At 46.2% G+C, this 72,089-nt stretch overlaps 1 protein-coding gene across 1 annotated transcript; it reads left to right on the top strand.

The window, feature by feature from the left end:
• Positions 1 to 42,963: 42,963 nt before the first annotated feature.
• On the top strand, positions 42,964 to 62,709 carry oprd1a (opioid receptor, delta 1a; the record flags this gene model as incomplete). Its single annotated transcript, XM_079259307.1, has 3 exons — positions 42,964 to 43,202; positions 59,332 to 59,687; positions 62,195 to 62,709. 3 exons carry the CDS (start codon positions 42,964 to 42,966, stop codon positions 62,707 to 62,709), a joined length of 1,110 nt encoding a protein of 369 aa, XP_079115433.1.
• Between the last annotated feature and the right edge of the window lie 9,380 nt (positions 62,710 to 72,089).

The raw sequence follows: 72,089 nt of genomic DNA, 5'->3' as shown, positions 1-72,089 counted from the left end.
AGGAAAACTGAAAACACTTTCTACCCAGTCTGAACCAGTTCTCTGATATATCAGTTTAACTGTGGAGTCCTACTTTGGTTAATGTGGTCCGTAGTTTAAGTGCAGCCGATTCTCTCTCACACCCCTTACAGCACGGCTCAGCTGACGCTTTGTCTGCAGAGGGCGGAGACGGAGAGGGAAGGGGCCGAGCAGACGATGGCTCCTTGCACCATCCAAAGACATGCATGATAGGTTAATTGGTTTTTCTAAACTGTCCATAGGAGTGAGTGGCTGTTTATCTTTGTGTTGGCCCTGTGATGAACTGGCAAGCTGTCCAGGGTGTACCCTGACTTTTGCCAACAGACTGCTGGGATAGGCTCCCGCTTCCCCACGACCCTTCATCTGCATTCATCACACTCGGCTGCGAATCGCTCAAGTGAGAGGTGGAGATCACGACCAGATGAAGCCAACAGGACCACGTCATCTGCAAAAAGCAGGGACCCAATCCTGAGGCCACCAAACCGGATCCCCTCAACACTTCAGCTGGGCCTAAAATTCTGTCCATAAAAATTATGAACAGAATCGGTGATAAAGGGCAGCCTTGGTGGAGTCCAAACCTCACTGGAAACGAATCCGACTTACAGCCGGCAATGTGGACCAAGCTCTGACACCTGTCGTACAGGGACCGGACAGCTCCAGTATCCCATACTCCCGAAGTGACCCCCATAGGAGTCCCTGGGAGTCCCTTCTCCAAGTCCACAAAGCACTGGTTGGGTTCATATGTTCCTTCCAGGACCCCAAAGAAGGTATAGAGCTGGTCCACTGTTCTACGACCAGGACGAAAACCACACTGCTCCTCAGCTGATGCTTCAGCAGCGTGTCAGCCAGGACAGCCCCACAGCATCCAGAGCCTTAAGAAACTCCGGGCGGATCTCATCCACCCCGGGGCCTTGCCACCAAGGAGCTTTTAAACCACCTTAGTGACCTCAGCCCCAGAGATAGGAGAGTCCACCCCTGAGTTTCCCAGCTCTGCTTCGTCACCGGAAGACGTGTTGGTAGGATTGAGGAGGTCTTCAAAGTATTCTCTCCACCGACCCACAACGTCCCAAGTTGAGGTCAGCAGCTCCCCACCTCCACTGTACACAGTGTTGAAGGAGCACTGCTTCCCCCTCCTGAGCCGCCGGATGGTGGACCAGAATCACCTCAAAGCCATCTGTAAGTCGTTCTACATGGCCTCACTGAACTCCTTCCACGCCTGAGTTTTTGTCTTGGTGACAGCTGAGGCCACTTGCTGCTTAGCCTGTCGGTACCCATCAGCTGCCTCCAGAGTCCCACAGGCCAAGAAGGCCCGATAGGACTCCTTCCTCAGCTTGACGGCATCCCTCACTGCTGGTGTCCACCAACGAGTCCTGGGATTAATAGAGGCACGAGACACAGCCCATTCTGACTCAATGTCCCCCGCCTCACTGGTTGAAGCTCTGCTGAAGGTGGGAGTTCAAGCTCGCTCTGACGGAGGACTCAGCCAGACGTTCCCAGCAGACCCTCACAACACGTTTGGGCCTGCCAGATCTGACCGGCTTCCTCCCCCACCATGAAAAATGAAATGAAATTAAATGACAAATACTTTATTAATCCCCAAAGGGAAATATTATAGTATATAATAATAATAACTAGAGGAGGTCTTGTTCCGGAGGCTGATGGCTGCTGGCAGGAAGGATCTTCTGTATCTTTCAGTCTTACATCGGACCTGAAGAAGCCTCTCACTGAACACACTTTGTTGTTTCATCACTGTGTTGTGGAGAGGGTGTGAAGAATCCTCCATCATCTTCATCAGCTTGTGCAGCATTCTTCTTTGGACAATCAGCTCCAGCGGCTCCAGAGTTACTCCAAGCACAGAAGCAGCTTTCTGGATCAGTTTGTTGATTCTCTTCAAGTCTCTGGTTCTGATGCTACTACCCCAGCAGATGCTGCAAAGCTGACTGCACTCTCCACAACAGACTTATAGAAGATATGCAACATCTTGGTGCAGACGTTAAACCATCTCAGCTTCCTTAAGAAGTACAGTCTGCTCTGACCTTTCTTGTAGATGTAGTCAGTGTTGCATTTCCAGTCCAGTTTGTTGTCCAGCTGAACTCCAAGATACTTGTATTCCTCCACCACCTCCACCTCCTCTCCCAGGATGGAAACAGTGCTTTGTTTATTCTTCTTCCTCCTGAAGTCAACAATCATCTCTTTTGTTTTGCTGCTATTTAATATGAGATGATTGTCACCGCACCATTTAACAAACTGACTGACCAGTTCTCTGTACTCTGCTTCTTGTCCATCCCTGATACACCCCACAACTGCAGAGTCATCAGAGTATTTCTGCAGATGACAGGACTCAGAGTTGTACTGGAAGTCTGAGGTGTACAGAGTGAAGAGGAATGGCCAGAGTACAGTTCCTTGTGGTGCACCAGTGCTGCTGACCTCCATCTCAGACACACAACCTTTCAGTCTCACAAACTGGGGTCTGTTTGTGAGGTAGTCATAGATCCAGGTGGTTGTGGAGGTATCCACCTGGAATTTATGGAGCTTCTCACATAACAAAGCAGGCTGAATGGTATTAAAAGCATTGAGAAATGACAGAACACAGGGCGGCTGTAGCTCAGGAGGAAGAGCAGTTGTCCTTCAACGGGTAAGTTGAGGGATTGATTCCAGGCTTCATCAGAAATGCCGAAGTGTCCTAGGGCAAGTCACTGAACCCCAAGCTGCCCCCGATGTGCCTATCGGGGTATGAGTGTGTAGAATGAGTGTGTGTGTGAATGGGTGAATGTGACAAGTAGTGTAAAGCGCTTTGAGTGGTCTGGATGACTAGAAAAGCGCTATAGAAGTACAAGTCCATTTAGTCCATTTACATGACCCTTACGATATGCAAACTGGAATGGGTCCTGAAAGGTGTTTACTTGCTTGTTGAGGTGAGCCAGAAAGAGTCTCTCCAGGACTTTCATGATGTGAGATGTCAGGGCAACTGGTCTGTAGCCAGCTGGTTGTGTTTTTTTAGGCACTGGAACAAGGCAGGAGGTTTTCCACAGCCCTGGGACTCTATTTTGGAGAGTCAGTGGGCAGACTTTGGGCTGGAGGTAGGGGGTGAACTGAACCTGTTGAAGAATATGTTCAGCTCATTAGCTCTGTCCAGACCTCCATCAGGCTGGTCCCCCTTTAACTTGAAGCCGGTGATCTTCTTCATTCCAGACCACACATCCCTCATGTTATTCTGCTGGAGCTGACTTTCTAACTTCTTCCTGTAGTCCTTCTTGCACTTCTTAGTTTGTGTTTTAAGTTGTTTTTGTGTTGCCCTCAATAACTCCCTGTCTCCATCCCTGAAGGCTTTTTTTTTTATGTTCAGCAGCTTTTTCAGGTCACTGGTGATCCAGGGTTTGTTATTGGGGAAGCACCTCACTGTTCTTGTTGGGACGATGCTGTCCACACAGAAGTTTATGTAATCTGTCCCACACTCAGTCGTGGCGTTGATGTCGTCTCCATGAGGTTCACAGAGGACGTTCCAGTCTGTAGCCTCAAAGCCTCCTCTAAGAGCATCTTCAGCTTCAGCAGATCAGATTTTGATAGTCTTTGTGATGACTGGTTGCTGCTGAACGATGGGCTTGTAGGTGGAGGTGAGAAGAACCAGATTATGGTCAGATCTTCCTAAAGGAGGCAGGGCAGAACAACTGTATCCATTATTCATATTTACATAAAATAAGTCCAACATCTTATTTTCTCTGGTGGAGCAGCTGACAAACTGCTGGAATGTTGGTAGAGTTGCAGAGAGGGAGACGTTGAAGTCTCCGGAGATCGCCATGAATGAGTTTGGATGCTGTGTTTGTAGCCGAGCAACGACGGAGCTGATGACGTCACAGGCTGTCTGGTGCGGTTCCAGGTATATAAACGTGCTGACGTTGCGGTAACGTATTGTGTCATTTCCTGTTTCCCTAGCATCACTGCGGATTGTTACGAGCCGTCGGCTCCTTTAACCTCTTTCTAACTTCTATCTATTGTTAACCAACCACTCACTTCAGCGCACAATATCTTCCCAAACCACTGTTCTATATATAACATTTATTTTTGGGATCTTTGGCTTTCTGTTCCTCTGGAGCTGGTGGACTCAGGGGTGGACTCTCCTATCTCTGGGGCTGAAGTCGCTGAGGTGGTCAAAAAGCTCCTTGGCGGCAAGGCCCCGGGGGTGGATGAGATCCACCCGGAGTTCCTTAAGGCTCTGGATGCTGTGGGGCTGTCCTGGCTGACACGCCTCTGCAGCATCGCGTGGACATCGGGGGCAGTACCGCTGGATTGGCAGACTGGGGTGGTGGTCCCCCTTTTTAAGAAGGGGGACCGGAGGGTGTGTTCCAATTACAGGGGAATCACACTCCTCAGCCTCCGTGGTAAGGTCTATTCAGGGGTCCTGGAGAGGAGGGTCCGCCGGATAGTCGAATCCCGGATTGAGGAGGAGCAGTGTGGTTTTCGTCCTGGTCGCGGAACAGTGGACCAGCTCTATACCCTCTTTGGGGTCCTGGAGGGGGCATGGGAGTTTGCCCAACCAGTCTACATGTGCTTTGTGGACCTGGAGAAGGCATTCGACCGTGTCCCCCGGGGGCTCCTGTGGGGGGTACTCCGGGAGTATGGGGTACCGGACCCCCTTGTACGAGCTGTCCGGTCCCTGTACGACAGGTGTCAGAGCTTGGTCCGCATTGCCGGTAGTAAGTCGGATTCGTTTCCGGTGAGGGTTGGACTCCGCCAAGGCTGCCCTTTATCACCGATTCTGTTCATAACTTATATGGACAGAATTTCTAGGCGCAGCCGAGGGGTTGAGGGGATCCGACTTGGTGGCCTCAGGATTGGGTCCCTGCTTTTTGCGGATGACGTGGTCCTGTTGGCTTCATCTGGTCGTGATCTCCAGCTCTCGCTTGAGCGATTCGCGGCTGAGTGTGAAGCGGCTGGGATGGGAATCAGCACTTTAAAATCTGAGACCATGGTCCTCAGCCGGAATAGGGTGGATTGCCCTCTCCGGGTCGGGAGTCAGGTCCTGCCTCAAGTGGAGGAGTTTAAATATCTCGGGGTCTTGTTCACGAGTGAGGGAAGGATGGAGCGTGAGATCGACAGACGGATCAGTGCGGCGTCTGCAGTAATGCCGGCTCTGCGCCGGTCTGTCGTGGTGAAGAAGGAGCTGAGCCAGAAGGCGAAGCTCTCAATTTATCAGTCGATCTACGTTCCTACCCTCACCTATGGTCATGAGCTGTGGGTCGTGACCGAAAGAAGGAGATCTCGTATACAGGCGGCTGAAATGAGTTTCCTCCGCAGGGTGGCCGGGCTCTCCCTCAGTCATCCGGGAGGAGATCAGAGTAGAGCCGCTGCTCCTCCGCATCGAGAGGAACCAGTTGAGGTGGCTCAGGCATCTGGTCAGGATGCCTCCTGGACGCCTCCCTGGTGAGGTGTTCCAGGCACGTCCCTCTGGGGAGGAGACGCCGGGGAAGACCCAGGACACGCTGGAGGGATTACATCTCTCGGCTGGCCTGGGAACGCCTCGGGATCCCCCCCGCAGAGTTGGCAAATGTGGCTGGGGAGAGGGAAGTCTGGGCTTCCCTGCTTAGGCTGCTGCCCCCGCGACCCGACCCCGGATAAGCGGCAGAAGATGGATGGATGGATGGATGGATGGCTTTCTGTTTACTGACTTAAACAGCTCAAGCATTCGGTTTTAGCATGGCTACTAATTCTCTTCCCACACCCCGGTCCCCTGCCTTTTCTTGCTCGGTGTGTCTGATGTTTAGCTATTCCTCCGCCTCCTTTAGTGATAATGGTAGGTGTATTAAGTGTAGCAGCTTTGGAGGCGAGGCTCTGTGAGTTAGAAGCCCAGCTCTGTACTCAGTTAGGGAAGCAGTTAGTTAGCAAGCCCCCGTTAGCCAGTGTGGAGCTACCAGCCAGGGCAGCTAGCCCACCGAGCCGTCCCTCAGCAGTTCCCGCGCAGCCGGGAGCCGAGGCGGGCTGGACGACGCGTTTCTAACAGATTTTCCCCGCTCGGCGACACACCTGCTGAGGCAGAAATCCTGATTTTTGGTAGTTCCATTAGCATTACTGCATCGCCCACCTGGACCTTACTCCGAGTTTCTGACCGAATTCTCTGATCTCTTGTCTGAGTTAGTGCTGACTACTGATAAGGTCATTGTACTAGGTGATTTTAATATTAATGTTGACCATGAAAATTATAGTTTAAACATTTCCTTTAGCTCTATTCTAAACTCAATTGGGTTTTCACAAAATGTCCAATGGTGCCACTCACTCTCATGGTCATACTCTTGATCTGGTTCTAACATCTGGTATTGAGACTGATAAGCTCAAAGTATTTCCTCAAAACCCTGTCTTGTCCGATCACTTCTTATTAACCTTTGAATTCACTTTATTTGATTACTCACTGACCAAAAATAAATTCTACTATAATAGATGTTTATCAGACAATAATATTACAAAATTTAAACAATCAATCGAATCAATTTTTTCCCCTCTACCATGTGTTCGCATGACTGAGAGTCCCCCTTTAAGCCTTACTCCTGCTCCGATTGATCAACATGGTGATACTATAATAGCTTCAATGCGTATTATGAAGGCTCTCTGGTTTAATTCCCAGCTTCGAGCTCTAAAACAGGCATCAAGGCGTTTGGAAAACAGATGGCGTTCATCAGGACTAGAGGAGTCTCACTTAACCTGGAAAGAAAGTTTAATTGTATACAAAAAAGCCTTACGTACGGCAAGAACAGCTTATTATTCATCATTTGATACAGTCGATCATAACATTCTGTTACAGAGACTAGAACAGGTGATTGGAATTACAGGTACAGCCTTAAGCTGGTTTAAATCATGTTTATCTGATAGACTTCAGTTTGTTCATGTAAATAAGTCCTCCTCACAAACTACAGTAAGTCATGGAGTTCCTCAAGGTTCTGTACTTGGACCAGTACTCTTCACGCTATATATGCTCCCTTTAGGCAAAATTATTAGACAGCATGGAATAAACTTTCATTGTTATGCAGATGATACTCAACTATACTTATCCTTTAAACCAGATGAAACAAATCAGCCCGAAAGCTTACAAAATTGCCTCATAGACATAAAGACTTAGCATCCCTTAATTATGCTGCTATAGGTTTAGACTACTGAGGGACATTTCCTGATACACTGAGCTTCTTTCTCTTTATCTCTCTCTTTTATCCCCCCCCAATAACAGTGTAGCATCATTAACATGTATGTCTCCTGTCTCAGCAGGTCTCCCTGGCCGAGAGTAGCAGTTCCTGTTGTCTGTTGTCTTTCTGTCCTCTTCCCCCCCACACAGCAGAGGCTGCCTGTCCTTGAGCCGGGTTCTGCCGGAGGTTTCCTTCCTGTTAAAAGGGAGTTTTTTCCTTCCCACTGTCGCCAGTGTGCTTGCTCAGGATGGGAGATTGAGTTGGACTCAACTCAATCTGTTGGTTTCTTTATATAGGCTGTTATGAATTGGCTTTCATTATGTTTTCCTCTCTGTCTGTAAAGCGTCTTGAGATGGCATTGCCGTGATTTGACACTATATAAATAAAGTTGAATGTAGAGGAGAAATTGTTTGAATTGTTTGTCAGTGTTGGAAAATAAGAGAAACATTTCTAAATAATCTGGTGCCCATCACTCTATAAAAGGTGTGTCCAGTTTTCAGGTACACAGGTCTACAGATTTTAGATGGTTCTTGATCCAACTAAGACCGCTTTAATGCATGGGCTTACCTGGGCTGAAGCTTAGGGGCCAATGGAGTTTAGGGGCCTATCATTTTGGGGACAAATTTATCTAAAAAGTCTAATTGTTATGTAACTGGTAAGTTCTGCTGTCAGTCAGCATCTCATGCACATTTAAGAGTGCTGATTGATCATGATGAACCCCTTGCCATCGTGCCAAATCCTGCCCCCTGTGTGCAAACCCAAAATGCAAAACCCAGCTCTTTGACATGGATGCACAATGGTGCATGTAGTCACACGGTTACAGCTAAAGTCGGAACTGTTATGTTCCTAGTCTGCGTGTGCAATATAGAATTTTCCATGGGGGTGAACCACAGTTTGCAGGTGATTTAGTGATTGTGAAAAAGGTGCAAACATGTTGCAGACTGTTTTTATACAGTTTGCGTGGGATGTGGTTTCCAGCATGTCGAGTTTAGAGAGAAAACATGAAATAGCAAAGAAATCTGATTCACAAGTAAAGGCTGAATGGAAGCATATTTATGAAAAGGTTAATGCTGTCAGTTAAATGCGAACAGAGGATGAAGGAGAAAGACAGAATGAAGACATTAGAAGGTGAATTAAAAAAAACCTAAGAAATCCAGCTACTAAGAAAAAAAAAACTTTTTGGTTTCAGTTAATGACTGCAGCGTGTGTGGAAACCTTAGAACTGTAACCATCCAGCTACACATGACATTTAGGACTTGATTAGAACATCTGGGGATTCCAGCTGCAACACGCAACATCTGTCATCTGGAGGTGTGTGTGATTCCTCTCCGCATTCATCCTGAGTTCCTCTAAAAGCTCCAAAATGCTAGATAAGCCAGATGTTCTGATTGTTTCCTTGTTTATTCCACAAATCTTCACACGGTGATGAAGCACGTCTCTGCGTCTCCTTACTTTGTTTGAGTGTCTCCCTATGGTGACAATAACTGCAGCCATGTGTGAAATAACACACACACACTGTCTGCACGTTCTTCTGAAACATGTTTAAATATCAGCAGCATTGCTCCCTGGTTTAATAAATCACATTGCGGGTGTTAAATTAATATATTTACATTTTCTCCTCCCAACACACAGAAAAAGCTGTGAATAATGAACATTATGTTGGACACACCAACAGACGCACTGTTTTTGTGCACCATTAAAAGACACAACCCTCAATGCTGTTAATAAATACGCTTGTAATTTTTTGTTGCATGTGCAATTACTTTGCACACATTTTAGTTTGCAAACTTTTAGTAGATCCAGGCATAAGAGTTTCATTCATTCATTTTCTGAACCGCTTAATCCAATTCAGGGTCGCGGGGAAGCTGGAGCCTATCCCAGCTGGCTTTGGGCGACAGGCAGGATACACCCTGGACAGCTCACCAGTCCATCGCAGGCATAAGAGTTTCACTGCAGCATAAACCCACTTTTTATCAGGTAGAAACATCAGTTGTCGGATCAGCTGGATGACTTTGATATTAATTTAAAAAAAGAAAAAGGGTGGCGGGCGGGGGGGGGGGGTGTCTGTGCATGGTGTTGCATCTAGTCAGTTCCATCTTGCCTTGTTGACACTTAAAGCATGCAGTTCATGATACTTTTCAATCATATGTTCATTTTCATCAGAACGGGTCTCTGTGGAACTTAGACTGGTCCAGTATGAACGTACTGGGCAGAAGTGGGATTGATGTCTTGTCAAAAATAAAAATATGTCTGCGTCAGAGCAGAAAAACAGCAGACAATGTCCTAGATAACATTTCTGCCTCAAACTGGGTAACAGTGTCAGTAATCCTTACTTTTATGATCACTGCCATTCTTTATAATGTGGATTTTAGGACATAATGAATCTTTCTTGCAGAAGAGACCAGAAGAAAGCACTTCCTAAAGAGACCGTGCATGTTTAGTGAAAGCATCTGCAGGTTTCCACATGTTGTGCATGAAAAGTCATGTTGATCAGCTGTTGACTTGGTACATTTTGAGGATGGGACGGGGCCTACAGAACTTTTCAGCCCAGGGGCCCAACAGTAAGTAAATGCGGCCCTGGATCCTACACACCTGGTTCAGATTAAATGTATTGCCTCACCATCTTCTTAAGTTCTGCCCAAAAACATTTTGATCAGATTCAGCTGCTGCAGCAGGAAACATCCAAAACCTGCAGGACCCTACAGGATGCTGAAGCAGTGGTGTCCTTGAGGGACACTGCCAACTGTGCACACTGGCTGCATAGTGTGAATTACCTACAAATGGAGAATATAGTGGTCATTCTTCCAGGAGTGGACGTCCCAGTAAGTTCTGACCAGATGTCCATGTCAGACTGTTCAGGTCTCAGCAGATGACAGTTAAAAAAAGACTGAACCACTAAGGCTTGTTGGGAAAAACATGGCAACATGGTTCAGGTTGAAAAAACTGCATCTGAAGAAACCACCAGACTTCTGAGACACACCAGACCAACATGGACAGGTTTAGTCCTTAAATTCCTCATCGCTGCCATCCAGTTGGTTATGATGACATGGACTTGTGTTGCAGCCGAAGGCTCTTGACACAATGAATGACACATCTCTTTTAGTATTCTAACATCAAGTCTGTGTCTATCTGTCCCAACAGCGAAAGTATAAATCTTGTCAATGCAACAGATCAGAGACACAGCAGGCCTCCTAAAACAGAATGACTGAAGCTTTAATGGTTCTAAAGTCCTGAAGTTCATCTGAGAGACATGCTGTGATGGAGTCAAGGTGTGCAGAAACATCTTAAACCTAAAAAACTAAAGTAAGAACACAAAAATATCTGTTAAGCAATGAAATAAAGGGATGTCACATGGAAGCTTGAGGTTGTATTTACCAGATCTTAATTCTGCCCTGACACAAATGTTAACATACTTTCTTTGTTCCTTATAGTAAGAATGGATGTTATTGGACGTACTTAGAGGTTACTTGAATTTATATTAATGTCTAATGTTAAGGAGCTGCGCCTCAGCTGTGCTTTCAGGGTCTCTAGTTTCTACTTGCACTCTGAAAACACATCAGCAGGCTGAGCAGACAAACTCGCAACTGAAATCTCAAACTGAGTTCAACCTGTGCTGAAGAAACAGATGGACACAAGAGAAGGACGATGTGATTCATCACACCTCCAGTCTTCCTCCTTTTCTTTCCTCTCCTTTATATCAATAAAAGTGTAAAATAAAATGTTTGCTTCTTTGTTTCACTTAGCTTTTCCTTAAAAAGGTTTTTCAGTTATGACTGCTAACTTTTACCTACACAAACCAAATTAGCTCTGTCATTAGCTGCTTATCTCAGTTCTTTCTGGATGTTCTGGTTTCTTCCAGAATCTCCACCAACCAACACGTGAAACAGAAATTAATCAAAGCTTTGTGCTGCCTTCAGGTGCATTAACACATCTAGCATGTTTCTGTAAAGTGTTAGGCATAAAAACGTTTCCCACAACTCATCACCTCAAAACGCAAATTATTTCTCATGTCCTCATTGGTTCTGGGCCAATTCTGGGATTGACCAGTTTTGTTATTGGACTAGTTCTGGACCTATAAGTTGTATAATAAATGTTCTCTGCAATGTGGATGACATCAGAGTAAAAACGGACATCAAGCAGTTTCTGAAAAATTTCAGGGCTAAATCCTTTTTGCTTTTCATCTGATGAAAAACAGAAATTATTCTCTTTGAATGTTTTCATCCTAATAAAACTACAAAGCCTAAAAGTATCGATCTAAGAGGCAGCCTGAAACTACAGAGATGGCTCAACACCAGTTAGCGTTGCACTGCTATATCACCGGCTCCATCTGCACTAATCACACCATCAATCATATGCAGCTTTTGTGGGCCTGAAATGTTAACATGCAGTCGAACAGTAGAGGGAATTTAGATTCCATTTTTTTCTTTTCACTTATCTTTTACATTTATAAACTCTGTAGAACTTAATTAGTGGATTAAAAGTCAAACAGATACTTTCATTTTTAAACTAGGACACATAGAATTAGCTTAATAAATTTGCAGCTTTTGGGACACACAAAAAAAAACAATTTCATTTAGCTTTTAACCCCCACAAATCTTACAACCCTTTAATGTTGAAGGGCTGAGGAGTCATTTTTGGGCTAGTTCCTTAGCTAGAATGTGATTTATTATTAAATAAACACACCAAAAAAACACAAGACTGAAATAAATTCAGTGTTTTGTTCATCCTGCTTTGCCGCAAACAATTCATTCCCTTTAGCTGAATGGAGGCTGGAACATGTTATTGGGATTAAAGGGACCGCATTAGACTGGTTCCAGTCATATTTATCTGATAGATTTCAGTTTGTAAATGTAAATGATGAGTCTTCCTCACACACCAGGGTAAGTCATGGAGTTCCTCAGGGTTCTGTACTTGGACCAATACTTTTAACATTATACATGCTTCCCTTAGGAAATATCATCAGGCAGCATGGTATAAAGTTTCATTGCTATGCGGATGACACTCAGATCTACCTCTCCATGAAGCCAGATGAAACCAATCAGTTTCTTAGATTACAAAGACGTCTTACAGACTTCAAGACCTGGATGACTCTGAATTTTCTCCTTTTAAACTCAGACAAGACAGAGGTCGTTATCTTCGGGATGAAAAACTTAGAACTAAATTATCCAGTTATGTAATTAATCTGGATGGCATTAATCTGGCCTCCAGTACCACTGTGAGAAATCTTGGAGTCATTATTGACCAGGACTTGTCTTTTAGCTCACATGTAAAACAGGTTTCTAGAACCGCCTTCTTCCACCTGCGTAATATTGCAAAAATTAGGAGCATCTTGTCTCAGAAAGATGCAGTAAAATGAGTCCATGCCTTTATTACTTCCAGACTGGATTACTGCAATTCCTTATTTATGGGTTGTCCCAAATATGCCCTGAAAAGTCTCCATCTGATCCAAAATGCTGCAGCGAGGGTTCTGATGAGGACTAGCAGGAGAGATCATGTTTCACCAGTTTTAGCCCCTCTACACTGGCTCCCAGTTAAATCCAGGATCAAGTTTAAAATTCTTCTCCTCACATATAAAGCTCTCCATGACCAAGCTCCATTGGACATAAAAGATCTTATAGTTCCATATATTCCAAATAGAGCACTTGGCTCTCAGACTGCAGGTTTACTGGTGGTTCCCAGAGTCTCAAAGAGTCCTATGGGAGGAAGGGCCTTTAGCTATCAGGCTCCTCTCTGATGGAACCAGCTCCCACCGTGGGTTCGGGAGACAGACTCCCTCCACACCTTTAAGATGGAGCTGAAAACCTTCCTTTTCCATGATTCTTATAGTTAGGATATGAGCATCTCCTGAGTTGGAGTCTGCATGTACGGGACCCAACTGTCCAGGTTCTGCTCATTGCTCTTATAGTTATGGGTAGTCTAGCCATACACACACTCAAAAATAGAGGTACCAGCTTGTACCTAAAAAGGTACAAATGCTTGTCGCTGGGGGTGTACTCTTTTGAGAGACATTTCTGTACCCATCAGTTCTGGTCTATTTTTGTACCTTATCAAGTTCAACCTCACCTTATCAAGTTATGTTTTTTTATGTTTTCCACAGCATCAGACCTGGTCCATGCCACTTAGCAATATTATCTTATCTTTAATCTAGAAATAATCTTCAAAAACTCAAAATACTGACCAGCCATACACTTAGTTTGCAGCATCTGACCTTCATTGTCTGGTGTAGTAAATGACTGTTCAGTAGTACGACTGTCATCACTCAACTCTGCTCTAGTTTGTAACATTACAGCCGCAATAGTCTTTTTTTTCTCCACCTTTGTGGGTCTAAACCGGTATTAACAATACATTTCTTTTGAGGCGACTTTTTAAATTTTAAATTTTTGCCCATCCCCTCCCATTGGGGTCTTTCTCCCCTTGATTTTACTCACAACTTAGACACTATTACATTTACACAAGCAGCACACACACTTAACACACACACACACTCACACACACACACACACACACACACACACACACACACACACACTCACATAAACAAGGGAACGCTGGGGAGGGGGGGTCTGGCTGTCTGGCAGCAGCTGGTCCCACCCCCCCACGGCCAACCCTTTTTTTACTTGCACTACAACCACAACCCACCCATGCACACACCACAGAGGCGGGCGGGGGGTGGGGGGGGGCAGGGGTCTTCCTATGTCCCCTCTTCATGGGGAGCACTCGGGGTACGGGGGGCGGGCTTGGTGCTGGCCTGGGGGTTGGGGACGGGGCCCTGCGGGGGCCCTCTGTCCTGGGTGATGCCTGGGCCGCATGGGGGGGTGGGGCGGCAGGGTCTCTGGTTGGCTGCATAAGTGTGTGTGTGTGTGTGTGTGTGGGTGTGTGAATGTGGAGAGTTCAGGTCTGGGGCCTGCAGTCCTCCGGCTCCGGTTGTCGCTGGGGGGGGGGGGATTGGGAACGAGAGGGAGGATTGAATGGGAGGAGTTGTGTGGGAGGGAGGGAGGGGGGTGTGTGGAATGGGAGGGAGGGGTGGGGTGGGGGGTGGGGGGTGTTGAAGGAAGGGGGGGGGTGTTGGGGACGGTAGGGCTTGGGATGTAGAGGGATGGGGAGGGTGCTGGAGAGGGGGGATAGGAAGCAGCGGGAGGGTTGTGGGGAGGGGTTGTTGGGGGGAGGGTCTACGGACGTGTCCTTGTCCTTGGGGATCCCGCCCCTGGTATCGTGGTGGCGCCGGCCCGCGATGGTTTAGCTCTGGGTGGGCGGGGCCCGCTGGGTCTTGGCCGGGGCTCTGCCGGGGGGGACGGGTGGTCCTGGGGCCTGTGGGCTGCCGGCTCTCTGTGCGGCCCGCGCTTCAGCACCCGGCGCCCGCCGGGCCGGCGTGCCGTCGCCCTGTGCTACCCGGTGCCCCTGCCTCGTGGCGCCGGGTGGCGCCTGCCTGGAGGCTTCCACTGCTCTGGGCTCGGGGGACGGAGGCTCTCTCTGCTTTGCCTGCCCGGGCTCTGTGCGCGGTGGGCTTGCCGGGCCCTGGGGGCCTTGGCTTCCTCCCCTACACCTCGGGTCGTGGTCGTGCTCCCCTACAAGCACTCAGCTGATCTTTGATTGCATGATCACAGGTTGAACACTCACACGTGCACGCCCACATGCGCTCATCTTCCCATCTGCTTCCTACTAAATGTTGCTGATGACTCTCTGTAGGTATGTTTAATAACAGTTGGTATTGTAATTGTTATTTTATTCATTCATTTTCTTTTTTTACTTTTATTTTTCATTTTTTTTGTCTGTTTTTGAATATCGTCACTATCCTACTTATGTCTTGTTGTATTTTTTCAGTACTTTATATTGTTTTGCAAATACTGTAACTTTAGCAGCTTAGACACGCCTTTCTTTTCTCTCTCTCTTTTTCCTCCTTTCATTTCCTCTTTTTTTCCTCTTTCCCTGCCAGGTCCAGCTTGGCCATATCAAGACTGACGATGATTGCAAAATGATAAAAGGAAAATAAATAAATAAATAAATAAAATATAATAATTATCATAATAATAAAAATATTCAGATTATAAAGGGCAGCTATATACATGAGATGTCTCCCTTAACAGAGCAAATCTGTCTGGCAAAAATACGGCACGCAGATTGTTCTATATGCTGAGATGCTGGACAGGACAGGTTTAAAAAAAAAAAAAAAAATCATAGCACTGCTGGTAACAGTAGTTTTTGTCACGACAAACATTCTTCAATGCTGCAGGTACTCTTGTGGTTAAAATGGTACAAATTTGTACTTTATTTCACTTTGAACCCTTCTTCATACTCTGAAGGTGCTTCTGGTCTCTTAAAGACCAGCATTGTACTTTTGAGAGAACATTTCTTTCAAATGTATCTATAGATTCAAAAGCCTGGTCTCTTTATAAAGAAAACACTAAAGTTTTACCCTGAGCTTTCAGATGTATTGTAACTGTAAGCAGCATGAAGTTATTGAAGTTGGAACACAATGAAATTTCAGGTTTTTTCCCTCGTCTAAATTTCTCTTCTACTTTGTCAACATGCTGCTCATGGAGAGATGGAGATATGGACTGGAAAATCAGATGGAGCTGTAGCCTGAAGCCTTTCCTATGACCAGTTAAAATCTGGTGACAATAGCAGCCACAGTTATTATTCTATGAGGGCTTTACTGTAAGTATGTTCATGCGCTCCCCAAAGTGACCATTTGGAGTCTCCAACTTCAATAAGCTATAACTCCAGAACACTTAACATACAGTCATCAATGAGACTCTAATGAAAGGTGGCATCAAGAGGAATCCTGTAGTATATTCATATTTACTTTTAGTATTGTTGAAATTCACCAGGTGATGCATAAACACACTAAAAGCTTATTTTTTCTATTCCATATACAACAGAGTTACTCATCTAAACATCTTATAAAGATGTTTAGTTACTCCTGTCCTCTGCAGATAGAAGTTCTTTCTTTTCATGTTCTTCTCCTTCAGGAACCACATCTTCTTCTGCAGTCAGAGACGTCTTCCTCTGTAAACATCACTGTTCCTCCGTGTAAACGACTCCTCCACCTCCTCGCGGGTGTAAACGACTCCTCCACCTCCTCGCGGGTGTAAACGACTCCTCCACCTCCTCGCGGGTGTAAACGACTCAACCACCTCCTCGCGGGTGTAAACGACTCCTCCACCTCCTCGCGGGTGTAAACGACTCCTCCACCTCCTCGTGGGTGTAAACGACTCCTCCACCTCCTCGCGGGTGTAAACGACTCAACCACCTCCTCGTGGGTGTAAACGACACCTCCACCTCCTCGCGAGTGTAAACGACACCTCCACCTCCTCGCGAGTGTAAACGACTCCTCCACCTCCTCGCGGGTGTAAACGACTCCTCCACCTCCTCGCGGGTGTAAATGACTCCTCCACCTCCTCGCATGTGTAAACGACTCCTCCACCTCCTCGCGGGCGTAAACGACTCTTCCACCTCCTCGCCGGTGTAAACGACTCCTCCACCTCCTCGCGGGTGTAAACGACTCCTCCACCTCCTTGCAGGTGTAAACGACACCTCCACCTCCTCGCGAGTGTAAACGACTCCTCCACCTCCTCGCGGGTGTAAACGACTCCTCCACCTCCTCGCGGGTGTAAACGACACCTCCACCTCCTCGCGGGTGTAAACGACACCTCCACCTCCTCGCGAGTGTAAACGACACCTCCACCTCCTCGCGGGTGTAAACGACTCCACCTCCTCCTCGCGGGTGTAAACGACTCCTCCACCTCCTCGCGAGTGTAAACGACACCTCCACCTCCTCGCGGGTGTAAACGACTCCACCTCCTCCTCGCGGGTGTAAACGACTCCTCCACCTCCTCGCATGTGTAAACGACTCCTCCACCTCCTCGCGGGTGTAAACGACTCCTCCACCTCCTCGCGGGTGTAAACGACTCCTCCACCTCCTCGCATGTGTAAACGACTCCTCCACCTCCTCGCGGGTGTAAACGACTCCTCCACCTCCTCGCGGGTGTAAACGACTCCTCCACCTCCTCGCGAGTGTAAACGACTCCTCCACCTCCTCGTGGGTGTAAACGACTCTTCCACCTCCTCGCCGGTGTAAACGACTCCTCCACCTCCTTGCAGGTGTAAACGACTCCTCCACCTCCTCGCGGGTGTAAACGACTCCTCCACCTCCTCGCGAGTGTAAACGACTCCTCCACCTCCTCACGGGTGTAAACGACTCCTCCACCTCCTCGCGGGTGTAAACGACTCCTCCACCTGCTCGCGGGTGTAAACGACTCCTCCACCTCCTCGCGGGTGTAAACGACTCCTCCACCTCCTCGCGGGTGTAAATGACTCCTCCACCTCCTCGCATGTGTAAACGACTCCTCCACCTCCTCGCGGGTGTAAACGACTCCTCCACCTCCTCGCGAGTGTAAACGACTCCTCCACCTCCTCGCGGGCGTAAACGACTCCTCCACCTCCTCGCGGGCGTAAACGACTCCTCCACCTCCTCGCGGGTGTAAACGACTCCTCCACCTCCTCGCGGGTGTAAACGACTCCTCCACCTGCTCGCATGTGTAAACGACTCCTCCACCTCCTCGCGGGCGTAAACGACTCCTCCACCTCCTCGCCGGTGTAAACGACTCCTCCACCTCCTCGCGAGTGTAAACGACTCAACCACCTCCTCGCGGGTGTAAACGACTCCTCCACCTCCTCGCGGGTGTAAACGACTCAACCACCTCCTCGCGGGTGTAAACGACTCAACCACCTCCTCGCGGGTGTAAACGACTCCTCCACCTCCTCGCGGGTGTAAACGACTCAACCACCTCCTCGCGGGTGTAAACGACTCCTCCACCTCCTCGCGAGTGTAAACGACTCCTCCACCTCCTCGCGGGTGTAAACGACTCCTCCACCTCCTCGCGAGTGTAAACGACTCCTCCACCTCCTCGCGGGTGTAAACGACTCCTCCACCTCCTCGCGAGTGTAAACGACTCCTCCACCTCCTCGCGGGTGTAAACGACTCCTCCACCTCCTCGCGGGTGTAAACGACTCCTCCACCTGCTCGCGGGTGTAAACGACTCCTCCACCTCCTCGCGGGTGTAAACGACTCCTCCACCTCCTCGCGGGTGTAAATGACTCCTCCACCTCCTCGCATGTGGAAACGACTCCTCCACCTCCTCGCGGGTGTAAACGACTCCTCCACCTCCTCGCGAGTGTAAACGACTCCTCCACCTCCTCGCGGGTGTAAACGACTCCTCCACCTCCTCCCGGGTGTAAACGACTCCTCCACCTCCTCGCGGGTGTAAACGACTCCTCCACCTCCTCCAGGGTGTAAACGACTCCTCCACCTCCTCGCATGTGTAAACGACTCCTCCACCTCCTCGCGGGTGTAAACGACTCCTCCACCTCCTCGCGGGTGTAAACGACTCCTCCACCTCCTCGCGAGTGTAAACGACTCCTCCACCTCCTCGCGGGTGTAAACGACTCTTCCACCTCCTCGCCGGTGTAAACGACTCCTCCACCTCCTTGCAGGTGTAAACGACACCTCCACCTCCTCGCGAGTGTAAACGACTCCTCCACCTCCTCACGGGTGTAAACGACTCCTCCACCTCCTCGCGAGTGTAAACGACTCCTCCACCTCCTCGCGGGTGTAAACAACTCCTCCACCTCCTCGCGAGTGTAAACGACTCCTCCACCTCCTCGCGGGTGTAAACGACTCCTCCACCTCCTCGCGGGTGTAAACGACTCCTCCACCTGCTCGCGGGTGTAAACGACTCCTCCACCTCCTCGCGGGTGTAAACGACTCCTCCACCTCCTCGCGGGTGTAAATGACTCCTCCACCTCCTCGCATGTGTAAACGACTCCTCCACCTCCTCGCGAGTGTAAACGACTCCTCCACCTCCTCGCGGGTGTAAACGACTCCTCCACCTCCTCGCGGGTGTAAATGACTCCTCCACCTCCTCGCATGTGTAAACGACTCCTCCACCTCCTCGCGGGCGTAAACGACTCTTCCACCTCCTCGCCGGTGTAAACGACTCCTCCACCTCCTCGCGGGTGTAAACGACTCCTCCACCTCCTTGCAGGTGTAAACGACACCTCCACCTCCTCGCGAGTGTAAACGACTCCTCCACCTCCTCGCGGGTGTAAACGACACCTCCACCTCCTCGCGAGTGTAAACGACACCTCCACCTCCTCGCGGGTGTAAACGACTCCACCTCCTCCTCGCGGGTGTAAACGACTCCTCCACCTCCTCGCGAGTGTAAACGACACCTCCACCTCCTCGCGGGTGTAAACGACTCCACCTCCTCCTCGCGGGTGTAAACGACTCCTCCACCTCCTCGCATGTGTAAACGACTCCTCCACCTCCTCGCGGGTGTAAACGACTCCTCCACCTCCTCGCGGGTGTAAACGACTCCTCCACCTCCTCGCATGTGTAAACGACTCCTCCACCTCCTCGCGGGTGTAAACGACTCCTCCACCTCCTCGCGGGTGTAAACGACTCCTCCACCTCCTCGCGAGTGTAAACGACTCCTCCACCTCCTCGTGGGTGTAAACGACTCTTCCACCTCCTCGCCGGTGTAAACGACTCCTCCACCTCCTTGCAGGTGTAAACGACTCCTCCACCTCCTCGCGGGTGTAAACGACTCCTCCACCTCCTCGCGAGTGTAAACGACTCCTCCACCTCCTCACGGGTGTAAACGACTCCTCCACCTCCTCGCGGGTGTAAACGACTCCTCCACCTGCTCGCGGGTGTAAACGACTCCTCCACCTCCTCGCGGGTGTAAACGACTCCTCCACCTCCTCGCGGGTGTAAATGACTCCTCCACCTCCTCGCATGTGTAAACGACTCCTCCACCTCCTCGCGGGTGTAAACGACTCCTCCACCTCCTCGCGAGTGTAAACGACTCCTCCACCTCCTCGCGGGCGTAAACGACTCCTCCACCTCCTCGCGGGCGTAAACGACTCCTCCACCTCCTCGCGGGTGTAAACGACTCCTCCACCTCCTCGCGGGTGTAAACGACTCCTCCACCTGCTCGCATGTGTAAACGACTCCTCCACCTCCTCGCGGGCGTAAACGACTCCTCCACCTCCTCGCCGGTGTAAACGACTCCTCCACCTCCTCGCGAGTGTAAACGACTCAACCACCTCCTCGCGGGTGTAAACGACTCCTCCACCTCCTCGCGGGTGTAAACGACTCAACCACCTCCTCGCGGGTGTAAACGACTCAACCACCTCCTCGCGGGTGTAAACGACTCCTCCACCTCCTCGCGGGTGTAAACGACTCAACCACCTCCTCGCGGGTGTAAACGACTCCTCCACCTCCTCGCGAGTGTAAACGACTCCTCCACCTCCTCGCGGGTGTAAACGACTCCTCCACCTCCTCGCGAGTGTAAACGACTCCTCCACCTCCTCGCGGGTGTAAACGACTCCTCCACCTCCTCGCGAGTGTAAACGACTCCTCCACCTCCTCGCGGGTGTAAACGACTCCTCCACCTCCTCGCGGGTGTAAACGACTCCTCCACCTGCTCGCGGGTGTAAACGACTCCTCCACCTCCTCGCGGGTGTAAACGACTCCTCCACCTCCTCGCGGGTGTAAATGACTCCTCCACCTCCTCGCATGTGGAAACGACTCCTCCACCTCCTCGCGGGTGTAAACGACTCCTCCACCTCCTCGCGAGTGTAAACGACTCCTCCACCTCCTCGCGGGTGTAAACGACTCCTCCACCTCCTCCCGGGTGTAAACGACTCCTCCACCTCCTCGCGGGTGTAAACGACTCCTCCACCTCCTCCAGGGTGTAAACGACTCCTCCACCTCCTCGCATGTGTAAACGACTCCTCCACCTCCTCGCGGGTGTAAACGACTCCTCCACCTCCTCGCGGGTGTAAACGACTCCTCCACCTCCTCGCGAGTGTAAACGACTCCTCCACCTCCTCGCGGGTGTAAACGACTCTTCCACCTCCTCGCCGGTGTAAACGACTCCTCCACCTCCTTGCAGGTGTAAACGACACCTCCACCTCCTCGCGAGTGTAAACGACTCCTCCACCTCCTCACGGGTGTAAACGACTCCTCCACCTCCTCGCGGGTGTAAACGACTCCTCCACCTCCTCGCGGGTGTAAACGACTCCTCCACCTGCTCGCGGGTGTAAACGACTCCTCCACCTCCTCGCGGGTGTAAACGACTCCTCCACCTCCTCGCGGGTGTAAATGACTCCTCCACCTCCTCGCATGTGTAAACGACTCCTCCACCTCCTCGCGGGTGTAAACGACTCCTCCACCTCCTCGCGAGTGTAAACGACTCCTCCACCTCCTCGCGGGTGTAAACGACTCCTCCACCTCCTCGCGGGCGTAAACGACTCCTCCACCTCCTCGCGGGTGTAAACGACTCCTCCACCTCCTCGCGGGTGTAAACGACTCCTCCACCTGCTCGCATGTGTAAACGACTCCTCCACCTCCTCGCGGGCGTAAACGACTCCTCCACCTCCTCGCCGGTGTAAACGACTCCTCCACCTCCTCGCGAGTGTAAACGACTCAACCACCTCCTCGCGGGTGTAAACGACTCCTCCACCTCCTCGCGGGTGTAAACGACTCAACCACCTCCTCGCGGGTGTAAACGACTCCTCCACCTCCTCGCGGGTGTAAACGACTCCTCCACCTCCTCGCGAGTGTAAACGACTCAACCACCTCCTCGCGGGTGTAAACGACTCAACCACCTCCTCGCGGGTGTAAACGACTCCTCCACCTCCTCGCGGGTGTAAACGACTCAACCACCTCCTCGCGGGTGTAAACGACTCCTCCACCTCCTCGCGGGTGTAAACGACTCCTCCACCTCCTCGCGAGTGTAAACGACTCAACCACCTCCTCGCGGGTGTAAACGACTCAACCACCTCCTCGCGGGTGTAAACGACTCCTCCACCTCCTCGCGGGTGTAAACGACTCAACCACCTCCTCGCGGGTGTAAACGACTCCTCCACCTCCTCGCGAGTGTAAACGACTCCTCCACCTCCTCGCGGGTGTAAACGACTCCTCCACCTCCTCGCGAGTGTAAACGACTCCTCCACCTCCTCGCGGGTGTAAACGACTCCTCCACCTCCTCGCGAGTGTAAACGACTCCTCCACCTCCTCGCGGGTGTAAACGACTCCTCCACCTGCTCGCGGGTGTAAACGACTCCTCCACCTCCTCGCGGGTGTAAACGACTCCTCCACCTCCTCGCGGGTGTAAATGACTCCTCCACCTCCTCGCATGTGGAAACGACTCCTCCACCTCCTCGCGGGTGTAAACGACTCCTCCACCTCCTCGCGAGTGTAAACGACTCCTCCACCTCCTCGCGGGTGTAAACGACTCCTCCACCTCCTCCCGGGTGTAAACGACTCCTCCACCTCCTCGCGGGTGTAAACGACTCCTCCACCTCCTCCAGGGTGTAAACGACTCCTCCACCTCCTCGCGGGTGTAAACGACTCCTCCACCTCCTCGCGGGTGTAAACGACTCCTCCACCTCCTCGCGGGTGTATTTCTGCTTTTTGGCGTGTTTTACAAAAGCTCCTACAGAGAAAAAGCGGACAGAAAAGACTTCCTCTGCTTTTGACGCACACAAGTACGCACGTTGTCACAAATGTTTACACACGGACCCCCTGAAGCCGTTTTACATCCCACACACAGAAGCTGCACATCGCCGTGACGGGAATTTTATTGACTTTATGGCAGTGGGGTCAGAACTGGCGTCAGAGCTGGTGGGCGAGGTCTGGAAGCGGAAACATATGTGATGGTCAGACCACCTAGGTTGACACTCAGTGGGCATTATTGGCTAAGGAAGGAGCATGGATCAATCCAGTTGGTCAGAAATGGGGTCAATCAGAAGGGGAGAGCCTACCGGTGCGTCACGCGCAGTTTTATTGAAAAAGGAAACGTCTAAGATATTGTACGAGCGTGATATAAAAAAAATTACAGAAAACGGCCCACGGGCGGGCCGCTGATGGTTAAGGGGTTAATAAACAGGAGGCAATGCTAGACATAAATCACAACTTCAAAATAAAACAGGAACTAAAGAGACAACCCAAAACATCCCATCATGACAAGAACTTTCCAGCTCTTTATGTAAGTTTAGTGCATCCTTTTTATTCTTTCACATGTTTCTTCATCTGATATGGTCATGTTGTCAGGACCCTGATTTAAAGTTTGAGCCATAACTATGGAGTACAGGGACATAATATCAGCCCAATACCAGTGTTGAAAGTGGATCAGAGTATCCAAAATAGGGTAAGTTCAGAGAGTTCAGACCTGCTCAGGTCCACCTGAGATGCTGGCATACTTTGAGGCTTGTGCAGCCTGTGCTTTTTTAAATTTGAGTTAAAAATCCAATTATTGGTGTTTCTTTACAGATCAATACTTAATATTCCTTGAACTTTCTGTATTGTATCTTAATCCATGTTGCACAGTATCACATCATATCACCTTGTATCGTCTCATTTTGTACAATATCACACCGTACCACATTTATTACAGCATAACTCAGGTATTATATTACCATAAACAACATAATTATTTCACTGTAACAACACTTATAATGGTGAAGGGAACAAACAATGGGGAGGCATCATATGAACAAGCTATTGGACGACATACCAACAATGGTACTAAAACTACAAGCACACAGTAACACAAGCAAGGCAAATTTCAGACCCTTTTTCCATATATTGAGACTACATAAGATATTTACAAAACAGTTTATTTCTGTGGATATTTTGGGATTGTTTGAGTTTTAAACACAGGTTGTTCCCAAGTTTCGCCCCACAGACAGTCACACAAAAACTTTCTGAGTAGTTTAAAATTTAGGTGAAGTAAAATCTATAAAGCCTCTCAAATTATGACCACTCTCTCCTGCTTTAAAAAACTGTTGAAGATTTGTGGGCAACATTTTGTCAGAATGCTTTAAAGAAAATAATAGATGTGTTATATTTTACAAGATCCAGAAACTTTAGCAACTTAGACTGGAACAACAGTTTGTTAGTAGGATGTAAAAAACAGTCTTGTGGTTGATTTGCACTTCTGTAGGATAACTAATGGTTTATTTCTATTCTGTAAGTGTTTCCCCACACTTCAACACAATATATAAAGTAGGGAGAACCAAGCTGAAACTGTACTCGTCCTGTTAAATGCCTTTAACCAGTCTCTGGCTACCCCTTCAATTCCATATTTCTACAGTTTATTAAGATTGAATGAGTAATTGTAATTAATTAATTTATTACTTTTGCAATTGGATGAAGCAGTTAGGAAAATGAATGAATGAATGTATTGCTTTTGCAATTTTCATTTCTTTGGGAAAGCATCCAGACTAGAATGATGGGTTGCTGATTAACATTAGGGGCTTTGCAATATTTGAAATAACTTTTTTTTACTCGTGTCATGTTGACATCATGACAATCAGTGGATAATTTACTCTTTTCAGCACCATGTTTGTTACTTCCTGCTTGTTGGTTGCCAAAAGGAAAAGTGACAATGGATTCATTTTGACAGTTTCATTAATGTTTTCAATTTCATGGTGTGGTATTTCAGAAAGTTAAGTTAAGTTGTATTGCTTGTTTTATTTCTATTAATTGTGTGAATGTGAAGAGTGGGTGTGGGTTAGTTTAAACTTTAAAGGGTTTTAAATTGCAGTCAGTATTAGATGTGCGGGTCAATTTATGGCACAGCCCTCTGTTGACCAGCTGAATCAATGTCATTAAGTGGACTCAAATTTCAGCCCACTTAACTATCTTGAGTACATATCAGATCATACAGGAGGATCCTAAGCAGGGGTGCCCAGCTCCAGTCCTCCAGGTCCAGGTGTTTTGAAATGGGGATATATCAAAAACCTGCAGGACAGCAGCCATTGAGGACTTCGGACACCCCTGATCTTGAGGCTCTGCTTGCGTGGAGGTTGGTTGAGCTGGAAATGCTTGTGTTGCCTTCCCTGCCTTAGCCTAACCCTAATATCTGGATGAAATGAAAGCTCAACAAAAAAGAAAAAAAGAACGTAAAATTTGAGACATTTGCAGAATATCAAATATAACCTTTCACATAAAATGTTGTACAATAAAATTATTTGCAAAAATTAAGACAATGCATAATTGATATATCCCCCACTAAAACAAAATGCACAGGAGGAAACAATTCTACATTTGCAAAGTTGTGGAGATAGTCAGGACATGTGCTGCATAATATGTCAGTAAACGAGAGGTGTGAGACCAGCAACCTCCAACCATCCCCTCATGTTGGAACCAAACTGCTGCTTTACATCTAGTAGTCTAGAAGAAAATTCTCGTTAATTCACTACTTTTTCTCTGTGTGCTTTTTCCCTCCAGCTTAATGTCTGATGGCTTTGTTTGTCCTTTCTGGAAGTGTCCGGTGGTCTGATGCTGACGCTCCTCCACCTTTCTGGCGGTGCTGATGTCCATCCCACCTCCACCTGATCCTATAATTTTACATTTTACAACTTTGGTAGAATTTCTACCTCACATTAAAGAAAATTGCTTTTTTGATTTACTCCCTGTTGAGCATCATGGAAATGAAATCAATTAATATTTATTAGGGTGGTCCCTCACGTGCCCCAAATTTAGTGATCCTGATTCATAAAACGAAGCAGTTGTGGGAAGGTGCATGTACATTGCTTTATAAATTGCAAATTTTTTGCACATTTCCTGTTTTTCCCTCATACACCTCCAGTAGTCCTCATCCCTACGCATAGTTTTATAAACGAGGCTCCTGGGTGGCACAGATGCCTGTAGCATCTAGTGTTTCTGTTGGCTCCTTTCTTCCTGGTCCCTCACCACACTGAGCCTTTCATATCAGTAAGTTTGTTGTTTCGGTGTCAGAGTTCAGAGAGATGGAGGCTGACTTCTATCATGCTGCCTTCAAATCCATTAAATGTTTGGTGCCTACTGATACAATACAGAATGCATGGCAAAGCACAAGAGATTGTAGCAGAAGTTCAGGTCACATAAAAAAAGAGTTCCATTCAAAGCTACACGGAGTTTAATAGTTTGATTGATGGTGTATAACATATCATGCAAATGATTTAAAGCCCTGTCAAAAGTTGATCATGTTAGAGGAATTAAAGAATTGTCTGCATGAGTACATTATTGTATATACTAATAAGCAGACATTAAATACTGTCTGTGATGCTGCTGTGCTTTCTGATGAGAAAGTCCTCACCTTCTTGTGTTCCTGACTCTGACTTACTGTAAGTCTGAGTGTCATATCGTACTGCTTTGCATTGTATTTCACACTACCATACCGTATTGGATTGTATACAGTATTCACTCCCAGTTTTTAAGATAAAACTAGGAGCTCAGCAGCACTGACCATATGTTCTGGCAGAAACACAGGACCATAACAAATCTGCAGGTTTTGGTCAGTGTGAAGGGAAAATCAATCGGAACAAATGTGTCTGGACGTTTCCCTCCTACCCTCCATCTGCTGCAAAGATGCTTCCAGAATAACTTCCAATTTCCAGTTAGACACTGGAGATCCTACCCAACTCGCTTCAGCACCAGCTCAGTCCATTGGCAGTAACTGGACCAAAGCTCAGAGTTTTTAGCAGAGATACTCAGTTTAATGTTTTTTTTCTTTAACCCTCTGAGTTTCTGTAGATTCTAATAAAACTAAATTTACACACGAAATCTCTGTTTGCATTTAAAGGAAAACCAGATTGGAAAATATGAAAAATCTTCAATGAAAAGTTATTAAATGAAAGTATTGGATGTAGAAATGTAGAGGATCGATACTGCAGATCTGCTTAGAACGTATCAGATGAGGTGTTAACATCTTCTCAATTGCTGGAAAATGCTGTATATTTATCTGAATTCTGGCAGTTCCCGTAGTTCTGCCCCATGGTTTGGACTTTTTCTGTTATAGTTTTCCTGTTTTATTTTGTAACTGTCCTCCTGTGCCGTGTCTGGCCCCGATGTCCAGGCCGTCTTCCTGAACCAGACCTACCCTCGTCCGGTGGCTGGCCTTTGAAGGGGGGGTACTGCCATGGTTTGGACTTCTTGTGTCTTAGTTTTCCTGTTTTGTAGTTTTTCCTGTTTAGCTCCTTTATGTCTTGTTTAGCTTTTGTTCCTGTTGATTTAGTTCACCTGGGTTCATTTAGTTCATTCGTTTCACCTGTGTCTTGTTGTGTTCAGTGTATTTATACCCTCAGTTTCAGTTCTGTGTTTGTGGATTCATTATGTTAGTCACTCCCCTGTGTGCCAAGTGTCCTGTGTTCCTGCATCTCAAGAATGAAACCAGCCTTGACCCAGCATCTCTCTGCTTCTCTGCATTTGGGTCCACACCTTCTCTCCACCAGCCGTGACAGAATGAATCTGCCAGCTCTGACCCAGCAGGACATAAACATGGAACTTCTCCAGACAGACCCGGAAGAGATGGTGGAGTTCATGGTAATTCATGTGGCTATAAAAACTATATTGACTGTATGGCTATGCCCTACCCCCCGTCCATGTGCATCTGGCAGCAGCCAGGAATTTTGTACCAGCCTTTTTCTTTTAAAGGCAGTGGCAGTGTGGACTGTCAGATTTTGTACACACTTTCAAAGATCCAAATAAAACAAAGTAAAGGATTTAGAAAATTAGAATCATTTATTTTTCTTTAAACAAAAAAAGCTAACAACTAAACGCCTGAAAGTGGTCAAAAAATCATTTCACCTGTCTCACACCACCTGACACTGATTTCCAACAAAAAAAAAACAAAAAACACTCTCAAACCTGTCTGGCCTCCCCGTTCTCACACTCATCAAAAGCTAATAATAAACTTTAAATAAAAATCTATCTGTGTAACATTAGCTAATATACTAAAATATAATATAAAATATAATTTACCTTCCATAACAGCCATCTCTCATAAAAGAAAACAAAAAACACATAAATGGCCTCCACACACTGGCCCCTAATTCTTGGTTACCAAGTAATTATTCAGCATTAACATTATATAAGAGGCCATTAGTTAGCTTACCAACAAAAGACTGGATAGGCTGCAATTAAGCTACTTATCCAGACTCTTCACCCCTGGTGATGGCAGCAGGGGATGACGGATTTATGGGCGGAGGCCAGAGAGGACATTGCTGCCCTTTCTTTTCGTTTTTTTTGACTTGGAATTTTTATTTCTTTCTCAGCAGAGCAATTAAACAGTCATACATCAGCGATGATTGACACAGAGATTGACAATGTGGGTTCTAAGGAAAACAATGCTGAGATGTATAGCTTGTACATCTCAGCATAAGAATATACATGTCTAGGTGGTTTCTGCATCACCAAGCCACTCTTAAAGATGGATCAAATTTGGGTGGAAAGGCGAAGCAGCACAAACCACAGCATCCATATGTAGCCCAGGTGAAGAAAACTTTTAACAAAAGAGCGAGTGCTTATTTTTGTTCTTTCACTGTATCGTTAAAGTTTTAAATATCCTCATGCCCCTGAAGGCATCACTCAGTTCACTTAATCCCACATGGGGATACCTATTCCTCAACAACCAATCAGAGACTCCAGTGGCCTGTAAGCTCAGGAGTGAGGCTCTGTGCGCTATTTTCTCCATCCTTTTTTCCCATGCTTCAACCACAAGAGTGAGAGAAAGCTGCATGCTTAGAGGACTCAGAAAAAATAAGAGAAATCTTGTGTTAGGGAGATAACTGCTGTTTCCATATCTGCTGCAAGCCAAAGTCGAGCAACTAGACATCGAGACGAGTTAAGTCGGTAAGAGGAGTCGTACACCTGTTGTGCTTGCTAATTCGTATCATCGACCATGCTAATGTTAGCTTTATATCTCACAGGCTAGTTCCATATCGTCAATTGTGAACTGCGTCAGGCACAGAGGGCAACATGCTCCACCTTAATCACAGAGCAACGGTGAGATACGTGCTTGTGGCTGTACTGGTGTTGGCTTTCTGTATGGCTGCATTATCCTAATGGTAGCTGCAGTGAATTAAGAAGCTGTGTGAGTAAACTGAGGTGGACAATGGTGCAGTGTTTTGAACATGTCTGCTGGCAGTGTTGCACTTATTTCAAGCTGAAATATGTATTTAAAAAGGGAAATCATTAATCTATTATTGCCAATTTAAGTAGAAGAGATAAATTTGTTACATCATGTAATGCTTTATGGTGATATTGTTATTTTGTATATGTGTGAAATGCTCCAGTAATTCAGAGTAATTTGTGGTGCAGCTTTTTTATGCATTAGGAGGCCTATAATGCAGAAATAGTGATTAAGCATTCTTCTTAATACTTCTGTACTTTACTGAATTTATGTTTATTGTTTAATTGCATTTTATGTCAATCTGGTTATGATAAGTCATCATAAAATCAGTTAGTAATGTTATTCATGTGCCATGAGGAAATATTACCAAGTACTATCTGCTTGAACAGTGAGATATGTGTGTTTTGGAATGTTTTATCCTCATGTCTGAACATGGATGTGTTTAAATGTTGTCCAACAGAAAATGAGAATTTATTAGATTTTATGAATATGCTTTAATGCATTATATTCATATTGATAAAGGAACTTGATGCATCTAGGAATGATGATGATAGATTTATGTGACCTTGTCTATAGGTCAGGTTTTTTGAAGTGGACAAAAGACCCCAAGTCACTGGACGGGATTCAGATGGCGAGCCGATGGACCCAGGGGAAAAGATAACCACAAACACTTTCCCACACATTCATGATATTACATTTTGACAATTGTCAAGATCAGGTGCACCTGCAACAATCCCACTCTCATAAGGGCCAATGAACAATATTTTTTTTGTGTGTTTTCTGCGCGCACACCAGGCGCATAGTGTCTAATTATTTTATTTTGGGGTTAATTTTATTGTTACTTTCTCTTAATGGCCATTGGCCCATGTTCATAAGAGAATACACGAGTTGCTACTCAATGTTAACTTTGTGTTGCTCATCGCTGCTCAATTCTTTGACTCCCAATCGAATCTCGGTCTTCTGGTTGATCCTTATTACTGTTACCACATTACACTACAATCACACTGTAATTTGTCTTACCATGTGTCAAGGGTTACACATAACTGTTTTTATATCAATACATGTTCCACTAGGCCCCATCTTAGTCTAAATATAGGTTTTTGAAGTCTTAACAGATATGTCATTTTTTCCATTCGGTACAGTCCTCTCACTCTTTGAACCCAGGAGTTATAGGAGGGTGGTTCTAATTGCATCTATCTTGTTGTGATGCATTTCAGGGCTGCTGTGAAGAGAATATTTATCAGATACAGTTCAGCAGATCTGTACATCCGAGCTGGTATTATGCCTAGTATTGCGACTGCTACATCTTTCGGTCACGGTTAGGTTACACTACAGGCCACCAGCACCCAATTGCTTCGAGGCACTGCAGATTCTTGTTCCCGAGGGGGTCCAGGAAAAGGACACTCCTCCTCTGTCCCCTGTGCCCGACGAGGAAGTTGCTCATCCTCCACTGGTCCTTGAGGTCACTCCTCCACTGTCCCTGGCTGTTCCTGTGTCTGAAGCGGTCACTCCTCTTCCTCCATCCACTGTGTCCAAGGATGTTGCTCCTCCTCCTGCTGCCCCATTACCCAAGGAGGTTGCTTCTCCTCCTAGCCCCAGAGAGGTCGGTCACCTGTAATCACTGCTCCGACCTTCTCTTCACTGGTTTTGTGGACGCCCTGTCTTGGGGGTCCGACTTCGTTGCCCCATCTGGGGAAACCTGCCTGACTGGCCGTCCCTTCCTTGCAAATACTTCTGAGCCACCATCCTGGCCCACTGGTCATCCTCCAGATATGGGTCTGCCTACAGGACGTCCCCCAGAACCATTCCTGGTGTCTGAGCAGGCTCCTGACCATCCTCCGGATCCAAGCCTGCTTCCAGCTGTTCTTCTGTGCCGTATCTGGTCCCATCGTCCATGTCTCCTGACTGTCCTCCAGATCCAAGCTTGCTTACCAGCTCTTCTCCTGTGCTGTGTCTGGCCCGGTCGTCCCAAGCGTCCTCCTGAACCAGGCATACCCCCATCGTCCTGACCTCCCGGCCATCTTCCTGAACCAGACCTACCCTCGTCCGGTGGCTGGCCTTTGAAGGGGGGGTACTGCCATGGTTTGGACTTTTAGTGTCTTAGTTTTCCTGTTTTGTAGTTTTTCCTGTTTAGCTCCCTTATGTCTTGTTTAGCTTTTGTTCTTGTTGATTTAGTTCACCTGGGTTCATTTAGTTCATTCGTTTCACCTGTGTCTTGCTGTGTTCAGTGTATTTATACCCTCAGTTTCAGTTCTGTGTTTGTGGATTCATTATGTTAGTCACTCCCCTGTGTGCCAAGTGTCCTGTGTTCCTGCATCTCAAGAATGAAACCAGCCTTGACTCAGCATCTCTCTGCTTCTATGCATTTGGGTCCACACCTTCTCTCTACCAGCCGTGACATACTGATCATAAAACAGATCCTGGTTATGTCAAGGTTCTTTATTTCAAGGATCTTCCTAAAGATGGTGGAGCGAGAAGAGGATATCACAGAAAGACATAGAGAAAACTGTCTGGCAGGATATTGTCATGACAACTCTCTAATGTACATGATGATGTGATTTCCATCCTTAGTAAGACTGGAATTTTTCCTGATTAGCCCACCAAACAGCCAATCACACAAGCGGAAGGGATCATACCACTATGGCCCAATCCCATTTCTACCCCATACTCTTAGCCCTACCCCTCTGTTTTACGTGTTCATGTGAGGGAAAGGGGTATCCCGATTCTCCTTTGGAAAGAGGGGAAGGGGAAGGGCTACACAGCCCTTTTAAACAAAGACTATCCAGGACCACACATCAAGGGAAGGGGTAGAAGAAATTTCCCAGCATACAGTGCGTTCACTGGCAACATGACTACCCACGCTGCAAAAGTGGTCTACAAATGCAAGTGTTTTCAGCATTAATAACAATATTGAAATTACAGCATTCATTGTTTTATGTTCATCTTGCACTCATAGAGGGATCCTGGCATCCTTTGTTGAAGATGAGAATCCAACATCAGTGGACATGGTAATGTTTTGTATATTTTATTGTCAGGAATATTATTCATTATTCTGTTGATGTCAGTATGATAAACATATCAAAATAATCTTATGTCTAATTTTTGGAGAGAAAAATATAACATGTTGCAAATTATATAGTGCCATATTAGCAATTTCTGGATTGTTACTTATATATTGTTACTTTAGGAGACTGTTGAACCAAGTCAGTCTTCTGCAGCCAACACCTCACCACCCTCTTCTCCAGCTACTCCTGGAACCTCAGCTACCCCCAGAGCCAAAGAAAGCCCCACAACTCCATCACCAAAAAAGAAAAAAAAATTGATTTTTTGGTAGAGTCAAAGAAGGAACAGAAACAACATGTGAGGCCAAGACAGAGGATTTTGTGACTCTTCGAGAAATTAATTGAGAAGTTGTAGGTGTGTCTTGACAATCAGTTCAATTCAATTCAGCTCTATTTGTACAGCGCCACTTCACAACAATGTTGTCACAGGACACTTTACATACACAAATCAACATACACATCATTTCGAGCATTCATACATATCCTATAATAGAAACCAACTGATTTCATCAAATCATGACTTGGATCCAATCCTCCATCCTGAGCTGCACGAGGCGACAGTGGGAAGGAAAAAACTCCCCTTTAACAGGAAGAAAACCTCCGGCAGAACCCGGCTCAGGGAGGGCAGCCATCTGCCTCGACTGGTTGGGGTGGAGAGGACAGGAAAGACAGATCAACATGTACAACTGCACTTATTCAGGAAGACCTGCGGAAAAAAGGAGAAATAAGTTAGAGACGGTAATATTGTCATATATTTATACATTAATATATTAGAGAAATAGAGCGAGGTACTTCTCAGTGCATCAGGTAACATCCCCATTGCTACATAAGTAATGGATGGCTAGACTACCCATAACTATAAGAGCAATGAGCAGAACCTGGACAGTTGGGTACCGTACATGCAGACTCCAACTCAGGAGATGCTCATATCCTAACTATAAGAATCATGGAAAAGGAAGGTTTTCAGCTCCATCTTAAAGGTGTGGAGGGAGTCTGCCTCCCGAACCCACGGTGGGAGCTGGTTCCATAAGAGAGGAGCCTGATAGCTAAAGGCCCTTCCTCCCATAGGACTCTTTGAGACTCTGGGAACCACCAGTAAACCTGCAGTCTGAGAGCCAAGTGCTCTATTTGGAATATATGGAACTATAAGATCTTTTATGTCCAATGGAGCTTGGTCATGGAGAGCTTTATATGTGAGGAGAAGAATTTTAAACTTGATCCTGGATTTAACAGGGAGCCAGTGTAGAGAGGCTAAAACTGGTGAAATATGATCTTTCCTGCTAGTCCTCATCAGAACCCTCGCTGCAGCATTTTGGATCAGATGGAGACTTTTCAGGCCATATTTGGGAAAAACCCATAAATAAGGAATTGCAGTAATCCAGCCTGGAAGTAATAAAGGCATGGACTCATTTTACTGCATCTTTCTGAGACAAGATGCTCCTAATTTTTGCAATATTACGCAGGTGGAAGAAGGCGGTTCTAGAAACCTGTTTTAAATGTGAGCTAAAAGACAAGTCCTGGTCAATAATGACTCCAAGATTTCTCACAGTGGTACTGGAGGCCAGATTAATGCCATTCAGATTAATTACATAACTGGATCATTTTGTTCTAAGTTTTTCAGGCCCGAAGATAACGACCTCTGTCTTGTCTGAGTTTAAAAGGAGAAAATTCAGTCATCCAGGTCTTGATGTCTGTAAGACGTCTTTGTAATCTAAGGAACTGATTGGTTTCATCTGGCTTCATGGAGAGGTAGATCTGAGTGTCATCCGCATAGGAATGAACATTTATACCATGCTGCCTGATGATATTTCCTAAGGGAAGCATGTATAATGTGAAAAGTATTGGTCCAAGTACAGAACCCTGAGGAACTCCATGACTTACCCTGGTGTGTGAGGAAGACTCATCATTTACATTTACAAACTGAAATCTATCAGATAAATATGACTGGAACCAGTTTAATGCGGTCCCTTTAATCCCAATAACATGTTCCAGCCTCTGTAGCAGAATATTGTGATCAATAGTGTCGAATGCAGCACTGAGATCTAAAAGAATGAGTCCAGACAGAAGTCCTTCATCTGAGGCCATGAGAAGATCATCAGACTTTCACCTATGATGCTATGATGAGCTCTAAATCCTGACTGGAACTCTTCAGATTGTTTCTGCTCAGATAGGAACATAGTTGGGTTGAAACTGTTTTCTCCAGAACTTTAGACCAGAAGGGGAGATTAGATATTGGTCTATAATTAGCTAAAACTCCTGGATCCAGAGTTGGTTTTTTAAGCAACTGTTTAATTACAGCTGTCTTAACATATTGAGGTACATATCCTATTAATAGAGATGAATTGATCAGGTCCAGTACAGACGTATTGATTCAGAAACATATTTACTTGAATAATCTGGTTGGGATGGGGTCTAAAACACAGGTTGAAGGTTTAGATGAAGCTATTATGTTGGTTAACTCGGAGAGCTGTACAGGCAAGAAACGGTCCAAATGACAATCAGCTTCTAAAGACGTCTCTAAGGCTGCTGCAGATGAAATAACATTAGTAGTGTTCAGGTTATTACTGATTTCCTTCCTGATAGAAACTATTTTATTTCCAAAGAAACTCATAAAGTCGTCACAGCTGAGGTTGAAAGGAATAGATGGCTCAACGGCACTATGGCTCTTAGTCAGTCTGGTTCCAGTGCTGAAGAGAAACCTGGGGTTGTTCTTCTTCTCCTCTATCAATGATGAATAATAAGCTGTTCTAGCCACACGCAAGGCTTTTTTTTACACTATTAAACTTTCTTTCCAGACTATGAGACACTCTTCTCAGCCAGATGAACGCCATTGTCTTTCCAAACGTCTTGATGTCTGTTTTAAAGCTTGAAGCTGGGAATTAAACCAGCTAACTGGTTCTCTTCTTCTTTAGAGGAGCAACATTATCTAGTGTTATACGCATTAAAGCTGTCATTCTAGCAACACATTCATCGACCTGTGTTGGAGTAAAGCTCGGATGGGTGTTTATATATATTTATATATAACTTATTCTATATATGTTATGTAAAATAAAATATATATCTCCTCTATAATTTTCTTTCATCGTTTGTAGCATGGAGGATCATGTTTCAACCAGCTCCTTGTAACTAATTTTGTATAAGAAAGAACCAAAGTTTTGAACTTGTGAACATCTTCGGTATGGGATGAAGTATCACAAATCCATCTTAGGAGCATTGTTGTAGGATCCCTGGAAAACCGGACACCAAATAAATCCCCAAGAGTTTTAAGAATTCTGTCCCAAAGTGGTTGCAGTTTTGTGCAAGACCAGAAATCGTGTATGATTCGCATTCATATTCCCACATTTTCTCCAGCATTGCTGCTGTACTCCTGTCTGTTTACTTTGAATATGGGGAGTGAAAAGTTAATTATCTCTTTTTAATGATCCCCACCAAACCATCCTCCACTTGGGTTAAATCACTAGACCCCCACATATCCAGATTTCTCTGGAAAAACAAGCCATCCCGCATTAGTCTAAAATCTTTACAACAGACCAAAGACAGAGGTGGGTTGGACCTGCCAAATTTTAACCAATATTTCTTATGTAACAGGCTGCAATGCATCTCCAAGTGGCTTAATCCAAGTTCTTTGGATGAGCCATGGCTGGATGTTGAGCAAGCATTGTGTGAGGATTTAGTCATCTCTGATTTACCATTCATCAGCTCAACTGTCAAGTCATATAAGTGTTTCAAAAGCATTAACATCAGCTCCAGTTGAACGGCTTGGTGGGAATTCCTGAAAGTAACCAAGTCTGCACTTATTCCATGTAAGCTCACACCCATCTGGAACAATCCTGACATCCTGCAAAACAGAAAGATGATAAACTTCCCTCAGTGGAAGAATAAAGGAGTAAAGCAGTTAGAACATATAGTAGAAAATGGAAACTTTCTGCCATTTGATGCAATTTCTTCACGGTATGAATTCAGCAGCACCAAATTCTTAGAATACCACCAACTTAAATCTATCATAAGTAAGAAATACACCACTGATCAACTAAACTTACAGTTACCTATCAGGGCTGCAGAATTCTTAAATCTTAAGGCCCCGAAGCTACAATCCAAAATATACAGATTACTATTGAAGCTAGAAGATTCCATCTCTCTCCCAACTTCTAAATGGGAAGCAGACTTATCCAGCAACTTCAATCAAAATCAAATTAATCAAATCTGCCATTCAATTTTAATTACAAACACCACACACTTCACAATCATTTGCGGGGAGGTGGTGGGCGGTAGTCGTGGGGGCCCTGACAGGGGCCTTGCTGGTCTCTGCTCCCCCAGGGGCGTCCCACATGGGACATGTTGGGAAGGAAAGATGAGGGCGTGCGGGAGCAAATGGATTGAGTTGCGGATGGAATGTAAGAGAGTAGAGGTGGGGGCAGGTGTGTATGTGTCGAGTGGAAGTGGGGTGGGGGAGTGTGCAATGGGATGTGTGTGTGTGTGAATAAAGGGGGAGTATGTAAGTGGGGTGTAGAGGTGGAGGGATGGGGTGGGCACGTATAGGGGGTTGCGTATGAATGGAGATGGAAAGGTGAGTTGGGGTGCGTGTGTGTAGGGGGGAGGGGGTGATTTGAACTGTGGTGGGGATGTGTGTGGGATGGGGTGTGTGTGCTGATAAATAAGGGAGTGAGTTAACTGGGGGTGAGAAGGGGGGTGTGTGTCGAGGTGTGTAGAGAGGGAGGTTGTGAGAGGCGTTGTGTTATATGGTGTATGTGTGCATCAGGGAGTATGTGAACCGGGGTAGGGGGGTAGGGGGGTGTGACATGGAGCATGTATAATGGATGGGGTGGGTAAGGTGTGTGTCAGGAGGGAGCATGGCCACCGTCGAGGTTTTCACAGGCTGCCTGACCTGCTTCCTTCCCGAAAGCTCCTGAAGTCAGGTTTCAATATTTCTCCAACGGGAGGCTACGGCCCTTCAACCTGTAACCCGCATCTCTTCAGTTCTCTCTGTGCCTCCTATGTGCTTGTGTAGGATCTGGTCCTGGTGTCCCAGTGGATCTGTATATACGTTTGGAGTTTGGAAACGAATCCCCTTTTCCTCAAGGATTGTTTTTATTCCCCTGTATTCTCTTCGCTTCCTCACAATCTCAGATGCAGATAGCTGGAGAGCCCAGCTAGATCCCCTTCTTCTTCCACATCTCTTTCAGTATCATTTCCTTTGTTGCAAATGACTGGATGTTGATAATAATCTTTCTCAGTGGGGCATCGCTTACCGGTCTCTCTTTTTTTTTTTTTTTTTTTAACAAAGAATCAGTCCAGCCACTGGTTTTGGTAAAACAGCTGTCTGGCAATGCTGATGAAGGATTTTAGACATTACTGCATATGTTCATTTTAAGTTATTTGCATACATGAAGTGTTTTATGTTCATTTTTATTCTGAATGTTGAAACATCTAAAATTAAAAACACAATGATTAAGACAGACAACTAAAAACATTTTCATAATAAATATATTTTGGGGAAAATGAGTTACATGAATATTATGAAAGTCACTGTGCTGTCATGCTGTGGACAAGACGAGTTAAAAAAAAAAAAAGATTCATGGTAAATGAATGCATGGTAAATACCATGGAATGTATGGTGATGCTGATTAACCACAGACAAATTGCTATTAATATGTACAATAAGTAAGAGATTTAAGAATAGTAACAATTTATACATCATTTTCAGTCTAATTTCCAATCTCATTCTCCTTGACCTTTGATAAACTTTCACACACCATCCTCCTGGACAGACTGCTATTTGTTGTCATCTCACACACGGCCTTTGTTTGGTTTAAGTCTTTCCAATCATATTCAGTGTATTCAGTTAAAATCTTTCACATCACACCCAGACCCAGTCACCACTTGTGTACCTCAAGCTTTTGTCCTGAGTTCTCTGCAGTTTACAATCTATATACTCCTCCTTCGATTTATTTTCTGGAAATATCATAACCCACTTCCCCTGCTTTGTAGATGACACCCAACTCTACACACTTTCCTTTTTTAATCCTTCTCTGACTCTAATGGCTGTATTCACTTCTTTGAGGGATTCCCCAAGCATGCCATGTTGAAAGGAAGAGTAAAGTTTACAAGTTTCATCATGGTGTCCATCACCTCAGCAGCTCATCTGACAGACTGGATTGAAGGACAAACCGGAGCATGATGCAGCTCTGGATTATTCCCACATTGGGTCTCTAAAGTTGGTCCAAATAGTTCCGTTTTGTCTGTAAACCTGGTCCTGTTAAGGTAAGGCTAGTTGGCAGGAGCTCTCACAAATCAGACACAAAAATTTCTTAGCCAGGTTTCTTTATTTTTTCCTTGATCTAAAGAGGACAGCGCTGCTTGGCAGGCTGAAACCATAACACAGGCTGGGAAGGCTGAGACCAGAAGGCTGAGACTGGAAGGCAGATAAAAACAAGCAGAATCTTAGATATTCAGATAAACTGACAATGTTAACTGGTTGGATCTTACAATACTGCTGGTAAGCAGACGAACGGGCAGTGGCTGGAGAGCAGTTCACAACTTTATCCTCTGGGCTGGAATGAGGAGCCGCTGCAGCCAATCAGTGCACACACACACCTGGAAAAAATCATACTGACAGGTTACAACAGGTTCGAATGGTTCTGTTGGGTCTGTAAAGCCGGTCCAAAAGGTTCTGTTGGGTCTGTAAAGCCAGTCCGAATGGCTCTGTTTTAGATATAAAATCTAACACAGACTCTTTGTTTTTCCCACTTATTCAGATGTAAAAGTCACAAATTGATATTCTGGGTTATTTATATATTGGAGCCTGTTTGTGGCATGGCTTTAATGAAACAAACTAATTGATAAGATTGATTGTGGCTGCAAACATGTCCGGTTTGAAGCTTGAAAGGTTTTTTTCTCATGATTAGGTCAGCTGCATCGTCCTCTCATCCCACTCTGCCCCAACAGGTTTTTAAGAAGCTAATGTGGATTTTGGAGCTGGTGACCATCGTCGTTTGCATCAGTAATGACAGATAATGAGTTTCAACAGATTTGTCTTTGTCTTTCTCCTGCATTTAGTAAAACATACGTGGGAAAAGCATCATCAATACGTATTTAGAAGACATTTTCCCAAAAGTAATAATAACTTATGATGTATTCAAGTACTAATTTCAATAGTAAAAGAGAAAAAAAAAAAGACTCAAACTGCTGAATTTACACAGCCTTATTACAGAGTGATGGCAGGAATAAAGTCCTGACTGCAACTTAGATGTTTTTAACCTGTTGATGTTGCTGGCGTTGTCAGGGAAAGGCTGAATGGGACAGTGATGAAAGTTCCAGGCTAATGTGCTTCAGGCTGTATTCCAGTATGATTAATGGCAGAGAGAAGCATTTATTTCCCAGGCGGGGCAGCAGAGCCATTAGTGTTGATAAGTGCTGATGAAGAAATGAAACTTAATTAAAATGAATAAGTCTTGGTCTTTTGAGACAAATGGACTCCTGCAACAGGTTGGTTTTGTCCTGTGGCATGGAAACATTTAGTATGGAAATAATTTGGTTACAGTTTGCACCATGTTGTTTTAATCACAATACAGCCTCACAGCAAGAAGGTTGCTGGTTCAAACTGTGGCCTGTGTGTTCTCCCCATGATTACACATGTATGCTTCCTATGACTGTCCAAAGACATGAATGAAATGAAAAATACTTTATTAACACCCAGATAGAAATTAAATATTGTAGTATATAATAATAATAACTAGAGGAGGTCTTGTTCCGGAGGCTGATGGCTGCTGGCAGGAAGGATCTTCTGTATCTTTCAGTCTTACATCGGACCTGAAGAAGCCTCTCACTGAACACACTTTGTTGTTTCATCACTGTGTTGTGGAGAGGGTGTGAAGAATCCTCCATCATCTTCATCAGCTTGTGCAGCATTCTTCTTTGGACAATCAGCTCCAGCGGCTCCAGAGTTACTCCAAGCACAGAAGCAGCTTTCTGGATCAGTTTGTTGATTCTCTTCAAGTCTCTGGTTCTGATGCTACTACCCCAGCAGATGCTGCAAAGCTGACTGCACTCTCCACAACAGACTTCTAGAAGATATGCAACATCTTGGTGCAGACGTTAAACCATCTCAGCTTCCTTAAGAAGTACAGTCTGCTCTGACCTTTCTTGTAGATGTAGTCAGTGTTGCATTTCCAGTCCAGTTTGTTGTCCAGCTGAACTCCAAGATACTTGTATTCCTCCACCACCTCCACCTCCTCTCCCAGGATGGAAACAGTGCTTTGTTTATTCTTCTTCCTCCTGAAGTCAACAATCATCTCTTTTGTTTTGCTGCTATTTAATATGAGATGATTGTCACCGCACCATTTAACAAACTGACTGACCAGTTCTCTGTACTCTGCTTCTTGTCCATCCCTGATACACCCCACAACTGCAGAGTCATCAGAGTATTTCTGCAGATGACAGGACTCAGAGTTGTACTGGAAGTCTGAGGTGTACAGAGTGAAGAGGAATGGCCAGAGTACAGTTCCTTGTGGTACACCAGTGCTGCTGACCTCCATCTCAGACACACAACCTTTCAGCCTCACAAACTGGGGTCTGTTTGTGAGGTATTCATAGATCCAGGTGGTTGTGGAGGTATCCACCTGGAATTTATGGAGCTTCTCACATAACAAAGCAGGCTGAATGGTATTAAAAGCACTGAGAAATGAAAGAACATGACCCTCAGAGTGCTGCCTGAATGGTCCAGATGAGAGTGTGCTCTCTGGAGCAGGTATATGATGGCATCTTCAACCCCAAGTCCATTACGATATGCAAACTGGAATGGGTCCTGAAAGGTGTTTACTTGCTTGTTGAGGTGAGCCAGTAAGAGTCTCTCCAGGACTTTCATGATGTGAGATGTCAGGGCAACTGGTCTGTAGTCACTTGGTTCAGCTGGTTGTGTTTTTTTAGTCACTGGAACAAGGCAGGAGGTTTTCCACAGCACTGGGACTCTATTTTGGAGAGTCAGTGGGCTGACTTTGGGCTGGAGGTAGGGGGTGAACTGAACCTGTTGAAGAATATGTTCAGCTCATTAGCTCTGTCCAGACCTCCATCAGGCTGGTCCCCCTTTAACTTGAAGCCGGTGATCTTCTTCATTCCAGACCACACATCCCTCAGGTTATTCTGCTGGAGCTGACTTTCTAACTTCTTCCTGTAGTCCTCCTTGCACTTCTTAGTTTGTGTTTTAAGTTGTTTTTGTGTTGCCCTCAATAACTCCCTGTCTCCATCCCTGAAGGCTTTCTTTTTGATGTTCAGCAGCTTTTTCAGGTCACTGGTGATCCAGGGTTTGTTATTGGGGAAGCACCTCACTGTTGTTGTTGGGACGATGCTGTCCACACAGAAGTTTATGTAATCTGTCACACACTCAGTCATGGCGTTGATGTCGTCTCCATGAGGTTCACAGAGGACGTTCCAGTCTGTAGCCTCAAAGCCTCCTCTAAGACGCCTGTCATCCATCCATCCATCCATCTATCAGTTAATTTATCCCTCAATCCATCCATCCATCAATTAATTGTCAATTTATCCATCCATCAATTCATCATTCATTTATCCATCCATTGATTCATCCTCAATCCATCCATTCATCCATCGATTCATCACAAATCCATTCATCGATCTATCATCTATCAATTGATCATCCACCCATCCATCCATTTATCATCTGATCTATCCATCATCCATCATCTGCCCATCCATCCATTGATCCATATCCATCGATTCACCAATCATCCATAATCCATCTATCTTTCCATCATCCATTTATCCATTATTTATCCATCATGTTTTCATGCATCCATCCATCGATTCATTATCCATCTTCCATCCATCTATCCATCATTTGTCCATAGATTCATCATCCATCCATCCATCCATCAATAATCAGTCCATTTATCCATCATCCATACGTCCATTTATCCATCATCCATACATCAATTTATCATCCATCCATCATCATTCATCCATCTAACCATCATCCCTTCATCCATGGATTCATCATTCATCAATCATCCATCCATCTATCCATTATTAATCCATCCATCAATTTATAATCCATCCATCTATCCATCATCCATTAATCTATCCATCTATGCATAAGTCATCATCCATCAATCCATTCTTTAATCCATCCATTTATTCATTTATTCATCCATCCATCATTTCCTCATCCATGCATCCATCCATCCATCTATCAATCCATCCTTCTATCCATCCATCGATTTATCATCCATCCATTCAATGATCTATCAGCCATCAATTGATCACCCATTCATCTATTATCCATCCATTGATTCATCATCCATTCATCTATCCATCATCCATTGATTCAACAACAATCCATCATCCATCTGTCTTTCCCTCATCCATCTATTCATTTATCCATCATGCATCTATCATCCATTCCTCCATCCATCCATCCATCCAACCATTGATTCACCAACCATCCATCATTCATCCGTCTTTCCCTCATCCATCTATCCATGTGACGTTTCTGCTGCCTTGACGTTGACGTGCGTCCACGAGTGGGCGGGGGTATAAGAGACATTGACTTGCTCAGAGCGCGCGCATACCACGGATTGCTGCCGAATGAGCTGCATGACACCTGTCTGGATTAAGGGTTTATCATCATACATCTTCTGCCACAGCAGGTTTTTTTTTTCCTTCTGTCGGCTTCACCTCCAACCACTTGGGCTGCGCGCGACTGTGTGGGCAACTTTTCAGCACCGCGCGCACAGCATGGAGCCCTTCACGGTCCCCGGAGTGCAGCTTTCTCTGTCAGACCAATACTCCGTCACCCCCTTCAACGTTACCTGGAGCGGGCTGGCGCGCAACGGGCTGCAGAACTCTACCGAACCGCATAGTCCCACCAGGAGCGCGAGAAGCATGATCACAGCCATCTCCATCACTGCTCTCTACTCCGTCATCTGCGTGGTGGGACTCCTAGGAAACGTCCTCGTGATGTACGGGGTGGTCAGGTAAATAACGCGCGCGCTTCCATCGCCTGGATGAAGTCTTATTTCATGCGAGCTGCTGAATTCATGTTTACACTCTTCACACACCAACAAGGTTAAATAATTGTATAATTATTTCATTTTCATTTCATATTTTCATTAATCTCACTAAGTTAACTTTTGCTTGTGTTCAAGTCACGCGGGTCACGATCGACCCAATAACCTTTTTCTCTCTTTTTTTTGTAATTTTCTACCAACTGGTTTTAAATTGTGTGTGTGCGTGTGTGTGTGTGTGTGTGCGTGTGTGTGTGTGTGTGTGTGTTCGATGCAGATATGGAGATGTGGTAAGGTAACTAAATGTATACATTTTATTAAATGTATACTTGAATTAGTTTGTACTTTCAGTAAAGTATACTTCAAAAAATGCAAACGTTTAGTAAATGCACGCTATTATGATGCGTGCATGTTTAATGGTCAGCTGTGTGAGCAGGAGCGAGGTGGGACGTCGTGACTGGACAGAATACAACGTATCTGGATTTATGTCTGTTTTCATGTCAAATTTGATCAGGTTTCCCTCCAATAAAGAGTCAATGTGTTTGCTTTGTCTTCAAAGCCAGCTGACCAGGAGCCTCATTTCTAAAACGCTTGCACCAAACCCTCCATAGACCAGTTCTAGTCCACTTCTGGGATTTAGAAAAACACGACTTGACAGTCCCTTCGTCCACGCCAACTCTTACCTGCTGTATGCACATCTGGAGAAACGGGAGACTGCAACACCAATGTAGAATAAAAACGACAATGTGTGAAGTTTGAGACATTTGTTCAAAATGAAAAATATTTCAAAATTATTAATAAATAATTATTTTAATGAATATTTATTTAAATTATTTGCAACAATGAATAAAATTTAATATTGATCTTCACACCATGATAAGAGTCTGGATTTACGTCAGAAATGTTATTAATAAAAACGTCAACCAGAAAAAACTGGTTCTACATTAACCCAGTTCAATAAGTCGCACAGGAGCAGCCATTCTCATACAGTTCTACATGAATTATTACAATAAAATGGTCGTTGCCATGACAACTGAACAAAACGAGACTGATTGAGGTGTCCCCTGATGGAGGACCTGGTCTGCATGTCCCTTATGTAGGACCTGGTCTACCTGGTCCTGCTGGAGGACATGGTCTACCTGTCCCTGATGGAGGACATGGTCTACCTGGTCCTGCTGGAGGACCTGGTCTACCTGTCCCTGATGGAGGACCTGGTCTACCTGTCCCCGATGGAGGACATGGTCTACCTGTCCCTGATGGAGGACCTGGTCTACCTGTCCCCGATGGAGGACCTGGTCTACCTGTCCCCGATGGAGGACATGGTCTACCTGTCCCTGCTGGAGGACCTGGTCTACCTGGTCCTGCTGGAGGACCTGGTCTACCTGTCCCTGATGGAGGACCTGGTCTACCTGTCCCCGATGGAGGACCTGGTCTACCTGTCCCCGATGGAGGACCTGGTCTACCGGTCCCTGATGGAGGACCTGGTCTACCTGTCCCCGATGGAGGACATGGTCTACCTGTCCCCGATGGAGGACATGGTCTACATGTCCCCGATGGAGGACCTGGTCTACCTGTCCCCGATGGAGGACATGGTCTACCTGTCCCCGATGGAGGACATGGTCTACCTGTCCCTGCTGGAGGACCTGGTCTACCTGTCCCCGATGGAGGACATGGTCTACCGGTCCCTGATGGAGGACCTGGTCTACCTGTCCCCGATGGAGGACATGGTCTACCTGTCCCCGATGGAGGACATGGTCTACATGTCCCTGCTGGAGGACCTGGTCTACCTGTCCCTGATGGAGGACATGGTCTACCTGTCCCCGATGGAGGACATGGTCTACCGGTCCCTGATGGAGGACCTGGTCTACCTGTCCCCGATGGAGGACATGGTCTACATGTCCCTGATGGAGGACCTGGTCTACCTGTCCCCGATGGAGGACATGGTCTACCTGTCCCCGATGGAGGACATGGTCTACATGTCCCTGATGGAGGACCTGGTCTACCTGTCCCCGATGGAGGACATGGTCTACCTGTCCCCGATGGAGTACATGGTCTACCTGTCCCTGCTGGAGGACCTGGTCTACCTGTCCCTGATGGAGGACATGGTCTACCTGTCCCCGATGGAGGACCTGGTCTACCTGTCCCTGATGGAGGACAGGGTCTACCTGTCCCCGATGGAGGGCCTGGTCTGCATGTCCCTTATGTAGGACCTGGTCTACATGTCCCTGATGGAGGACATGGTCTACCTGTCCCTGATGGAGGACCTGGTCTACCTGTCCCCGATGGAGGACATGGTCTACCTGTCCCTGATGGAGGACATGGTCTACCTGTCCCTGCTGGAGGACCTGGTCTACCAGTCCCTGATGGAGGACATGGTCTACCTGTCCCTGATGGAGGACATGGTCTACCATCAGCTGGACCGTTTGGACCAGCTGGACCAGGTGGACCATCTGGAGCGTCTGGACCAGCTGGACATCTGGACCGTCTGGACCGTTTGGACCATCTGGACCGACTGGACCGTTTGGACCATCTGGACCGACTGGACCGACTGGATGGTTTGGACCGTCTGGACTGTCTGGACCAGCTGGACCGTCTGGACCATCTGGATCGTTTGGACCATCTGGACCGTCTGGACCAGCTGGACCGTTTGGACCAGGTGGACCATCTGAACCGTCTGAACTGTCTGGACCATCTGGACCGTTTGGACCAGGTGGACCATCTGGACCAGCTGGACCGTCTGGACCATCTGGACCCTCTGGACCAGCTGGAGGACATGGTCTACCTGCAGTCTCTGTGGACTCGCCAGTTTTCCCAGCTGCTTCTTAGCTGTGTGAGTGGGCAGCGGCCCCCCCTTCCTCCTCTTGGGCACGGCCATGTTCTTTTTCCCTCCACCTTAATGTCTAACGACTTGTTTTTCCTCTCTGGAAGTGTCCGGTGGTCTGATGCCGACGCTCCTCCACCTTCCTGGCGGTGCTTATGTCTGTCCCGCCTCCACCTGATCAGTTCTACATGCTGAAATTTCTACGTCACATTCCAGACAGTTCCTCTGTTTCCTTGCTGAGCATCATGGAAATGACATGTTTATCAGGGGTCATATGACCTTTTCTAGCCAACATGTGGGAGCCAGACGCTCCTCATGTACACCATATTTTGTGTAGATCCTGTTTTATAAAGATGAAGCGGCGTAGGACGTGCTGCTTTATAAATCAGGACGTTTATTGCTCTACATTTCCTGTTTTTCCTTTCGTACGCCTCCTGTAGTCATTGTTGCTACGCAGGTTTAGAAACGAGGCGCCTGGTCAAAGGTGTGAAGAATTTCTGTTGGATCAATACTAAAAGTGTACTACATCAAAAAGAGTCCAGCTTTATAAAACCATGTGCAGATTTCCTACAAGCAATTTCCTCTTCATAAATCCCACCTGCACATCAACATTTGAGAACAGGTTTCCTCCTCGTGTTCCGTCTTTAGCACAAAGAGAAGAGTCAAGAAACGCAGTTTTACCGAGGTAGACATCTAACTGTCACAGACGACGTTTCAACACGTAAAACCCGGTTATATATGTTCACATGCAGATGTGCGAACAGAGTATTCACACATCTTCACTTTGATCAGAGGTTTTAGAATGAATGGGTTTTTTATGCAGACGTGTTTTCGTGTGGACAGCAGGCCGAATTGGAGGAAAATATCCTTGTTTTGTGAGGTACCTGCCACATGTGGACAATGACTCAGTTTGGAAATGGGAATAGTTAGAATTCATAAAAGAGAATTTTCATTGATTTACCAAGAAGCAACATCATAAAGAGTGCTGCTTGTCTGATCCCTACGTAACACGTACCAGTACATGTGCATTTCCACTTTTGGAAAACAGTTAAATTAATGAAAAATAAACTCTGCCCACATCCATGAAATTCAGTCACATAGTTGTCACCAACAAATCAAGCAGGGTTTTGTTTCTTAATCAACACTTGTGTAACCAGTGCGCTAGCAACACGATTCCAGACTCTAAGGATCAAGGGTTTGAGTGCAATAACCACAAGAATACAACCCGTTTTGGTAGCTGTACCTTTAAAGTTTGTTTGCAGCAGACATGCAATATTACCAAGAACGTTTACAGTGAAACAAAAATGGACCCTAAAAAAAAACAAACAAAAAAAAAGAGTCCTTTGTTGAGTTTTATTTCTTCCTCAGTTCAAGCACTTTTAAATGTCAAACTGTCCAGGATCAGAGTGATTTTCATCGCAGGGACACACAGAGACAAACAACTACTCACGCTCACACTCACTCCTAGGGGCAATTTAGAGAAACCAATTAAGCTAACATGCATGTCTTTGGACGGTGGGAGGAAGCCAGAGTACCCGGAGAGAACCCACATCAACTAACTAACATCAAATCTCAATATTGCTGGACAAAATTACTTGTGTTAAGATCACTTTAGCAGACAACTTAAACATCTTTTATCAGGTTTCTTTAGAATTGTTTTATCCAAACAGGATATACCTATCATGTTCAGCAAATGCAGGAAAATAAACATCTTTGGTTCTTGACATCATATGAGTGAACCTTACATTTAGTGTAAACAAGATGAATTAAATTAACGCAGTAGTAACAATTCACTTTCATTTTTACAAAAGTACTGATTGGCAACACTGTAATAAAGTTGTTTGTGGCATCTGTTTTTCATAAATCCCACATATATAGATTCTTTTTATTTCCAGTTTTATCCTAATATCCTTTCAATCTATAGTGGTCTTAAAAAATAAAATCAGCTAAGGAATGTAAAATAAAATACAAAGTCACAAAGTATTTAATAATTTAAAACACTTAGTAAATTAAATGAAAAATACTTTATTAATCCCCAAAGGGAAATATTGTAGTATATAATAATAATAACTAGAGGAGGTCTTGTTCCGGAGGCTGATGGCTGCTGGCAGGAATGATCTTCTGTATCTTTCAGTCTTACATCGGACCTGAAGAAGCCTCTCACTGAACACACTTTGTTGTTTCATCACTGTGTTGTGGAGAGGGTGTGAAGAATCCTCCATCATCTTCATCAGCTTGTGCAGCATTCTTCTTTGGACAATCAGCTCCAGCGGCTCCAGAGTTACTCCAAGCACAGAAGCAGCTTTCTGGATCAGTTTGTTGATTCTCTTCAAGTCTCTGGTTCTGATGCTACTACCCCAGCAGATGCTGCAAAGCTGACTGCACTCTCCACAACAGACTTCTAGAAGATATGCAACATCTTGGTGCAGACGTTAAACCATCTCAGCTTCCTTAAGAAGTACAGTCTGCTCTGACCTTTCTTGTAGATGTAGTCAGTGTTGCATTTCCAGTCCAGTTTGTTGTCCAGCTGAACTCCAAGATACTTGTATTCCTCCACCACCTCCACCTCCTCTCCCAGGATGGAAACAGTGCTTTGTTTATTCTTCTTCCTCCTGAAGTCAACAATCATCTCTTTTGTTTAGCTGCTATTTAATATGAGATGATTGTCACCGCACCATTTAACAAACTGACTGACCAGTTCTCTGTACTCTGCTTCTTGTCCATCCCTGATACACCCCACAACTGCAGAGTCATCAGAGTATTTCTGCAGATGACAGGACTCAGAGTTGTACTGGAAGTCTGAGGTGTACAGAGTGAAGAGGAATGGCCAGAGTACAGTTCCTTGTGGTGCACCAGTGCTGCTGACCTCCATCTCAGACACACAACCTTTCAGTCTCACAAACTGGGGTCTGTTTGTGAGGTAGTCATAGATCCAGGTGGTTGTGGAGGTATCCACCTGGAATTTATGGAGCTTCTCACATAACAAAGCAGGCTGAATGGTATTAAAAGCACTGAGAAATGAAAGAACATGACCCTCAGAGTGCTGCCTGAATGGTCCAGATGAGAGTGTGCTCTCTGGAGCAGGTATATGATGGCATCTTCAACCCCAAGTCCATTACGATATGCAAACTGGAATGGGTCCTGAAAGGTGTTTACTTGCTTGTTGAGGTGAGCCAGTAAGAGTCTCTCCAGGACTTTCATGATGTGAGATGTCAGGGCAACTGGTCTGTAGTCACTTGGTTCAGCTGGTTGTGTTTTTTTAGTCACTGGAACAAGGCAGGAGGTTTTCCACAGCACTGGGACTCTATTTTGGAGAGTCAGTGGGCTGACTTTGGGCTGGAGGTAGGGGGTGAACTGAACCTGTTGAAGAATATGTTCAGCTCATTAGCTCTGTCCAGACCTCCATCAGGCTGGTCCCCCTTTAACTTGAAGCCGGTGATCTTCTTCATTCCAGACCACACATCCCTCAGGTTATTCTGCTGGAGCTGACTTTCTAACTTCTTCCTGTAGTCCTCCTTGCACTTCTTAGTTTGTGTTTTAAGTTGTTTTTGTGTTGCCCTCAATAACTCCCTGTCTCCATCCCTGAAGGCTTTCTTTTTGATGTTCAGCAGCTTTTTCAGGTCACTGGTGATCCAGGGTTTGTTATTGGGGAAGCACCTCACTGTTGTTGTTGGGACGATGCTGTCCACACAGAAGTTTATGTAATCTGTCACACACTCAGTCATGGCGTTGATGTCGTCTCCATGAGGTTCACAGAGGACGTTCCAGTCTGTAGCCTCAAAGCCTCCTCTAAGAGCATCTTCAGCTTCAGCAGACCAGATTTTGATAGTCTTTGTGATGACTGGTTGCTGCTGAACGATGGGCTTGTAGGTGGAGGTGAGAAGAACCAGATTATGGTCAGATCTTCCTAAAGGAGGCAGGGCAGAACAACTGGATCCATTATTCATATTTGCATAAAATAAGTCCAACATCTTATTTTCTCTGGTGGAGCAGCTGACAAACTGCTGGAATGTTGGTAGAGTTGCAGAGAGGGAGACGACGTTGAAGTCTCCGGAGATCCCCATGAATGAGTTTGGATGCTGTGTTTGTAGCCGAGCAACGACGGAGCTGATGACATCACAGGCTGTGTCTGGTGCGGTACCAGGTATTATATAAACCGCTACCAGAATAACACAGGTAAACTCTCTGGGTAAATAATATGGACGGAAGCTCACAGCTAACAGTTCCATGTCCCTTGTGCATATCTTCTCCTTGACAGTAACATGTCCAGGATGACACCAACGCTGGTTAACCAGCACTGCAATTCCACCATCCTTTAGCTTTCCGCTGTGTTGTCTACTGCGGTCTGCACGGACCGTTTTAAAGCCCGGTACAGACACATTACAGTCAGGGATGTGTTCATGCAGCCATGTCTCGGTGAAGCACATAATACTGCACTCTCTGTATTCTTTCTGAGACCTTGTTAGCATCTCGACCTCGTCCGTTTTGTTAGCTAGCGATCTCGCATTACCCATGACGACGGTCCGGAGAAATGGTTTAAATCTCCATCGCTTTCTCCTCTGTCTCACTCCCGCTCTGCATCCTCTTCTCTTTCTTTTCAACTCCATCAGGATTTGATGTGTTGTTTCGCTGATAATCCTGATTTGGGAGAGGTTAATCAGTTGATCCCGATTGTAAACAAGTCTTTCGTTGCCATGGAGACTCATCATAACAAGTCTTGAAAGAGCGAAAATATGCAGAAAAATCTTCCTTGCAGCACACCCTCCGAACCGGCATGAAATCCTCAGAAAAAAAAGTACCTAATTTGAGGTAATATCTATGTGAGAAGACTGTATTTTTAAAAAAAGATCAAGATAGCAAGTCAGAGGTACAACAATTTACTGCCAACAGACCGTGCAATCTAGAATGATTGCATAAATTAACATTAAATTATATAATAAAATAATAATATAAATTATATAATACTATAAATTATATTATTTTATAATAATCTCTCTAGATATCTGTCGTCCAGGTCTCTGTCTCTCTGGATACCTATAGTCCAGGTCTCTATCCATAACTATAACAGCAATGAGCAGAACCTGGACAGTTGGGTCCCGTACATGCAGACTCCAACTCAGGAGATGCTCATATCCTAACTAATACATTCATCGACCTGTGTTGGAGTAAAGCTCGGATGGGTGTTTCCTGCCAGGTTAACACATGGTATTGGAGGAAATACACCTGAAATAGACTTCTTAAATTTGTTAACAACACTATCTGACAAACATCAACTGTAATGAATTTTCTTCTCAGCCCTTTTGTAGTCAAGTAAAGTAAACTCAAAAGTTATTAAATGATCAGACAGAACAGGGTTATGAGGAAAAACTGTTAGTTGGTCACTTTTGATGCCACATGTCAGAAGAAGATCCAGAGTGTGACGATGAGAATGAGTCGGTCTGTGGACATTTTGGGAAAATCCAATTGAATTTAATATAGAGTTAAATGCAATGTTTAAACTGTCATGTTCATCATCAAGATGAATGTTAAAATCCCCCAGAACAATAACTTTATCAGTATTCAGCACTAAGTCTGATAAGAGGTCTGAGAAGTCAGTTAGGAACTGTGGGGAAGATCCAGGTGGACGGTAGACTACTACTAGGAGAAGTGGCTTCTCTCATTTCCATCTTGGGTGGGATAGACTAAGAGTCAGGTGTTCAAAGCTATTGGAACTATTTTTATGTTTAGGACTAATCAATAATTCTGATTTAAAGATAGCTGCCAGACCTCCTCCTCGTCCTGTAGTTCTGGGAACATGAACATTTAGACAATCTGGTGGAGTCGATTCATTAATACTAACATGATCCTCCTGCTGCAGCAGGTTTCCATAAGACAGAATAGATCAATATGATGATCAGTAATCAGGTCATTGATTAACAGAGACTTAGACACAAGAGATCTAATGTTCAATAAACCACATTTAATGGTTTTATTATTATGTCTTATTAGATTCATTGTTTGATATTAATGAGGTTTTCATGATTTACTCCCCCTGTGCTGTTTTATTGTTTCTGGGTGGTGGAGGGGCAGATACCATCATTATGGGTTATGGGGAGGAGGGGGGCAGATACCATCATTATGGGTTTTGGGGAGGGCGGCGACATGTGAGACTACAACTCTGCTTCTTAGTCTCAGTCCTGAACAGTCATGGGTTTAACTGACTAATAAAATGATCCATGTTCCTAGAAATGAGAGCTGCTCCATCCACTGTGGGATGAATCCCGTCTCTCCTAATAAGACCAGGTTTTCCCCAGAAGCTTTTCCAGTTATCTATAAAGCCCACATTTTGTTCTGGGCACCACCTGGACAGCCAGCGGTTAAAGGATGACAAACGGCTAAACATGTCATCGCTGGTCAGGTCTGGCAGGGGTCCGGAGAAACTACAGAGTCTGACATGGTTTTAGTAAAGTCACACACTGAGGCAACGTTTACTTTGGTGATCTCTGATTGGTGTAACCGGGTGTCATTTACCCCAACATGAATAATAATCTTCTTGTATTTATGTTTATCTTTAGCCAGCAGTTTTAAGTAAGATTCAATGTGGCCTGCTCTGGAACCTGGAGTGTATCTGACTACGATCCCTGGAGTATCTATCGCCACGATTCTAACTATGGAGCGCAATCTTACATTTCTCACGACTGAGTCTCCAATTATCAGAGTCGTTGGAGAGGAGTGTGACGGAGGCTTTACCCGAGGTGGTGGTGGTGATGTAGCGGGGTGGGCAGCACGGCGGGTGGAGGTCCGTTTTGGAGCCGGGGTAAAGAACGGCTCGGACCTGCGAGCTTTACTGTGGAGCTCGGGCACCGGGGGGCGTGAAGCACCGTGGTGCCGGTGAGCTGCGAAGACTGAGAATCGTCACTTAAGGGGGGGGAAATCTGCAAGACTGACAACGCTGTTGTAACAGGGGATGTCCTTTGGTGGAGGTGCGCTGCGATGCCTTCCTCTTTGCCCCCATGGAGCGACATGGAACCGGGCTCCTGTTGGCTCGGTGTGGAGCTGACCGGGATCTGTGGTTTAGCTCTGAGATGCAACCAGGTCTCTGGATCGGTGTACTGTGGCAGGGTCAGAGTTGCAGCATGGCTGTCAATATGAGCCTCGCCGAGTAACACTGCATCCAGCATCCACAGCTGGACGGCAGAGACATCCGGTTTTGGATCGCGGATGACGATGGTGTCCATCATGATCTCAGCTTCTATTCTATTCTACAGTTATTTAGCAGACGCTTTTATCCAAAGCAACTTACACATGAGTGAGAACACACACTCCTACCCCAATAGTGAGGACTGTCAGGAGGTGATATATTACTTCTGAAGTGGCTGCAAATTTTATTGATATTTTATCTGGAACTCCTGCTCAGATTTTTCCTGCATCATGTGATTTTTATCGTCGACCATTTTAACAACAAATTAAGGTCGGCAATTAACTCAGCAGCTCCGCTTAAAACAAAAATATTAAGAACTAAATTCAGAACACCATGGAGAAATGAGGAAATAAAAGAGTTAAAGAGAAGCTGCAGGAGAGCAGAGAGGAAATGGAGGAAAACAAAACTAACAATCCATCAGGATATTTTAAAGGAACAACTTAAAATTTATAACAACAAAATCAAACTGGAAAGAACACTCTATTTTTCAAACTTCATCACAGATAACAAAATAATCAAACATTTATTTTTAAAACCATTGATATTTTAATGAACACAGATATGCAGCCATCAGACGCTGCATGTGAGGACTATGCAGACCACTTCAGAAGTAAGATCAATGCTATTAGATCCAATCTTTTATCTCAGCATAATGTTGATCTTAACGGATCTGAAGCATTGTTTTTATCTGAGGAAACACTGGAGAGTTTTGTTCTGGTTGATGCACAGATGCTTGGTCGAGTTTTCTCCCAGCTAAATCCAACAACCTGCCTTTAGACCCGATTCCCACATCGCTTTTAAAAACTTTTTATGGTTTCTTTGAGTGTGAGCTTTTAGACATAGTAAACTACTCTCTTCAGATGGGTGTCTTCTCTTCTGCCTGTAAAACGGCGGTGGTAAGGCCCCTTCTGAAGAAGAGTGGCTTAGATCCAAACATGGTTGATAATTTACCGACCTGTATCCAACTTACCGTTTTTAAGTAAAATCATAGAAAAAGTTGTTTTTACTCAATTACACAAGTTTTTGAATAAACACAACATTTCAGAAAAATATCAATCTGGTTTTAGGACTAACCACAGTACGGAGACGGCCCTCTTAAAGATTGTTAGTGACCTTAGATCTAGCCTGGACTCACAGAAACTTTCTGTTCTTGTTCTACTGGATCTGAGTGCCGCATTCGATACAGTAGATCATCAGATTTTATTTAACAGACTCAGAAGTCTGGTGGGCCTCTCAGGAACTGCTCTTAAGTGGTTTTATTCCTACCTCTCGGATCGACAATTTTTTGTAAGTATGGATACATGCTCCTCACGAACCTATGAAATAAAATGTGGGGTTCCCCAAAGATCAATTTTAGGCCCTTTACTTTTTAACCTGTATATGTTACCACTTGGGGACGTCATCAGGAGCGTTGATTTTCACAGCTATGCCGATGATAAACAGCTTTACATCGCCGTGTCCCTTGATGACTTAGAGCCACTGAATGTTCTTTTAAATTGTATTTCAGATATAAACTCATGGATGGCAGCAAACTTTTTACAGCTCAACCAGAACAAAACTGAAGTTTTAATTATCGGTCCTGAAGGCAAGAGAGAGATCCTTTTATCAACATTACATTTTAATCCCTCCCAGTGTGAGAGAAATTTGGGTGTTCTTCTTGACTCTTAGCTGGATTTTATTCCACACATAAAAAAATGTAACAAAAACATCTTTTATTATTTAAAAAACAGAGTCGCCCATTTCTCTCTCCTACCACACAGCTGATGCTTTCATTTCCAGTAGATTAGATTACTGTAACGTCCTGCTCTCTGGTCTTCCTAAAAAGTCTCTTTCCAGCCTACAATTACTACAGAACTCAGCGGCACAAATTCTGACGAGGACCAGAACACGTTACACCAGTTTTAAAATTGCTGCATTGGCTTCCTGTGCGCTTCAGGATTGATTTTAGGATTCTTTTACTTGTTTATAAATGCCTTAATGGTCTTGGGCCTTCTTATTTATCTGAGCTTCATTTTAAGTATGATTCTTCGCGGACCCTGAGGTCCTCTGGTACTGGCCTTTTAGTGGTTCCTAAAGTCAGAACTAAGACATACGGTGAGACCTCTTTCCATTGTTCCGGTCCTGGACTGTGGACCAGCCTGCCAGAGGACCTCAGGGCCGCGGAGACTGTTGATGTTTTTAAGAAGAGGCTTAAGACCTCTTTAGCTTAGCATTTAACTGAATTTTATTTTACTTTATTTACTTATCTTAATTTACTTTATTATTACATTTACATTTATTATTTTATTTTTAAATTGTTTTATTAGATTTCTTATTTTTAGTACATTATTGTGAAGTCCTTTTATGTATATATTTGTATTTTCTTTTATTGTTGCTCTTACTTCTTCTTACTGTTTCTTAAGGTTATTTAACTTCTGGTTTTAACTCCAGTGTTTTCCTTATGGGGATCCAGCACGCTGGGGGCCCTGCCTGTTTGGTCTGGGGGCTGTTGTCATGGCGACCGCTGCTGTTCGGGTGGCGCGGGGTCCTGCACTGCAGCTTTACGGCTGCGGGGTGGGCCCTTGGCTGCCTGGGAGTTGTGCAGTTGCCGTGGCAACGGCCCCTATGAGCATGCGGGGGACTTGCTCCTGGTGTGGACGGATCCCTAGGTATCATTTCCTCACATCATCACCAAGTCAGAATTTTTATCACTTAATTAATGTTTTATTTTATTGACCTGCATTCAGTTAAAGAGACAGTATTCAGGGAATGATGTTTTTTGGGGAATGTGTGTGTGTGTGTGTGTGTGTGTGTGTGTGTGTGTGTGTGTGTGTGTGTGTGTGGAAAGAGCTTGTGCCTTTTTTTTTAAATGTTTGTTTTAATCCTTATGACTTGATTTTATCTTGTAAAGCACTTTGTGTTGCCTGTGGCATGAAAAGTGCTCAAGAAATAAAGTTTGATTTGATTTGATTGGATTTTGATAGGCACACCCAAGGTAACTTGGGGTTCACTGCTCTTCCTCCTGAACTACAGCTGCTGATAAGGACTGAATGCAATATTTAGCACATTGCTGCTGAAAATGCATGAAAGAAGCTGCTGATTTAGAGACAAATATGCTTTAAAATGAAACATTGCTTGTCCACGTCTCCTGCTGTGAAATTAATTTCACCATACGGTCATCGCCTGCTGAGCAGATCCACGGCCCACACCCACACAGGAAAACCCAAAAATCAGCCTCCTGGTCTCTGGCGGATGTTTTGGATTATTTGTAAACCAAATTCCTCATGTGTGACATAATAAATGTGAGAAATCTACAGGAATCTTTCCCAACAGGACCGGAAGCCCCCAGGCTGCAGATCAACATCTCCATCCTCAGTTCCAGCTACTGAGGTCTTATAACTCTGACAAACACCTGCCTGTTTACTGAATGCTGGATGTTGAAGGTGATTTAACCAGTAATGTGTATGCTTGGATTAAAAGGAAAGCCATTTCTTCTTGACTTGCAGCTTAATCATCAACATGATGTGATGGCAGTAATCCCTCCTGCTCGTGTAGATGCAGGATATTAAATCAGGGAACTGAGGACATGAGCAGTGACATGTAACTGCAACAACTTCTGTGCCTGGGGGTTAGGGTTAGGGGACGAATCCGGCAGCCACTTTGTGTGTTGCATCTTGTAGCGCCGCTGTTACCGAGATGAGATCCCAATCAGCTCATATCTCCTGGACAACAGCACGCACATCTGGACTGATGTTGGACAGACATCTTTGTCTCATGTTAGACCAATAGTACTAAAAGCATCTTATCTGTACACCTTGATATTCTTCTGTTTGTAATTTCAGTCAGACATCAGACTATTTGTGACAAAGTGGGTAGGCATCACCATTTTTCACGGCTGCATTTTCTGGATTTATAGGATTTTACCCAAGTGAAGTCACTGGATTGAACCAAGCATGATGAGGGGCAAGAGTTGTGTTCAGCAATTGCTTAACTGTTATGTTTTTCTGTTTTTTTTTTTTTTTTAAATTTTGTGTGATGTCAGTGGATGGGGAAACCATTTTGAGGGTTATCTATGCTTATTGAGGAAAAATTGATTTTTACTGTTTAGTGTGCTTTCTTGGAAAATGGTTGGAGCTGGGGGGTGGCCATTTTGGGATTAGGCTGCGAGGGTATTTAAGGCTGGTATTTTGTCTGTTTGCGAGACTGAGAATGATGTAGCAGGGTGCAAGTTAGATTACTTTTGGTAGATTTTGATTTGTTATGTTTGATCAGTAAAGGTAATTGTTGAGTTATATTATTCTTCCTTTGTGATTTTGTAGTTGTTTTGGTTCCAACACCATTGTTCAATAAATGTTAATCTTGTTGGAGTACCTTTTGCCTACTGCCATCTGTTAACCACTCTTACCACGGAGCCTACAGCATGATTGATGTCAACTATTCCATTCTACAGTCATTTAGCAGACGCTTTTCTCCAAAGTAAAACTCTGATTCATCTGGTCGTTGCTAATGTCTGGTCTCCTGCTGTCGTTGCTAATGTCTGGTCTGCTGCTGTCGTTGCTAATGTCTGGTCTGCCGCTGTCGTTGCTAATGTCTGGTCTCCTGCTGTCGTTGCTAATGTCTGGTCTGCTGCTGTCGTTGCTAATGTCTGGTCTGCTGCTGTCGTTGCTAATGTCTGGTCTGCCGCTGTCGTTGCTAATGTCTGGTCTGCTGCTGTCGTTGCTAATGTCCGGTCTGCCGCTGTCGTTGCTAATGTCTGGTCTCCTGCTGTCGTTGCTAATGTCTGGTCTGCTGCTGTCGTTGCTAATGTCCGGTCTGCCGCTGTCGTTGCTAATGTCTGGTCTGCTGCTGTCGTTGCTAATGTCTGGTCTCCTGCTGTCGTTGCTAATGTCTGGTCTGCTGCTGTCGTTGCTAATGTCTGGTCTCCTGCTGTCGTTGCTAATGTCTGGTCTCCTGCTGTCGTTGCTAATGTCTGGTCTGCTGCTGTCGTTGCTAATGTCTGGTCTGCCGCTGTCGTTGCTAATGTCTGGTCTGCCGCTGTCGTTGCTAATGTCTGGTCTGCCGCTGTCGTTGCTAATGTCTGGTCTGCTGCTGTCGTTGCTAATGTCTGGTCTGCCGCTGTCGTTGCTAATGTCTGGTCTGCCGCTGTCGTTGCTAATGTCTGGTCTGCTGCTGTCGTTGCTAATGTCTGGTCTCCTGCTGTCGTTGCTAATGTCTGGTCTGCTGCTGTCGTTGCTAATGTCTGGTCTGCCGCTGTCGTTGCTAATGTCTGGTCTGCCGCTGTCGTTGCTAATGTCTGGTCTCCCGCTGTTGTTGCTAATGTCTGGTCTGCTGCTGTCGTTGCTAATGTCCAGTCTGCCGCTGTCGTTGCTAATGTCTGGTCTCCCGCTGTTGTTGCTAATGTCTGGTCTGCCGCTGTCGTTGCTAATGTCCGGTCTGCCGCTGTCGTTGCTAATGTCCGGTCTGCCGCTGTCGTTGCTAATGTCTGGTCTGCCGCTGTCGTTGCTAATGTCTGGTCTGCCGCTGTCGTTGCTAATGTCCGGTCTGCCGCTGTCGTTGCTAATGTCTGGTCTGCCGCTGTCGTTGCTAATGTCTGGTCTGCCGCTGTCGTTGCTAATGTCTGGTCTGCCGCTGTCGTTGCTAATGTCTGGTCTGCCGCTGTCGTTGCTAATGTCTGGTCTGCTGCCGTTGTTAATGTCTGGTCTCCTGCTGTTGTTAATGTCTGGTCTCCTGCTGTTGTTACTAATGTCTGGTAACAACAGACTTGTGAACATGTCTGTTGTCGTTGTTAATGTCTGGTCTACCGCTGTTGTTGCTAGTGTCTCTTCTGGTCTGGTCTGCCAGCCCTGCTAACTCAACCATGTCCCTTAGTTCACCATCGATAAAAAGTAAAATCAGAGAAACTGATCATGTTACTGATGTCTCAAGTTTTACCCCTGAAAATCTGATTTATTGATCCTGCAGGGATCAGTAAAGGGATAAGAAAGACTTTTCTGGTTCTAATTAGGTTGTATATTGTTCCACATAAAACTATTCCGTGCTGATGACCAGTGTTGGATTTATCTTATGAGGATGCTGTTCCATAATTAGTACAACATACGTCTTTTTCTGTACCCTGACAGGTACACAAAGATGAAGACTGCCACCAATATCTACATCTTCAACCTGGCTCTTGCCGATGCCCTGGCCACGAGCACGCTGCCTTTCCAGAGCGCTAAGTACCTCATGAACACCTGGCCGTTCGGCAAAGTCCTGTGCAAGCTCATTCTTGCCATTGACTACTACAACATGTTCACAAGTATCTTCACCCTAACCATGATGAGCGTGGATCGCTACATTGCTGTTTGCCATCCAGTCAAGGCGCTTGGGTTTCGCACGCCAGTCAAGGCTAAGATCATTAATATCCTCATCTGGGTTTTGTCCTCTGCAATCGGTTTGCCCATCATGATTATGGCTGTGACCAAAGTGACAAGTACTGGTGAGGATTGGTTTTCCTCTAATATTTTATCTAAATATGTTACGTCGTACGTCAATTTTTACACAAAGTTTGTGATTAATAAAAAACAAACTTGATGGAGGCCCTGTGATGGACTGGCGAGCTGTCCAGGGTGTACACTGCTCATAAAAATAAAGGGAACACCCAAACAACACAATATAACTCCAAGTCAACCAGACTTCTGTGAAATGGAACTGTCCACTTAGGAAGCAACACTGATTGACAATCAGTTCCACCTGCTGTTGTGCAAATGGAATAGACAACAGGTGGAAATTATAGGCAACTGGCAAGACACACCCAATAAAGGAGTGGTTCTGCAGGTGGAGACCACAGACCACTTCTCAGTTCCGATGCTTTCTGGATGATGTTTTGGTCTGAGTGCTGGCGGTGCTTTCACTCTAGTGGTAGCATGAGACGGAGTCTACAACCCACACAAGTGGCTCAGGTAGTGCAGCTCATCCAGGATGGTACATCAATGCCAGCTGTGGCAAGAAGGTTTGCTGTGTCTGTCAGCGTAGTGTCCAGAGCATGGAGGCGCTACCAGGAGACAGGCCAGTACATCAGGAGACGTGGAGGAGGCCGTGGGAGGACAACAACCCAGCAGCAGGACCGCTACCTCCTTCTTTGTGCAAGGAGGAACAGGAGGAGCACTGCCAGAGCCCTGCAGAATGAGCTCCAGCAGGACACAGATGTGCATGTGTCTGCTCCAACAGTCAGAAACAGACTCCATGAGGGTGGTATGAGGGCCCGACGTCCACAGGTGGGGGTTGTGCTTCCAGCCCAACAGCGTGCAGGACGTTTGGCGTTTGCCAGAGAACACCAAGATTGGTAAATTCTCCACTGGCGCCCTGAGCTCTTCACAGATGGAAGCAGGTTCACACTGAGCACATGTGCCAGACGTGACAGAGTCTGGAGACGCCGTGGAGAACGTTCTGCTGCCTGCAACATCCTCCAGCAGGACCGGTTTGGCAGTGGGACAGTAATGGTGGGGGGGGGCATTTCTTTGGAGGGCGGCACAGCCCTCCATGTGCTCGCCAGAGGTAGCCTGACTGCCATTAGGTACCGAGATGAGATCCTCAGACCCCTTGTGGGACCATATGCTGGTGCGGTTGGCCCTGGGTTCCTCCTAATGCAAGACAATGCTAGACCTCATGTGGCTGGAGTGTGTCAGCAGTTCCTGCAACACCAAGGCATTGATGTTATGGACCGGCCCGCCCATTCCCCAGACCTGAATCCAGCTGAGCACATCTGGGACATCATGTCTCGCTCCATCCACCAACGCCAAGTTGCACCACAGACTGTCCAGGAGTTGGCGGATGCTTTAGTCCAGGTCTGGGAGGAGATCCCTCAGGAGAACATCCACCGCCTCATCAGGAGCATGCCCAGGCGTTGTAGGGAGGTCATACAGGCACGTGGAGGCCACACACACTACTGAGCCTCATTCTGACTTGTTTAAAGGACATTACATCAAAGTTGGATCAGCCTGTAGTGTGTTTATCCACTTTCATTTGGAGCAGAACTCCAAATCCAGACCTCCATGGGTTGATATGTTTGATTTTCATAGATAATTTTTGTGTGATTTTGTTTTCAGAACATTCAGCTATGGAAAAAACAAAGTATTTAATAAAAATATTTCATTCATTCAGATCTACAACGTGTTACTTTAGTGTTCCCTTTATTTTTTTGAGCAGTGTACAAATATATACATATATATATATATATATTGTGTGTGTGTGTGTGTGTGTGTGTGTGTGTGTGTGTATATATATATATATATATATATATATATATATATATATATATATATATAGTGTGTATTTATATATTTATACAAATGAATCCCCGCCTGGACCGGTGTTAATTCTTCACCACTGGTAAACTGATGGAAAGTCCATCCTCTTCCGCTACGTCAGCAAAATGGTGTTGATTTGGTGTGCAAAGTGTCCATCGTTCCACGCTACATTTACGGGCGGGTTTAGGGCAGCATTCGGGTACTTTCAGTGTAGAGTTTTTAGCGTAAATGTCAGTGTAAACGCACTTAAACATAGTGCCCAAAGTAGTGTTAGTGCGCTGATTGAGACTCACCCCATGTGTGAATTGTAGCCTCAGTTTCCTGTTCTTACTGACAGGAGGGAACCCGGTGGGGTCTTCTGCTGGTTCTGGTCCAGACAACGGCTGCTGATGGATGTTTTCTTTTCTTTAGACCTTCTCTAGAAACTCTGGAGATGGCTGTGAGTGAAAATCCCAGTAAATACTCGGAACAACAACCTGAAATCTGCTTTTTTTCCTGCTCAGTTTGAACTTCAGCATGTCGACTTGACAACATGTGATTCGCTGGTTGGATATTCCTGTTGACAGGAAGTAGAAAATGTGTACCTAGTAAAGTGGCCAGAGAGAAAAACATATTAAAGCAGCTATTTTTGGGCAGAAACATTTTGAGATGGTTCATTAAATCTACATTTTCTAATTGCATCTTTCTTCTGTTTCAGGTAAAACCACATGCACTCTGAAGTTTCCTGATCCGGACTGGTACTGGGACACCGTGACTAAGATCTGTGTTTTCATCTTTGCCTTTGTGGTCCCTGTAATGGTCATCACCATATGTTATGGTCTGATGATCCTCCGACTGAGGAGTGTTCGCCTACTCTCAGGCTCAAAGGAGAAAGACCGTAACATGCGTCGAATCACCCGGATGGTTCTTGTTGTGGTGGCTGCCTTCATCATTTGCTGGACCCCCATCCACATGTTTATAATTGTGAGGACCATGGTGGAGATTGACACCAAGAATCCCTTTGTGATAGCCAGCTGGCACCTGTGCATTGCCTTGGGCTACACCAACAGCAGCCTCAACCCTGTACTCTATGCTTTTCTAGATGAGAACTTTAAGCGATGCTTCAGGGACTTCTGCCTTCCCTGCCGCTCCAGTCTGACCAGCGGGCGCAACGCCATCAGGGAGCCAGTGTCGGTCTGCTCTCCCACCGATGCAGGGAGGAAGCCTGCGTGACTAGGCATGGACCGGGTCCCCCGCAGTTCTCACCTGATAGGGATCCATCAAGACCTGCAGTCAGAGACTACGCTGATCTCCACAACAGAGTTTTAGAAAAATCCTTCCAGGAATGGAGTCCAGATGCTGATCTTCCAGATGTGAAAAGAGGAGTTGCTTCTATCTATTCTGCACTGGATGTGAGCTCCAAAGACTTGTGGCTAAAAGACTTATTTTAAAGCAGAAAAGTCCCAGCTTTAGTTCAGAGCAGGAGTTCTTCTTTTAAAAAGGATGAATCAATGTGCATGCATACTGGAGGGAAGAGCTGGAAAAAATCAGCTTTACAGAGACACTTTTTATCTGTATCTTTAACATTAGCACAGAACAGAAACCTTGCGGCGTAAAAGCTCTCAAGCGATACCCACCAACAGCTGGATCAGTCTGCTGCACAGCTGCTTGTGTTACCATGTCATGTGACTTCAGCGGGAGGAGGGGCCGCCGACTGCTGTAAGACAAATGTAGGACTGGCTGCTCGGTGGGTTTAAGACGACTCATCATTAAGGCGTTGAGATCAAGCTCTGGCTTGGATGGAGAAAACAGAACTGCATTAAACCACTGCAGACAGAATATGATCTGAAACACAGAAGTATGTTAACGAAGCAGGCGCACAACATGACTGAAACATGGCAATGAGTTGAAAAGGTTTTCTGTTGGACACTTACAACATGTTTGTAACTAAAGTGATGGTTCTTTGTGTGATTTATGTGCTCCATAAGCTCATCGCATTAATCCAACGGGAGATGCTGATCAGTGTATGAATCAGTTCAAATTAGTTTCACACAGAAAAAATGAACAAATGGGAATTTTGTCAGTAATGTTCCGTTTCCTCGCATGTTTCTGTAACTGTAGTCGGGGGGGGTAGGGTTAGGGTTAGGGTCTGATGGTTTACTGGCTTTAGGGTCTGATAGTTTACTGGCGTTAGGGTCTGATGGTTTACTGGGGTTAGGGTCTGATGGTTTACTGGCGTTAGGGTCTGATGGTTTACTGGGGTTAGGGTCTGATGGTTTACTGGCGTTAGGGTCTGATGGTTTACTGGCGTTAGGGTCTGATGGTTTACTGGCATTAGGGTCTGAGGGTTTACTGGGGTTAGGGTCTGATAGTTTACTGGCGTTAGGGTCTGATGGTTTACTGGCGTTAGGGTCTGATGGTTTACTGGCGTTAGGGTCTGATGGTTTACTGGCGTTAGGGTCTGATAGTTTACTGGCGTTAGGGTCTGATGGTTTACTGGCGTTAGGGTCTGATGGTTTACTGGGGTTAGGGTCTGACGGTTTACTGGCGTTAGGGTCTGACGGTTTACTGGCGTTAGGGTCTGACGGTTTACTGGGGTTAGGGTCTGACGGTTTACTGGGGTTAGGGTCTGACGGTTTACTGGGGTTAGGGTCTGACGGTTTACTGGGGTTAGGGTCTGACGGTTTACTGGCGTTAGGGTCTGACGGTTTACTGGGGTTAGGGTCTGACGGTTTACTGGGGTTAGGGTCTGACGGTTTACTGGGGTTAGGGTCTGACGGTTTACTGGGGTTAGGGTCTGACGGTTTACTGGGGTTAGGGTCTGACGGTTTACTGGCGTTAGGGTCTGATGGTTTACTGGGGTTAGGGTCTGACGGTTTACTGGGGTTAGGGTCTGACGGTTTACTGGGGTTAGGGTCTGACGGTTTACTGGGGTTAGGGTCTGACGGTTTACTGGGGTTAGGGTCTGACGGTTTACTGGGGTTAGGGTCTGACGGTTTACTGGCGTTAGGGTCTGATGGTTTACTGGCGTTAGGGTCTGACGGTTTACTGGGGTTAGGGTCTGACGGTTTACTGGGGTTAGGGTCTGACGGTTTACTGGGGTTAGGGTCTGACGGTTTACTGGCGTTAGGGTCTGAGGGTTTACTGGGGTTAGGGTCTGACGGTTTACTGGCGTTAGGGTCTGATGGTTTACTGGGGTTAGGGTCTGACGGTTTACTGGCGTTAGGGTCTGACGGTTTACTGGGGTTAGGGTCTGACGGTTTACTGGCGTTAGGGTCTGACGGTTTACTGGGGTTAGGGTCTGACGGTTTACTGGGGTTAGGGTCTGACGGTTTACTGGCGTTAGGGTCTGAGGGTTTACTGGGGTTAGGGTCTGACGGTTTACTGGCGTTAGGGTCTGACGGTTTACTGGCGTTAGGGTCTGACGGTTTACTGGGGTTAGGGTCTGACGGTTTACTGGGGTTAGGGTCTGACGGTTTACTGGGGTTAGGGTCTGACGGTTTACTGGCGTTAGGGTCTGACGGTTTACTGGGGTTAGGGTCTGACGGTTTACTGGGGTTAGGGTCTGACGGTTTACTGGCGTTAGGGTCTGACGGTTTACTGGCGTTAGGGTCTGACGGTTTACTGGGGTTAGGGTCTGACGGTTTACTGGGGTTAGGGTCTGATGGTTTACTGGCGTTAGGGTCTGATGGTTTACTGGCGTTAGGGTCTGACGGTTTACTGGGGTTAGGGTCTGACGGTTTACTGGGGTTAGGGTCTGATGGTTTACGGGGGTTAGGGTCTGATGGTTTACTGGGGTTAGGGTCTGATGGTTTACGGGGGTTAGGGTCTGATGGTTTACTGGGGTTAGGGTCTGACGGTTTACTGGCGTTAGGGTCTGACGGTTTACTGGCGTTAGGGTCTGAGGGTTTACTGGCGTTAGGGTCTGAGGGTTTACTGGCGTTAGGGTCTGACGGTTTACTGGCGTTAGGGTCTGACGGTTTACTGGGGTTAGGGTCTGACGGTTTACTGGGGTTAGGGTCTGACGGTTTACTGGGGTTAGGGTCTGACGGTTTACTGGCGTTAGGGTCTGACGGTTTACTGGGGTTAGGGTCTGACGGTTTACTGGGGTTAGGGTCTGACGGTTTACTGGGGTTAGGGTCTGACGGTTTACTGGGGTTAGGGTCTGACGGTTTACTGGCGTTAGGGTCTGACGGTGTACTGGGGTTAGGGTCTGATGGTTTACTGGGGTTAGGGTCTGATGGTTTACGGGGGTTAGGGTCTGACGGTTTACTGGCGTTAGGGTCTGACGGTTTACTGGGGTTAGGGTCTGACGGTTTACTGGGGTTAGGGTCTGACGGTTTACTGGCGTTAGGGTCTGACGGTTTACTGGGGTTAGGGTCTGACGGTTTACTGGGGTTAGGGTCTGACGGTTTACTGGCGTTAGGGTCTGACGGTTTACTGGGGTTAGGGTCTGACGGTTTACTGGGGTTAGGGTCTGACGGTTTACTGGCGTTAGGGTCTGACGGTTTACTGGCGTTAGGGTCTGACGGTTTACTGGGGTTAGGGTCTGACGCTTTACTGGCGTTAGGGTCTGACGGTTTACTGGCGTTAGGGTCTGACGGTTTACTGGGGTTAGGGTCTGACGGTTTACTGGGGTTAGGGTCTGACGGTTTACTGGCGTTAGGGTCTGAGGGTTTACTGGGGTTAGGGTCTGACGGTTTACTGGCGTTAGGGTCTGACGGTTTACTGGCGTTAGGGTCTGACGGTTTACTGGCGTTAGGGTCTGACGGTTTACTGGGGTTAGGGTCTGACGGTTTACTGGGGTTAGGGTCTGACGGTTTACTGGCGTTAGGGTCTGACGGTTTACTGGGGTTAGGGTCTGACGGTTTACTGGCATTAGGGTCTGAGGGTTTACTGGGGTTAGGGTCTGATAGTTTACTGGGGTTAGGGTCTGATGGTTTACTGGCGTTAGGGTCTGATGGTTTACTGGCGTTAGGGTCTGATGGTTTACTGGCGTTAGGGTCTGATGGTTTACTGGCGTTAGGGTCTGAGGGTTTACTGGGGTTAGGGTCTGATGGTTTACTGGCATTAGGGTCTGAGGGTTTACTGGGGTTAGGGTCTGACGGTTTACTGGGGTTAGGGTCTGATGGTTTACTGGCGTTAGGGTCTGAGGGTTTACTGGGGTTAGGGTCTGATAGTTTACTGGGGTTAGGGTCTGATGGTTTACTGGCGTTAGGGTCTGATGGTTTACTGGGGTTAGGGTCTGATGGTTTACTGGCGTTAGGGTCTGATAGTTTACTGGCGTTAGGGTCTGATGGTTTACGGGGGTTAGGGTCTGATGGTTTACTGGGGTTAGGGTCTGACGGTTTACTGGCGTTAGGGTCTGACGGTTTACTGGGGTTAGGGTCTGACGGTTTACTGGGGTTAGGGTCTGACGGTTTACTGGGGTTAGGGTCTGACGGTTTACTGGCGTTAGGGTCTGACGGTTTACTGGCGTTAGGGTCTGACGGTTTACTGGGGTTAGGGTCTGACGGTTTACTGGGGTTAGGGTCTGACGGTTTACTGGGGTTAGGGTCTGACGGTTTACTGGCGTTAGGGTCTGACGGTTTACTGGGGTTAGGGTCTGACGGTTTACTGGGGTTAGGGTCTGACGGTTTACTGGGGTTAGGGTCTGACGGTTTACGGGGGTTAGGGTCTGACGGTTTACTGGGGTTAGGGTCTGACGGTTTACTGGGGTTAGGGTCTGACGGTTTACTGGGGTTAGGGTCTGACGGTTTACTGGCGTTAGGGTCTGACGGTTTACTGGGGTTAGGGTCTGACGGTTTACTGGGGTTAGGGTCTGACGGTTTACTGGGGTTAGGGTCTGACGGTTTACTGGCGTTAGGGTCTGACGGTTTACTGGGGTTAGGGTCTGACGGTTTACTGGGGTTAGGGTCTGACGGTTTACTGGGGTTAGGGTCTGACGGTTTACTGGCGTTAGGGTCTGACGGTTTACTGGGGTTAGGGTCTGACGGTTTACTGGGGTTAGGGTCTGACGGTTTACTGGCGTTAGGGTCTGACGGTTTACGGGGGTTAGGGTCTGACGGTTTACTGGGGTTAGGGTCTGACGGTTTACTGGCGTTAGGGTCTGACGGTTTACTGGCGTTAGGGTCTGACGGTTTACTGGGGTTAGGGTCTGACGGTTTACTGGGGTTAGGGTCTGACGGTTTACTGGGGTTAGGGTCTGACGGTTTACTGGGGTTAGGGTCTGACGGTTTACTGGGGTTAGGGTCTGACGGTTTACTGGGGTTAGGGTCTGACGGTTTACTGGCGTTAGGGTCTGACGGTTTACTGGGGTTAGGGTCTGACGGTTTACTGGCGTTAGGGTCTGACGGTTTACTGGCGTTAGGGTCTGACGGTTTACTGGGGTTAGGGTCTGACGGTTTACTGGGGTTAGGGTCTGACGGTTTACTGGCGTTAGGGTCTGACGGTTTACTGGCGTTAGGGTCTGACGGTTTACTGGGGTTAGGGTCTGACGGTTTACTGGGGTTAGGGTCTGACGGTTTACTGGCGTTAGGGTCTGAGGGTTTACTGGGGTTAGGGTCTGACGGTTTACTGGGGTTAGGGTCTGACGGTTTACTGGGGTTAGGGTCTGACGGTTTACTGGGGTTAGGGTCTGATGGTTTACTGGGGTTAGGGTCTGACGGTTTACTGGCGTTAGGGTCTGATGGTTTACTGGGGTTAGGGTCTGATGGTTTACTGGCGTTAGGGTCTGATAGTTTACTGGCGTTAGGGTCTGATGGTTTACTGGCGTTAGGGTCTGAGGGTTTACTGGGGTTAGGGTCTGATGGTTTACTGGCATTAGGGTCTGAGGGTTTACTGGGGTTAGGGTCTGATAGTTTACTGGGGTTAGGGTCTGATGGTTTACTGGCGTTAGGGTCTGATGGTTTACTGGGGTTAGGGTCTGATGGTTTACTGGCGTTAGGGTCTGATAGTTTACTGGCGTTAGGGTCTGATGGTTTACTGGCGTTAGGGTCTGATGGTTTACGGGGGTTAGGGTCTGATGGTTTACTGGGGTTAGGGTCTGACGGTTTACTGGCGTTAGGGTCTGACGGTTTACTGGCGTTAGGGTCTGACGGTTTACTGGCGTTAGGGTCTGACGGTTTACTGGGGTTAGGGTCTGACGGTTTACTGGGGTTAGGGTCTGACGGTTTACTGGCGTTAGGGTCTGACGGTTTACTGGCGTTAGGGTCTGACGGTTTACTGGCGTTAGGGTCTGACGGTTTACTGGCGTTAGGGTCTGACGGTTTACTGGGGTTAGGGTCTGACGGTTTACTGGCGTTAGGGTCTGACGGTTTACTGGCGTTAGGGTCTGACGGTTTAGGGTCTGACGGTTTACTGGGGTTAGGGTCTGACGGTTTACTGGGGTTAGGGTCTGACGGTTTACGGGGGTTAGGGTCTGACGGTTTACTGGGGTTAGGGTCTGACGGTTTACTGGGGTTAGGGTCTGACGGTTTACTGGCGTTAGGGTCTGACGGTTTACTGGGGTTAGGGTCTGACGGTTTACTGGGGTTAGGGTCTGACGGTTTACTGGCGTTAGGGTCTGACGGTTTACTGGGGTTAGGGTCTGACGGTTTACTGGGGTTAGGGTCTGACGGTTTACTGGGGTTAGGGTCTGACGGTTTACTGGCGTTAGGGTCTGACGGTTTACTGGGGTTAGGGTCTGACGGTTTACTGGGGTTAGGGTCTGACGGTTTACTGGCGTTAGGGTCTGACGGTTTACTGGGGTTAGGGTCTGACGGTTTACTGGGGTTAGGGTCTGACGGTTTACTGGCGTTAGGGTCTGATGGTTTACGGGGGTTAGGGTCTGATGGTTTACTGGGGTTAGGGTCTGACGGTTTACTGGCGTTAGGGTCTGACGGTTTACTGGCGTTAGGGTCTGACGGTTTACTGGGGTTAGGGTCTGACGGTTTACTGGGGTTAGGGTCTGACGGTTTACTGGGGTTAGGGTCTGACGGTTTACTGGCGTTAGGGTCTGACGGTTTACTGGGGTTAGGGTCTGACGGTTTACTGGGGTTAGGGTCTGACGGTTTACTGGGGTTAGGGTCTGACGGTTTACTGGCGTTAGGGTCTGACGGTTTACTGGGGTTAGGGTCTGACGGTTTACTGGGGTTAGGGTCTGACGGTTTACTGGCGTTAGGGTCTGACGGTTTACTGGGGTTAGGGTCTGACGGTTTACTGGCGTTAGGGTCTGACGGTTTACTGGGGTTAGGGTCTGACGGTTTACTGGGGTTAGGGTCTGACGGTTTACTGGGGTTAGGGTCTGACGGTTTACTGGGGTTAGGGTCTGACGGTTTACTGGCGTTAGGGTCTGACGGTTTACTGGCGTTAGGGTCTGACGGTTTACTGGCGTTAGGGTCTGACGGTTTACTGGGGTTAGGGTCTGACGGTTTACTGGGGTTAGGGTCTGACGGTTTACTGGCGTTAGGGTCTGACGGTTTACTGGCGTTAGGGTCTGACGGTTTACTGGGGTTAGGGTCTGACGGTTTACTGGGGTTAGGGTCTGACGGTTTACTGGCGTTAGGGTCTGAGGGTTTACTGGGGTTAGGGTCTGACGGTTTACTGGGGTTAGGGTCTGACGGTTTACTGGGGTTAGGGTCTGACGGTTTACTGGGGTTAGGGTCTGACGGTTTACTGGCGTTAGGGTCTGAGGGTTTACTGGGGTTAGGGTCTGACGGTTTACTGGGGTTAGGGTCTGACGGTTTACTGGGGTTAGGGTCTGACGGTTTACTGGCGTTAGGGTCTGACGGTTTACTGGCGTTAGGGTCTGAGGGTTTACTGGGGTTAGGGTCTGACGGTTTACTGGGGTTAGGGTCTGACGGTTTACTGGGGTTAGGGTCTGACGGTTTACTGGGGTTAGGGTCTGACGGTTTACTGGCGTTAGGGTCTGACGGTTTACTGGGGTTAGGGTCTGACGGTTTACTGGCGTTAGGGTCTGACGGTTTACTGGCGTTAGGGTCTGACGGTTTGCATTCTTCCCCAAAGACAAATGCAGAAGATAAGTTTGTCCTTTTACTGCTCACATCAGTTCCACACCTCACTGAAGTAGCAACAGCTGATCCTAGCTCGTTGGCTCAGGTTGCTTTCAGATTTCGCGCCGTGTCATGTTGTCTGCTTGCTGTGTCGGCTAGTTGCCGTCTTATTAATAAGTTATTACTAGGTCTAGTTATCCACATGAAGTATGTCAGAGTTTTGTCCTTGCTACATCAGCTGCATGTATGTTTGCAACAAAAGTACTCCAGACACTTTAAAAATGTTTTCCACTTCAATTCAATGATCCAGTTCATTATAAACGTGTCTTATAATGTTAAATCACAAAGCTGAACCATTTTCCCCAGTCCGTTGCAGGACTGGATTCTATCCCAGCAGCTTACTGGGCCAGAAGAAGGTAGACCTGGACAGGTCGTAGTGTATGACAGAATCCATCTGGTCCATCATGGGGTCGGACGAAATATGAAAGATGGACACTAGTAATCATGTGAATAAGGGAAAAGGTTGAAACTGCTTCATTATCTTGTTACTGGTTATTAGTTGTTGGGTTGTGATGACTGGCTTCATTCTGAAGAGTTTCCTCCTCCAAAGTGTCTCATGAATATTTATGTGTTAGAGTGAAGTTGTTGTGGACACACCAGGTCTTTATTTTCATTCTGAGCTTCTAATGAAAGAATTTTTGTTTATTGTTGTGAAAATTTCATGCAGCCACCTCGTTCAGCTTCTGTCGTCCAGCGAACCACCTCATGATGAACTTCTACATATGACTTCAGCGTGAAGAAGCGAAAACATCCTGCAGAGCAAGTTTCAGCTTCGGAGTGTGTTTATTAAGTCCTGTAGCTGCTGACACCGTGTGAAGGTATGAAAGACACGACGGGCTTCATGAGCTGCTGCTGTACAGAGATGATGTGAAAATGGTGTTGGTGAATCTGAGCTTCATGAATGTCTGCCGACCATCATCATGATGATTCGTGTTCTTGCCAAAATGTTTTCTTACTGATTTATTTGCTGTATGAAAATAAAAGAGCAGAAATAAAATGGCTGTAAATAGTTTCTGGGGAACCTGAAAGACAAGAGTTCAGTAGATCTTGTCATGTACTTACCGATGATGATGATGATGATCTGCTTGTACAGCCTGAGTTTACTCCATGTCGTTACGTGGATTAATTTTCAGAAACACTTGTGAATATGAAACTATAACTGCTGTTATGTGGGAAACCTGCTTAGTCTGATGACGTGCTCAGCAAAGCGCAGATACGTTAAATCTTCATGTTTCTGAACTATGAAGCAACACGTGAAACATAATTTACATATTGTACTAATGACTTTGCTCTTTGTGCAGGTTTTTATTCAGCACACAGTCATATTCTTAAAATCACTATTCATTGAAGTTAAATGAAAATATTGATCCCATTTTACATTAGTCCTGTCTGTATCAGTGTGCTGTGCATTAGAGGATCATTGACTGCTTCCACTCTGGCCTCCATGATGATTTTCTGTCAGGTCTGCAGCTAATGAAGAAGTCCTGCTGGCCGATGGCCCGTTTTGGCCTCATACCCATCCTACTGCAAAATGGCTTGTTGGGAATCAATTTTTCCATG

The sequence above is a fragment of the Telmatherina bonti genome (assembly GCF_933228915.1).
Source record: "Telmatherina bonti genome assembly, chromosome: 19".
NCBI lineage: Eukaryota > Metazoa > Chordata > Actinopteri > Atheriniformes > Telmatherinidae > Telmatherina > Telmatherina bonti.
Note: the sequence above shows the minus strand (reverse complement) of the source record. Positions and strands in the feature narration are given on the sequence as shown.